This window comes from Dermacentor andersoni, chromosome 5 (assembly GCF_023375885.2).
Source record: "Dermacentor andersoni chromosome 5, qqDerAnde1_hic_scaffold, whole genome shotgun sequence".
Taxonomy (NCBI): Eukaryota; Metazoa; Arthropoda; class Arachnida; order Ixodida; family Ixodidae; genus Dermacentor; species Dermacentor andersoni.
In genome coordinates, this window is record NC_092818.1 from 75,234,053 (window position 1) to 75,306,141 (window position 72,089).

General features: G+C 45.0%; 1 long non-coding RNA gene across 1 annotated transcript; it reads right to left on the reverse strand.

Annotated features, from left to right (window-relative positions):
- Nucleotides 1-22,888: 22,888 nt before the first annotated feature.
- LOC129385007 (uncharacterized) lies at nt 22,889-58,762 on the reverse strand. Its single transcript, XR_008612535.2, has 5 exons — nt 58,204-58,762; nt 54,962-55,022; nt 53,176-53,782; nt 49,972-50,185; nt 22,889-22,993 (listed from the first exon to the last, which is right to left on the reverse strand). It is a non-coding gene; the product is annotated as an uncharacterized lncRNA (long non-coding RNA).
- Between the last annotated feature and the right edge of the window lie 13,327 nt (nt 58,763-72,089).

Consider the following 72,089-nt stretch of genomic DNA (forward strand, 5'->3'; position numbering starts at 1 on the left):
TGAAATTTAATCCTGTTGTGGCTCGGCGCGTGTCCATATCGTATCGCGACGTAAGCTTTTGAGAAGGGAATGTTCGAATGGTTGAATATCGAAATCGAATCGAATATGACCACCAAGGAAAATGACCTGCCGAATATTCAAGCTAATATCGAACATCTTCTGATTTATGACGTGAAGTCAGGTACGAATTTTGCGAAGAGTCCCTCTGGTAAAAAAGAAAAACTGAACTAATTCGTATATATATTATTGAAGGACTGGATATTACTGGGCGGAAGTTATCTGGACCCGTGCGTTAACCGTGAAAGTCCTCACATTCATCTGTCCGTCTCCCTCGAAAATTCGCCAAGTGTGTTTATTGAAAGGAAAGGAATATTTGACAAGTTCAACTAGCGAATTCTCTAAGTGAGTACCAATGTATCAGCCGGGACTATTCGATTCGTATTTCTAACTTCAAATATTCACACATCCTTACTTTTGCGAAAACTGTTTCGTGGTATACCAGTTGATGTACAGTCATCGTCATATTTAACTGGAACAGTCCTTAAGCGCCTCAATGCTTCGACGGGATTCGATGTTGTGCCAGCCTAATGCGTCTCATTTCCAATGGATTCGATGTTTGTGCTTCACAGCCCGCGGTGTTGTTAGTTAAGCCGCTATATAGTCTCTAGATATATAGTTCTTCAGTGTTAGTGTTAAGTCTCATGGCGGCTGTGTACTTCGATCCGCCCTCCATCTATGAACGCATGTCTATCAACTAAAATTTATCTCGGTATCTGTGGAAAATTGGCATCGCTTCAGCACTGGCTGGCATCACTTGCAGAATAAAAGAAAGGCGGCCTCATAAAGATAATCATTCGATTCTAGTTAATTAGGCTACCGAGAGATTTGGATAGGGAAGTCGCCGCCCAGAAGTCACGGCCAACGGAACTCCCCTGTCCATTCTCCATAGCATTGCTGGGGCTTTCTGTTCTTGAGACATATATAGCGTTGAATCCACGCATGTATGCGTATATAGTACCTATAGAAATTCCATAGAACACCGTTGTTGGTAATTTGCTGCCGAAGTGTTTATTTCATGTTTAAGAGCGCCTTTAAAGGTATCTTAGTTGCACGCCGGTGCGTGTGTATACGTTGTAAAGTACCAACAAATATAAAAACATATTTTCGTTCAAATTATGCAATGAATCATCTTACAGTCATATCATAGACAAAACAGGCAGCGATGGGCTATGCATACTATGTTCAAGGACTCGAGTGTTATTGCCACCTTAATCATTTCGCAGTCTAACCACTCGAACATTTGGATAGAATTGAGTTGATTTGGAACGAATAGACATCGGAACGCATAGCGCTATACTGAGGAATTTGTACACTTGCAGTTGGCGTTTTTCAGGGTGATTCTAGTCCGGTTTATCAGGTACATGTGACGTTGTGTAGTCTTTAAACACATTCATTCTTTCTTTTTTCGTTGAATACACCTGTATTCACTGGGACTCGTACACTGCAGGGCGAATCAGCAAAGGGGGGCTCACTTAAGAGAATTGCTACCGCCTTAACATAAAATAATCGGCATAAATCACTAGGCACGCCGGAAAGTAAACAAAGTTACGAATAGCAGAGCCTTTCGCGAAGCCTACCTAGCACAAAGCAAAGTAGAATGACACGCGTAGTACAGGAGACGAACGGCAATTGCATCGGAGCAAAAATTTAAACTTTCACGACTATTTTTTTTTTAAGGTTGACTTCACTAAATAATTTTCTTGGTAAAGCCAGTATATTGTAAACAGTTATATCACTGCATCTGTTGTACCTAACTTCGCGCGGAGCTTGTTCCTTGGTGAATGTTTCTATTTGCCATAAAGTTCCTTTCGCAATGCCTCTGGAAAACGTCCTTTATTTGTGCGCATTTTATATTTTTCAAAACTGAACGCGCAAAAAAAAAAGAAAGGCAACACAGGGGCAAAAGTAACGAAACTTGTAAATAAAATGCAGGATAAGCCGCGGATAATTTCATAGCGTCGACATGCACCTCTGCGCAACATAAACGTTCCGCCATGTTGCTAAAGCTTTCGCGTCATGGTAAGGCTCTATACGGTCACGATAGTCTTCACCTTTTAGCTCCCTCCGCTTCCGACAGCTTCAAATGACGTGCCTCGCGCGAGGCTCTTAAGAACGTGAAATGTGCTTCTTGGAGAGTGTGGAACGCAGGCGGCGTCCCCTGTGCGCAGCATTCGATAATCCATGGTCCGCGTCACTGACAGTGGCGAACGAAGTAAAGCAGACGCGCTTTCTCAACGGGAGCTTGTCACCACCGCTCCAATTAGGGCAAATTCCTTTGTAATCGCTTCGCTGAAAAGCACAGCTCCGATTACAGCGTTTCCGAGATAGCCGTATATCAGAAAACGCCGGTGAAAGTTTTGCAGTTAGCCAGCAGGTTGCTCTCATCGCCAGCAGACCGTGAGAGTCCTCAGCGGCTGCTCGTCCAAACAAACGCCCCTCAAAAAATAAAAGAAGAAGAAAGAAAGTAGGAAACAGAAGACAAACAAACAGCACAACCCGCGATGCCGTTTTTTTCGCCTGTGCCTCGCATGTACACACCTCGCGATCGGCATCTCTATCCCCATTGGTCGGGAGGCAAGCGTGGCGCTCGCTCGCGATTGGACGATGCACGCTTGTCTCTTTTGCCTGGCCCGTTTCGTTGTGTTTTTTTTTTTTTGCGAGTTTTCGTGGCACCCTTGTACGGTCTATACTTGCCCACGAAGCGAGAGGACGGTAATCGCACGGCCGGTCAAACTCGGAGTGCCGGAAAATCACGTTCAGCTCAAGCGGCGGAGGCGGGAAGAAAACAGAGAGGACGTCGCCGCAGTTCGGTGCGAGCCCTTGCGCGCGCTGGTACCTAGTTGTCGATATCTTTTTTTTTTCTTTTTTTAATTGGCTACGCTTGTTTTCTTGAACGATACAGTTGGTTGAGCGAGGCGTAGAACTTGCCCCTTATCCACTATGGAGCAGTGTACGGAGGTTTTGCGATCTTCATGAATCAGGTACAGGGAGTGCGAATTGAACGAGCCTACCACCCTCCCCTCTTCCTACCTCTCCGTGGTGATGCCTGTTGCGAGCTGCCTCGGTGCTTAGAATACTATATGAGACGAGAATCTTCACTCTGCCCGAGGTTAGATTCATGCCATCCTGCTCAATGAAGGAAGTCGAGAGAAACATATAGTTCGAGCGTGAGTGGAGTGCTGTACAGTTTCTATAGGCGCACACTACATTCAAGCTTGCTCTTTATCAGGTGTAGTCGTGAGCAAAAATATACGTCCTTGCCTGCGGGAAGCACGTCGGATGTTATCTGTCAAGCATAACGTACGCTCGGGATAAAATAAAAGATTGAAAAAAAAGAGGAAATGGACGATGACGCGATAGGTTCCACGGTGTCATCAGTTCACGTGAAACGCGGTTTCCTGCTGCTTCGAAATTTAGGAGCAAAAAGTTCACCATCGAGATTCGAGCAGTACTATAGCGGAAGATTCACTCGTGTCCAACCAATGTTCGACGTGGCTAGAAGCGTTATTCATCCCGTGTTCAAGCGCGTAATATAATTTCAGCGTGTCTCGTTTCCGCTGACACGCCATCGTTATTCCCTGTTCGGTTATAAATTACCTGCATTCGATAGGTAAAGTTCATCGCGTGCCAAGCCTGCTCCAAACGAAAAGATTTCACAGAGACAACGTGAAGGTATTAAATAATTACACATTCATTGGCAGTTTACCAACTGTTATGTCAACTGAAGAAATACGCCAGCTCCAGCAGCTATCTTACAATCTTCCAGCACAGATTGACCGGTACTGAACATTTTTCTGAATAGGAGGGAGAAAACCTGATTTGTATGGTTACGTTATCTCAAAACGCTCTGCTTACAAAATAGCAAACACAATAAATCGAAGCCAGCAGGACCGGGCAGAGGAACTTGAGTTGACGGATGTACTACTGACGGTATATCCTGTTCACTTATGTTTATTTCATTTTTTGGGGGGGGGTGGGCATTAGGCACGTTGTACTAGACAAAGGAACAATTCACAAACTTTCGAATTTAGTCTCATGTCATGATCTGGCAGAACAGGATTAATCTCAAATGCTAACCACATTTTTCAACTGGACACCTCACCTAAATAGTCATGAGATTAATTGCGTTCTTGTTCCCACTAAAAAGTATTTTCTTATCGCAGAGCTTTCTTCGATACATCTTTTCTCCTGACATTGACGTATCTTATTTCAAGGTTAATGAAACAAGATGTCGCCCTGCGTTCACAGTTTTAGCTTAGTGCGTCATTACATAATACGGCGTCAGCAGCAACAAATCATGAGCCTTGAATCTTCTGGAACCCAGCCACAAACGTGATGCCAATTTTAGGACTTGTAAAAAATAATTTCCCTTTATTTGCTCGGACCTCAAATAACCGACGAGAAATTCGACCATCAGGTGACACTATAACCAAGAGAGGCCATATGTCTCCCAAATAATTAAGAGCAGCTCATTAAGGAAATTATTTACCGTTACTTTATAAGCAAAAGGTGAAACCATCATATACAACGCAATTAAGTCGGATACAGCAACAGAAAGCCATGGCTATCAATAACAGCTAGAAACACGCTCATTTCTGCAGACACCGTCTTTGACACTTGTGGTGCACCTATAGCTCTTCGCAGAATTAAATTGTGGTACAATTTGAGATTAAAGGGCAAAGGCAAGCGAAGTAAACAAAGGAATGTGTAGAGTCCTCGGGCATTCGCTTCAGTAAAGAAGCTTTCTCTGAATCTTGTACTGAGATATTTCGTTAAACCCATCTAAATATACACTCACGTTGAAGCTTCAGCAGCTGATCACATTGAAGGACTTGTCACCAGATTCATATTCGTTAATTTCTCAGACTGGATGGAGGTAAAAAAGGGACGTTTATTGCCCAACTTCATTAGTTTCTTTGTAATCTTTGCTTAGGGGCCGTGAGATAGATTTCCAATGCAATGACAGAATGCATTTTGTGTCACATTTTGTAGAAATATATCTTGAAGATTGCGCGTCTCAAAACTGGAAGATCGCGTCTTTCAATCACTGAATGGCTTCGATTTCTCCAGTGCAGCATAAGCATAATCTAATTAATAAAAAGTTCACATAAAATCGACTCTAATTTACGGGTAGGTACTCATACTGCAACGCGTACTGCTTTCTCACACGTGCTGATTCTCGCAGAAAGTGCATGATTTCTGCACTTTAATGAAGTCGGGTCCAGAGTTCTCAGCAACTCACGTCTACATTCAGTCTTCTTTAAAGATAAATTGAAGCCGTTTACATCACGAAAACACGTGCGATAAAAAAAAGTTGCACGAGGTGGGAAAACCCACTTTTTTTCACGCTCGTAATCAAACCTGCCCTTCGAAGAAGCCATGACGTTCGCATAACGTAAGGATAAAAATTTCGGTAATTGTCCGCATTCCTCATGCCGGTATCTCAGAGACACGTTTGCATTTACGCATACGAGTAAAGTGTCTGCTGGCAGACCGTTAGGGCTGACGGTAAGTTGACGTTGGACGAGAGGACGTCAGTGCTGGGCCGCGTGACATCAGGAAATAGAATTTAAAAAGCAATGTCTTGAGCAAGATGGCGCAGGCTTTTAACGATAACATGAACGTCGAGAGACGGGACATAGAGCTTGTTTCATATTCTCTCGCGGTACACTGAATTTCCGCACTGTTGGAACTTACTACGCGAGACACTATGAGAATTCTATGAGAATTTGGCTTGTGTTGTCTTAGGCTTATGCAACAAAGAGGTTGCGACTTCTCAAGCTTTGCTATAAAGGGAGGATACGTCCCGGAAGAATTTAAAATCAACTTAGGCCACCTGTTTATTTTTTTCTGTACAGTGAAATGATATCACAGTTAGCTTGTGGTTTTCCGTTTACCTCATGTTAACGCGTAGTCATCACCACTAGTATAAAACCGACATCTAACGTTGTGCAACATTACCTTTATGTTTATTGAGCTCTGTATAAACGTATGCGGAGTCGTATTGTGTAAAAAAAAAGCAAAGCGGAAAAAATGCATGGCTATTTATTTTGCACTTGACGATTGGCCGTTTGTTAACTCTCTTTCCAAATCAATTCCTAACTTCTCCACATTCTGTGTCAGGACACTAGCGCTTTTAGTTCTTTAAGTTGAGCACAACAATGCTAAATCAGACTAAGAAACATCCACTTTTTTTCCATGTACTCGCAAATACATACGGTCTTTCTATGTATCTTGAAAAGAAAAATCCAAACTGAGAAATTTAGGAGTCTTGTTGTAGTTTAGCGTTACGGAGGAGAGTAGGTTCAGAAACATAAATCAATTATATCAAATGTGTAATAAATCAAATACGCCAATCAGTGCGAGCTCTGAGAAAAAAAATACAATAAATACGGAAAGATAAGAAATTGAGCGAGCCCAAAATAGAAGAAATTGAATCAATCAATTGAAAATTTGAATCTATTGAGAGCAATTAGTTAAAATCATCTCGAAAAGTTGGTGTTCTGCTATATCTGTGGTAGAAGGAATATATATCTACTGACGTACCGAGAAATAGATGATTACTTGAATAAACCATTTAGATCTGTGAGCTTCTGCAACACTCCTTGACCTCTCCTTCCCTTCGGAGGCAATAAAAAACACTTTCTCGTATTTCTAATACAGGTTAGTGAACCTGAATTTGTAGGAGCATCTCCGTGCAGTTCGTTCAAGTTACTTCAACTGCTATTTTACCTTCATCATCATCATCATCAGCCTGGTTACGCCCACTGCAGGGCAAAGGCCTCTCCCATACTTCTCCAACTGCCCCGGTCATATACTAATTGTGGCCATGTTGACCCTCCAAACTTCCTAATCTCATCTGCCCACCTAACTTTCTCTCGCCCCCTGCTACGCTTCCCTTCCCTCGGAATCCAGTTCGTAACCCTTAATGACCATCGGTTATCTTCCCTTCTCATTACATGTCCTGCCCACGCCCATTTCTTTTTCTTGATTTCAACTAAGATGTCATTAAAGCGCGTTTGTTCCCTCACCCAATCTGCTCTTTTCTTATCCCTTAATGTTACACCTATCATTCTTCTTTCCATAGCCCGTTGCGTCGTCCTCAATTTAAGAAGAACCCTTTTCGTAAGCCTCCAGGTTTCTGCCCCGTACGTGAGTACTGGTAACACACAGCTGTTATATACTTTTCTCTTGAGGGATAATGGCAACCTGCTGTTCATGATCTGCGAATGCCTGCCAAACGCACCCCAGCCCATTCTTATTCTTCTGATTATTTCACTCTCATGATCCGGATCCGCCGTCACTACCTGTCCTATATAGATGTATTCCCTTACCACTTCCAGTGCATCACTACCTATCGTAAACTGCTGTTCCCTTCCGAGACTGTTAAACATTACTTTAGTTTTCTGCAGATTAATTTTTAGTCCCACCCTTCTGCTCTGCCTCTCCAGGTCAGTGAGCATGCATTGCAGTTGGTCCCCTGAGTTACTAAGCAAGGCAATATCATCAGCGAAGCGCAAGTTACTAAGGTATTCTCCATTTACTCTTATCCCCAATTCTTCCCAATCCAGGTCTCTGAATACCTCCTGTAAACATGCTGTGAATAGCATTGGAGAGATCGTATCTCCCTGCCTGACGCCTTTCATTATAGGGATTTTGTTGCTTTCTTTATGGAGGACTACAGTGGCTGTGGAGCCGCTATAGATGACTGCTGAGATTTCGACTGAATCAAACGCTTTCTCATAATCAATGAAAGCTATATATAATGGTTGGTTATATTCCGCACATTTCTCTATCACCTGATTGATAGTGTGAATATGATCTGTTGTTGAGTAGCCTTTACGGAATCCTGCCTGGTCCTTTGGTTGACGGAAGTCTAAGGTGTTCCTGATTCTATTTGCAATTACCTTAGTAAATACTTTGTAGGCAACGGACAGTACGCTGATCGGTCTATAATTTTTCAAGTCTTTGGTGTCCCCTTTCTTATGAATTAGGATTATGTTAGCGTTCTTCCAAGATTCTGGTACGCTCGAGGTCGTGAGGCATTGTGTATACAGGGTGGCCAGTTTTTCTAGAACAATCTGCCCACCGTCCTTCAACAAATCTGCTGTTACCTGATCCTCCCCAGCTGCCTTCCCCCTTTGCATAGCTCCCAAAGCTTTCCTTACTTCTTCCGGTGTTACTTGTGGGATTTCGAATTCCCCTAGACTATTCTCTCTTCCATTATCATCGTGGGTTCCACTCGTACTGTATAAATCTCTATAGAACTCCTCAGCCACTTGAACTATCTCATCCATATTAGTAATGATATTGCCGGCTTTGTCTCTTAACGCATACATCTGATTCTTGCCAATTCCTAGTTTCTTCTCTGATTTTAGGCTTCCTCCGTTCCTGAGAGCTTGTTCAATTCTATCCATATTATACTTCCTTATGTCAGCTGTCTTACGCTTGTTGATTAACTTCGAAAGTTCTGCCAGTTCTATTCTAGCTGTAGGGTTAGAGGCTTTCATACATTGGCGTTTCTTGATCAGATCTTTCGTCTCCTGCGATAGCTTACTGGTATCCTGTCTGACAGAGTTACCGCCAACTTCTATTGCACACTCCTTAATGATGCCCACAAGATTGTCGTTCATTGCTTCAACACTAAGGTCCTCTTCCTGAGTTAAAGCCGAATACCTGTTCTGTAGCTTGATCTGGAATTCCTCTATTTTCCCTCTTACCGCTAACTCATTGATCGTCTTCTTATGTACCAGTTTCTTTCGTTCCCTCCTCAAGTCTAGGCTAATTCGAGTTCTTACCATCCTGTGGTCACTGCATCGCACCTTACCGAGCACGTCCACATCTTGTATGATGCCAGGATTAGCGCAGAGTATGAAGTCTATTTCATTTCTAGTCTCGCCGTTCGGGCTCCTCCACGTCCACTTTCGACTATCCCGCTTGCGGAAGAAGGTATTCATTATTCGCATATTATTCTGTTCTGCAAACTCTACTAATAACTCTTCCCAGCTATTCCTAGTGCCTATGCCATATTCCCCCACTGCCTTGTCTCCAGCCTGCTTCTTGCCTACCTTGGCATTGAAATCGCCCATCAGTATAGTGTATTTTGTTTTCACTCTACCCATCGCCGATTCCACGTCTTCATAGAAGCTTTCGACTTCCTGGTCATCATGACTTCCTGGTCATCAGACAGTATATTTTACCTTAGCAGCATTAAAAAAGGACTCACAAAGCCGTTGCAGTCTGGCAATACCATAACAAAAAAGAAATCCAATTATAATAGAATAGCGAACGCGGTATGACTGTGCGGATATTACTGCTGTGTTACCGATGGGGAAATGAATTTGTTCATGGATAGTGTTGTTTTATTAGCGTGCTAAAAATAGGTGAATGCACAAACTGGCAGCTATCTTTGTAATATTGTCAAACGTAATTGATTTCCGTAAATATACTTCGCCGTTTTCACATGTAAATTCCTTATTATTTGGAAAGCTACCAGTGTTTATACACCTGGGGACAAATTCCCAAAGCTTCTTTTTCGTAAGTGCTTTTTGCCAATGGCCGCCCGCCTCCCCTGTTCAGCATAAGGATTGGCAAGAATTTTTCTCTTGCGGACAATTCTAGCGTAAGAGCTTTTATCTCAATATGGGCTCTAGTTCTGGCTCATGAGGAGAATGTTTGATATTTTCTAGAATTTGTTAAATCTTTTTGCTCGTCGCAATAATAGAAAATTCTTGGAATTTTTCATTCGTCCGGATCAGACTACATGGTTCGCATGTAGTCTATTAAGTGTTGTTTTGTATAAAACGTGTGAAAGAGCGATGAATTGGAGCTCTTGTATTGGAGCCGGTTGAACTAAAAGCTTACAAGTCATCTTTTTTATTATTATTTTTATATATATTATTATTATTATTATTATTATTATTATTATTATTATTATTATTATTATTATTATTATTATTATTATTATTATTATTATTATTATTATATCAAAAGGAAATGACCGGCGTGTCACCATGGTTACGCAATACATCCGCTGACTACAACGCGCTCATTGTTATGAGTCGCCGCACCTCTGTACTAAGCAAATTACATTTGTGAATGGCACAGACATCTCCAACGTCTAACATGCCATTACATTGGCGGCTTTCAAGATAATCCAAGTTTGCATCGGAGTGTATCAAAAGACGGCATTGTAGCCTTTTACCGCTGGTGCTTCTTGTGGCGGAACCCTTCCCGAATTCTTCAATAGGTTTCCCGTCAAAAAATGTTTGTGCGAACGATGACGACAGAACCAACTTTTACTCAGCGTATGCACGAAAACAGGGACAGTGGGTCTTCCTGGCTCGATGTTGGAGACGCTGCTGTCGTGAACACACCAATCATAAATGTGCAATTCTTCGAGCTTTGGCTTTATTTCAGCTTTGAAACCTTCTGTTCTTGCAGTTATGCGAAAGTACAGTGCTAAGAAGCAAGCATAACGTGTAGAAGCAGTAGCTTGTATAATCCATGGACGGTTCATCGTACATGTCCGAGGATAAGGAAGGTAATATGTTATTTCGCTCGGTTTACTAGGAGAAAGGTTTGTAATGTTAGTGCGCCCCCCCCCCCCCCCCCCCCCAGAGCCATAGAACTTAAAGTCAGTTTCGCACTGAGGATTCAACATATCGCTGATTAATGTACCTAAAAATAGATGTTTGGAAAATTTGGGGGGGGGGGGGGGGGGGGTGACGCGATTGCTTAATATGTAAGTAAACTTCGTAGACGAACATGATCAGCGACAATCAAGATATCAACTAATTCAAAATTAAACAACTAAAGCAGAACCTCAGTTAGTTTTCTCTATTAAGTAGACAGTATGCCATTCTGAGTGACTGCATGCAAAATGGCAAGCAATAATATGTCTGACGTCATATCCGGCATGGTTGTTTCGCTTGCCCAGCAGATGCTAAGCAGAAAATAGGATGTTCAAGGAAATACTTCTAAAATAATATGGCTATCCGCACATAAACACGAAAATCACGATATTTCGAGAGCTGTTGCAAATTGAGATATGGGCTCTGTTCTAAATTCGCCTGAAGCCTGGTGTGGGTCAGTCAATTCGAATAAAACGAAATGATAAAGGCGATTTAAACACTGATGCCGGCAATATACGTTACAAAAATATCCTACGGTTTATTGAAAAGCTTTCAACCGTCTCGGAATTTCCGGCTGTCAGCTGTGAGCCTATATTGATGGTGCATATTTCTCAAATGAATGGAGCATCTTATTCCTTACCTCCTTTGAATATCTAGCGCACTGATATGCATACGCTCTGGAGCATTAAGTTTAAGCAGGCACGTAAGAATTCCGATTTGATTCATATGGAATATATTATCTTGATTACCGTGCCCATATAGCGCACATTGATTTCTGACGTCTTCGCACTCACGTACAAATTGGTTATAAGAAATAAGGTGATGGTTATTTTCCATGCCAATTCAAAAGTGATATCCTCGTAGATTCGAAATACGCATCAAAACTCGAGCTTCGCAAGCATAGCAAACAAGGTAGACCCGTCGAGTGGTAAGCTTGTTTGCGAACATCAAATGTGCGTTGGAGCTCAGAAACGCATTCTAACATGACGGGAGAGTGGGAGACATCGTTCATATATGTCTGGCTGACAGCGAAAAAAAAAACACGAACAGTACAAAGTAAAAGTGTCATACCTGGATGAAATTCCCGTCCACATCGGCGAGCGATCTGATAAGCGACCGCGCTGGAATCCGCAAATTTCCTCGAACCAATCTTCCCGAACGACGCCGATCGATCGCGGACGTTCACACCTGTCGCGAATATCGCGTGCGCGCATATGCATGCATGTCGAACACGTGCGGAGGCCTTGTCGTCGTTGATTTTGCCGATTGCGCCACACGTTTAAAAGCTCGAGCGTGTCGCTACACTATGCGACGCTCGAACGGAAGCAGCGACAGGCTTGTCACGACCCTTCATTTCGCTCGAGGGACAATCGGGCCATCGTCGACCGGAACAAGCTCGTCCACGTCACGGCAAGGGGGAAGGCGCGCGCGACGGCGAGGGGCCGGACGCGCGATCCTAAAACAACTAATGGGTTCTGCCGCCCCTTTCTTCGCAGGTCGGCAGGTTCTGAGTGGCACGTTTGCATTTCGGTCACTTCGGTACTCTCTCTCTCTCCCTCTCTATCAGCCACTCCTGTTAGCTCTTCTCCTTTTCTGCCTCGCAGCAGCACTGGCCGTCCACTTTGTCGGCAAGACAAGAAGGCATGATAACTTCGAACTACCATTGTCGGCAAGCCATTATGGGAGGCGCCGTTTCTTTGGCATTCGCGTCTAGTTTATGACAGAGCACGCAGGCGGCGTGTACAGGGGCCACACACAGAAACACGCGCGGGAAGAGAGGCGAGAAAGCGCGAACTACCAGCGCCTGAAGAAAACTGCGGAAACATTTGGAAAGTGAGCGTGGGAGCTGACGAAGGAACGCCTTTTCTTTCTGGACACCGACCACATACGGTGTGCCGCGAAAAGCAGAGTCACCAACATGCTGTACACGATGTTTCAGACGGCGACGACTAAATGTTATATTCTCGAGGACACACAACACTATAAGGCAAGCGCTGTGCGATTAGAGGCTGCTAATATCTCCTGATTTGTATAGTATGCTTCGTTCAGGTAGTTAGGAGAAGTCACAGTTGCATAATTTGGCCACTTCGTACGCTGAAAAAATAAAGTGCACTCGTGCAGTACTAAACCGTAACGTTGTTACGGCAAGAAATGATGATAATAAATAAATACGTACATGGGCACAACGCCATTAGCGCAATTTTGATTATGTGCTTGGGCACAACCATCACCATCATCGTGTTTATGTCAAATGCAGGACGAAGGCTCTAGCAGCGACCTCCAATTACACCTATCTTGTGCCAGCTGACACCCATCTTATACCTGCAAATTTCCGAACTTCATCCCACCACCTAGTTTTCTCCTATGGTGGTGGTAGTGGTGGTGAGCTGTAGTAACAGGCGGGCTTAGCCAGGCGATCAAGGCCGGAAACTGCTCCGTCCAAGCGCCTCCGACTACGCTTCCCTTCTCTTGGCACCCATTCTCTAATTTTAATGGACCACCAGTTAGCTTCCGTACGCACTGAAATGTCTCGGCCAACTTAATGTCTCCTTCTTAATGTAAACCACAGAATAGCGGCTACCCCTGTTTTCTCTCTAATTGACGTCACTGTCTTCCTGTCTCTTGACGTTACGTCCATCATTTCTTTATCGTCTTAAAATTATGCCATAAGTACGGACAAAATGAGGATCGTGGGGTTTACGTTATGATTGTGAAATGTTCTTAGCATTGACACCTTAGTTATGTTTACGTTTGGTCTCGTTCGTAGGCTGCTTATGTATTCGCATAGTCAACGAGATTTGTGATGTGGCCACTCTCGTTTTTGACCTTATGCAGTCAGGGTGCTACATTGGCAGGACTAATAAAAAACATGCCTCTATTTGCCAGGCGCTGTGACAGTATACAATCGCCGCTCGCAACTGTACTTCTAAAATGTATGTCATCAAGTCTTACCGCTGCTGTCTGCTGTATATTAAACAAACCCATGAGGTGACAATGATATCAAAAATAGAATTTAATAAAGCTAATTGAACAGCGAAATATAGTTCATGAGGTCAAGGGTTCGCCATTTATGTATGGTGCTTCCTTGGTGCCACCGTAGCTCACTGTGGAGCATGCGCAGTATGTTTCCCGCTTGCGTCTACACAATACAGCATGCGCCCATCTGAGCTATCGAATATATTGCTACAGTAATCAGTCTTGACACCAAGTCACTCGTTGAGTACCGAGCACTACAACAATGTAATCTGGAAAAGTCGTTAAAGTTGTACTGTCGCCATAACTTTGCGCAAATAGCCGATCGCGATCAAGTTTTGGAGTGCGCTATTACTGATCGCTCAATGACAAAATAGCCAACTAGTGGTAAGCGTTCTTGCACGAAATATGCGTACGGCGTAGAAACGAACAAGATTTTACGTTCGACTGATCTTTGACAAAGCTCGAGCACTGCAGGCGAGGTACAAATATTGCGGGGGGGGGGGGGGGGGGAGGGGTTAATATACTGCGAACCCATTGGTGTTCTTTCCGCTCTTCGTGGAGATGACGTCTTCCTTCGTAGCTCGGGAAGCTGCATCGGATTGATGAGCGCTTCATGGGCCCAAACCTGAAAGGAAGGAAATAGGCACGCAACATGAGGAACAGGCGTACCAGTACACTTTGCGCAGCAGGTTATATGCTCAACTCTCACATGCGAATAGAAATCACGGTTTTCGCTTTTGTTAATACATTAAAAATTGCACAGAATGCAAACGCCTACTTGGTAGGGCGAACACCTTTGTACGCGCGCCAGTACTGTTATTATTTGGGATTCCCACAGCAAGGAAACGCGATGCAAGAAAACGTTGCCTTCTACATTGTGGCAATTCAGTTTTCGTGCCCTTATTTCGTCTCTGCCTAAGTAATCCCCTTGTTACCTACAGAGATATGATGAATATAGAAACAGGTTTCCGTCGAATGTTGTGAAGCATGTCAAATTTGCCAATGTGTAGTGGCGCGACTGTCGCCTTCAACGCCGGCGAAGAATAAGAGAGTGCGCCTGCCGGTAGCGCGAGGATAGAACACGCTAGCGCGCTCGACCTAAGCGGCCGTGGTGTCGGCCTTTCCCGAGATACCGCGGCGCCATGACCGGCCGGCATAAATAAACCGTGGCTACGGTGGCTACCTCTTCATGTCGCCTCCCCGCAAATGTACAAAATAATCCGCTTTAGGGTAGTAGCTCACCTGCCAATTTTAGTATTTCTTGTGGTTAATGTACAAATTATCGGTAAAGTTTACCTGTAAGTTTGTCATTGTGATATCGTTTTTGGTAAAAGGTGGTTTCAATACAATATCAATGGCTGCTGAGGGGTGAAGGTGCTTACCTTCGTATACCCTACAGAAAGCAGCTGAGATTTGTTAATCAAAAAGGAAAGCTTAGTGTTGAACATCTGGGGCCGCCGAATTCGCGAAGCTTTTTTTTGTGATGTCGTCAATGTGACGGCCATTTAGAGAAGCCGTACGGTTCTATTCCGCGGACTTCTCAGTTGCGTGAAAGATAACATGTATTTGACCTAATGTTGAATATTCCTATCTAAAGTCAGACTTTTCTTGAGTTGGTTGATGTTAAGTGTAGCTCTGATCTTATGAGAAATGACCTTGTTCAATATGTTGAACAATACCGAAAGCATGTTAATGAGCTTATAACTGAATTCTTTAACGGCTTCCGTCGTATGAATTATTATTGTGTTGGCATTCTTCCAAGTCTCCCGTACGCTCGAAGTTGTAAGGCATAGCAATGAGAGGTAGCAAGCTTTTCGAGTGGAATATCTGATATATCTTTTAGAGCAGAAATCTTAGCTATAGTCTGACTATTAAAGGGCTGAAAAACGTTATTTGTTTGTTTTTATGTTATCCTAAAGGAACAGGAGTTTTGCCAAGTTCATTTTTTTATGTTTGACATGTTAGGTGTGATGTGCAGGCAAATTTCTAAATGTCCTGGCTAAAAGAAGTTAAATGTAAATTGTTATTCCCATCTTTTCTGGCAGTTTGGAGGTGATTTATAAAACGCTTACTAATTTTCCCAGTTGCCCAGGAAGAACCAAAAATGGCAGCAATAATATAGTTAAAAAAATAAGAGCCGATGTTCAGATGGCCAGTACAGAATGTTTAAAGTGTGTAAGACTATTACAGCATTTGCAACAAGTTACTTATACTACCGTACCAGAATTTCAGAAACTTTTATTAAGAATGGCGTAGTAAGTTTGCACAGTGTCCTGGAAGAACTAAATTCTGCCCCAGAGTTAAAGAAATGTTATGAGTAATGCTTCAGGAAAATTTCAAGATCAGTTAAATACGAGACTTGCCAAAAAATTTGAAAGCATGTGCTCGGGAGCCTCATAGGATCATTAACCGCAATATTTCTCAGAGTCCTTGAAGAATTCTACTGGACACTGAGCTCGAATTCAGTGAAAACGGGGGCCATGTTAGGGGTCATGAGCGGATAAAGTTCGACGTTTCTGACTTTAATTATTATCGTTTCACATAATTACTGATTACTTGTTCTCTACCTACGTTCATGCGTTCCACAACAATGCTTTTCGCAGAATGGTAAACTAAACCCGGCACTTTATTCATATTTGGTGAAAATTATAAACAGATTATGGCAGTGACGCATAGGCGAAGTTCAAAGTGCGTTGCTAAATTAGAGCTTTTGTAGTGAATTACGTATTCAAGTGCTCCGCAACGTTATAGATGTCTTATTATGAAAGCCGCAAAATTAAGCCCATGGCTCCAGAAAAATTTCAAGCCTTCTCCTTATTGAAACGGCTCCGATAATCTGCAATTTCTTTATGTTGCGGAATGAAGACGTGAACGCCATTAGTTCGATGGCAGAGACACTTTAACACAGACGCGAGACAAGCATAACGAAATTCACTCATCTGCTTTGTCCATCTCACAATATATCTATCTATCCAGTAACCCTCGTCCTTATTTACTTTGTTGTCGTTCACAATATCCTTTTATACCGAAGCTGTTTGTAACTATAGGATCCCAGGGTTTCGTCGTCTCAATAGCCAAAAACTCAACCAATCACAGCAGAATGCGCACGCCACGTGCGCTCCTGGGTTCCTTGCAGCACCACAAGATGGCGCTTGCCTCCGCGTCGTCGCTGGCCGTGCGGGGCAATAAAAATTAACCCGAAATCTCGCCTTCGCGCCTAGCGTTCGCCGCAAAAGCTTCCCGGTAAAGATTACGGTTGCATAAGCTACAGTCCCTGGGAAGCGGCAACCGTAGCATACAAAGCAGGGAGTGACGTAACTACACTTTCGTATGTAAAAGAAAGAGCCCGCCTAGCAACTGATTTCATTTGTGTTGTGATAGCGCTATGGAAACGCCACGCATAGACTCCCGAAGAGCAGCGTGAACACGATGAGCGGCGACGGGAAGAACAACGCCAATATACACAACGGCATCGTGCTCAGGCTAGGCAGGATGCAGCGGTTCCGGCCCAAATCAAGCCACGCACCGTTAGGACGGCTGAAGGGCAGCGCGAATACGACGAGCGACGAAAGGAACAGCAGCGTCAATACACACGAGTGCATCGGGCTCAAGCTCGGTAGGACGCACTTTAAGGCTACATCACATTGGTCTATCGGATCAGGTGATACCTGAGCTTCGCTGGCCAACCGCCCTCACAGCATGGATTGGAGCCCATCTTTTTTTGTTCTTTTGCATTTCCACATGAGATAGCACGTACAGGTAGCCGAAAAAGCCGGTAGCCGGTAGCCGGTAGCTGGCCGTTGCCGGCAACGACCAGCTGCCCGTTACGTTATTTACAATTGGCTATCGCAGATTCGTATCAGCTGCAGGCGAGTTTACAACATGCTCTAATCCTATATTATAACTTCATTGGCGTTTTCCAAGCTTTAACGTATTATCTTGTCATGGTGGTGATTTCGGTGAGTTTTTTTATAGTAGCATCGTGTGACATGTTTCCCTTCTTTATGTGTCTGCGTTTGTCAGCAGTAAAACAATATTACTATGTTAAAGATATCTACAACACAAGAACATTATATATGACATGCATTTGATGCAGGAGTTCGCAAGTGAGAAGCCACAATAAGCAATCGGCGAAACTTCTTTCTGGTTTCGTTTGTAAGGCTTCCAATAAAACATATTTATCCCTATAAAAAACTATAACAAATTCAGCTCTAATTTCTCTGCAGCACATTTCCAGAATTAATCTATCTTCAGTTTTAGATGTACATCATCTAGCGTGAAGCTGTTTTCTTCAAACTTGAGTTAGTTCATTCTTCTAATTATTTGATAGAAAGTAATCATCCCTGAAGCACCTAAATTTTATCAAGATTAATTATCTTTATAGAGAATTATTTGGAAGTCGTTCAATCACTAACCATGGTAGCTCCTTTTCTGTGTTAGGTGTACGTACGATGTATATTTGTAACGTACTGTAGGGGTGGACGTCGACTGAAACTTTTAACCCGATCAATGAGAAATTTTTAATCGATTAGTGAATCGATTATTCAATAGGATGAACCGATTAGATTTTTGTATTTACGTACATCAGCGAAAAAAACCACAGCCGGTGATTTATCACGATAAGTTCACCTTGAAGAAGGAAAAGACCGGGCTATTTATATCGACATGTAGTTGTCTTCATTATTATTGAAACGATATTCTGCCTAAATTAACATTCAAGCTTGTCAAAGTCAGCCAAACGCAATCCCAGGTCCGTCTGCGGAGGCAAAGAATCTTTTGAACGTTCTGTGCAAGTTTTTGGCAGTTCTGACAGTTCTCTGGTATATTTTGGTCTTGTGAGCGCTTAAGCTCACAAGACCTCGCGAACAAAAGGACTAGTCGCGAATAAAGTTTTAGTCGATTTATCGAAAAGTTAACCGATCGATCGCCCAGCCCTAATGTGCTGTACTGAAGGATTCAAACGCGAAGAGAGTGTGTAGTTCTCGTTTTTTTTTTATTTGCGAAAACTATAGAAAAGGCTAAGGTTGCGAAGGTGCATGACCAGCTTTGATGCCTCACAAATACCGCTTGTGGAGAAGCACTGTTGGTGCCCCTTTCTCCATACGTGGTGCAAAACCCACGCAATTCGCTACTCCCATTTCAGTTGTTCAGTACTATAGTTAAAACTCGATCTAACGAAATCCGATTTTACGAAGTTCCCGATCTAACGAAGAAATTTACATTCCTCGGTAGGTACCTATAGGGTTCAATGTTATCGACCCGAATTAACGAAACAAACTTGGCCGAACTCGATTTAACGAAGTTTTTCCTGAAATAACCGAGTAAAAAAGCAGTGATATCTAATTATGACACAGGCGGGTTCTTCTTCGAGCGTGCGATCTGAATCTATCGCGTTACAACATCTAGGTGCCATGGTCACATCCCTAGCCTTATTTTGACGAGGCTGAATGCCGCGCCCATGCACGGAACAGCCGGCTAAACAGAGCCTCGGTAAGGGCGGCGGTGGTTGCTTTCGTTATTTCATGGTTTATGCGACAAATGACTGGATTAGCGGCAAATACGATGCCGCGGTAGCCTTAACGGTCGCTACGTTACACTTTTAGATTTCGAAGCACCGAAAAATTCCTTTCTCTACTTTACTAACTTCACGATTTAACGAAATAATTCGAGCCTGGTCATCGATTCGTTAAGTCAAGTTTCAACTGTATACAATAAAAACTATTTGCTTTGAAAGAAATGGCGCAAGTATTCGTAAGGATTAACGAAACGCTTTCGTCTAATACATTGTTTTTTTGAGCTGTGCAGATATTCGAAACCGCAACTTTCGAATAATGAATAAAAATATGTCAAATTCGATTCACTCGTCCAATTGAATAATAGTCACTACTTTATTCGGTCCTCGAATCGAACAGTCCCTATTTGAACATCCCCATATTTCGACCATTTCTTTTACACGATCAATCCTAATAAAATGCTGTTTTCGATATTCGGAAGTGGGTGTTGTTTGATATTATATGAAGATGCAGCACACGTGTCCTTTCAGCGGATTAAATGTGGAAGCGGATTAGATGTGGATACTTGATGTCATGGTGGCACCATCTGGCGCGACCATTAGAACTAAACAAAAGCATTTTTTTTCATCTGCCATCACCACCGATGACTTGCTTTTCTGCTTTGGTCGCGAAGGTTAACACAAATTTTAGGCGCGCCACAATATCGCCTTTGCAAAGGTTGTACGACCACGTTTGCTCCGAGGAGCGTTGAGTTTTTAAACTGTTTAGTTGTTCCTAAGGCAGCCTTCGTGTTTTTTTTTTGTTTTTTTTTTAGATAAAGCATGTGTTATTATACGAACTCAAAGGATAGAAACTTTCTACCGCTGGGAATACAGCGTTGTGAAAATTGTTTGATATCATTGGTGGGAAGGCTGCACGTTATTCGCATACTATTCGAAAAGTATTCAATATTAAATTCGAATAGCTTCTGGCACTCTTCTATTTGTATTCGATTCGATTCGCTTCTTGCAGTATTCGATTCGTATTCGATTCGTTCCCAGAACAGTGACATTCTGAACAGCGACATTAGCACGCCCTTAGTTGTTTCTGTTTCGCAGTACTGCAATGCGACATGTCACGCTTCTGGCACTCTTCTATTTGTATTCGATTCGATTCGCTTCTTGCAGTATTCGATTCGTGTTCGATTTGTTCCCAGAACAGTGACATTCAGAACAGCGACATTAGCACGCCCTTAGTTGTTTCTGTTTCGCAGTACTGCAATGCGGCATGCCACGCTGTACAGGGCCACTACGTGCTACTGATATGATTGTTGGTGTTTGCACCAAACAGGGTCTACTGGAGGCATGCAGTGTGCAATACCCGCATTTATACAGGTTCCAGGACTGGTTAAGTGACATTAGAATGTATGTATATGGTATGCGCACATGAATTTCACAGTATCGAGACGTGTAGACGCTTTCGTAACGATATAATCGTTCTAGGTGATCTAGAAGCATCACCTTTAAGCCATATCCTATTGAAAAATCCATATGCCTCATAACTCCCATATCCAATATTTCGATATCAAGCATATAGGATCCCATACGAAAACACGATTTTCCTACATATCATACAATGTCATCGGTTACAGGAGTTATGTGGAATACCGGTTTTATTTCAGCAGGGATAAATCAGGGAATATAGAATGCAAGAAATCTTTCAAAATGTGTATATTCATTTCTTTCACAATTTATTTCAGCAAAAGCAACACTGTGATCAAGTGTCACTGAACTATTTTTTTTTATTTTGTGATGTCTGTTAGGCGCAATATTTTAAAGGCAAGAAAAAAAGATGCCGATCTGTTAGGTTTGTTTGTTGGCTTCAGTGCTGGTTTGCTTCCTGAGAAAGCGAAGCAGAGGCAGCGCTATATGATTTTTCTTAAGATCGATTTTGTCTGCAAGGAGTGTGTTATACTAGTTTGTTTTGGTTGCTCTATACGAAGTATTTTTGCAACTGCATGTTAATTTTTGAGGAAATGATTGTGTTCCTTGAGAAGGGAGCTCTCACATTAGTTTTGATTTCGTTCTCTTCCTGTTTATCTTTTTTTTTTTTTTGCTTTTGTGGATGACTTAATTTTCCGCTTTTCTAAAGACCACTACGCAGTTGGCTGGGATTTTTTAATTGCCATCATCTTGATGACCAAGTCTTAAGGGCTACTTGCACCTTCCAACGAGAAACTACAGCACCTGTGCAACAAATGCAACAAGAATAATCATTAATCCAGCATCGATGGCTCCCCGTTTTGATATTGCGACACGATACATCGCCGAAGCGTGGTTCGCTATATTACTGCTAATGCGCCTCTCTGCTGACTGAATTTGTGTGACAGTATGTGCAGGTGACAAATAATATTGAAGCCGTATTTTTCGTCAAAACAGAGATTGGCTTGATTGTTCGGATATCTAATATGATGTGTTATATACTTGCTCGAACTTTCTAATCGTGAGCAGAATTGAAGGGCATATGTTCTTGCGGTTGCACTAGATATAATGCGTAGCTAATACCGTAGATGATGTATACGTTAATATTAGCCTAACATTTATTCTAATATACACGTCAAACACGGTAGATATAATACCTACATACAAAACGTGTGCTCCGTCCGCTCAAAAGCTTGATAACAGCTCTTTCACAAAAAGGCCCGTTTGAATGGTACTTTCTCTCGTAAGCGTTTCTACCCAGACAACTGGAAATACACCGATGCAACAGAATAATTTATCTCCTGCGCGCTCTAATAACTCGATCTAAAATATGAACTCTGCATCGTGCCAGCACCAATGCACTGACAGATAGACAGCGTGCCAGAGCTATTCTAAGTTTCAGGAAACATTAAGGCTAAGTATGTTCCCACTAGAGTGACCAGTGAAGCTTATAATATCAACGCGTTTGATGAGTGCAGAAGCCAGGCTTCGATAATATTGTCGACGAAGGAGGTGGCTCTTTTGCTGGATAAGACATGATTTAATTTTTTTTTTTGCTTGTTTTACGATTTCATGTAAGAATGGTGATATCCCGCCTATATATTTCTGCATACGTGACAATAAACTTTAGTCGAAGTCTCTTGCCCTCAGTCTATTGTCCCTCCTTCTCTGTGCTCGTGTTTCCTTACACTGTTTAACCGCAATGAACTCATACCGACTAGCTCAACTTTCAATGCTTCTACAGATAGGCAGCGCGCATGCCGATGAGCATGAGACACGTATTAAGTAATATAGCACTGTCGCAGAACAAACGGCTTGAGTTCACAATTTATATATTTATTTTCATACAAGTTTAAGATGATATATTTGTTTTGAGCGAAATAGAGCCTTTCTTTTTCACTGAGACCTGTAACGTCAACCAGTCACCATCATCCCCGTGCACCTCAAAAATACTGTGCAGCCAGCGAAAGGGCACACTTTGCAGAATGACACATGTGTAAAAGAGGATGAAGGCAATTTTTGTTCAAGAACGCTGCCTTATCAGCTTGCGAATAAGTGCGCAGAAATACCGTTACAGGGTAGGCGCCCCATGCATCCTGATCCCTTAACGTTCCTAACAACCTTTCTGATTTTTTTTTTCGAGTTGAGAAAACGCAGACGGTTTTACTGAACTGAAGTATACATAGATTGTATATTCAAGGTTTCAAGGGTTAAGGTTCAAGGTTTCAGTGTTACACTTACCTTGACGAAAAACATCGGTTTGAAGAAATGTGAAACACGAGTCTTCGCACCTCCCACCGGACATGGTGAGCGTCGTCAAAATATTTGTGGTCCTCTTCAAGGCGGCGGTCTGCATATGAAACAAAACAGAAATTAAGGCACGGGTGGCGACGATGCATGCACGTGTCACTACGCTTTTTGTTTCGAGAACTAGTCAGAAACAAGTAAAAATAACTGCGGTAAATGTCTAGAAAAGAACAACCTGTGCAGATCTGACGGTCTTGTCGAAATCTACGTAAAGCGAGCCTTTAGTGAAGCGGGTAATAAAATGCTATAAGACTAACGACGATGCGTGCAATTGTGTTTACTCGCATTCAATGCAGCACGCAATGGTTATGTTTAAGCATTATTTGCGCGCACAAGCCATACCGGAATCAAAGCACCAAACAAGGCTGACGAACAATCTGAGACATCTCCGCTGCGATGTAACAAGGACGAAGGCGACGTATTACACTTGTTGGGGGAAGATGATCGTGTCGGCTGCACGCACAGAGAATTAAAACACATATTGTCTGATTTTTTTATTTACTGCATACTGCAGACCACAACAGGATCCAGACAGGACAGGCACAACATAGTAAATGTACACCAATAATAACAATACGGAACACAATACAGTACAGATTGCGGAAGATAAAAAGTATTAAAGTTACGACGAAGTTTTGATATTCAGATATGATACGCGGGAAAAAAGAAAATTGATAGCAGTTAGCTTTCGCAAAATATGGCGTTAGTGACTGCATGTGATGGTGTCGGATATGTCGGGTAGATGAAGGGGATAAGAGTAAGGAGGAGTCCACTGCGAGTTTACGATTCAGTAGCAACTGAAGGAAGTAAAGCCGAGATTTTCTTGTTCGATCTTCAAGTGTTTCAATATTGTTAGTCGCCATAGGATTGGTAGGAGAATCCGTTATTTTAAATTTTGAATAAACAAACCTAACAGCCTTTCTTTGAATTATTTCAAGTTTATTAATGTTTTCTTTAGTAAAAGGGCCCCACACTGTAGATGCATATTCTAGTTTCGGTCTGATGTAGGTATAATATGTTAGAAGTTTAATATTTGGGGGCATTTCTAAGCTCATGCTTTATGAAACATAGCTTACGGAATGCAGACGAGCATGTGTTTTCCATATGCAAGTTCCAGGTAAGATTGTTAGTTATCGTTACGCCTAACTACCTTTAGCTATAAACCCGTTTTAGTGTTGATGACCCTAGTTGATAAGCATTGTTTGACGGATTCTTTTTCTAGTTGATCAGAATAAGAACAGTTTTTTTTTTCTGAGTTAACAGTCGTAGAAAATTTACTGCATCCATCAAGCACATTGTCTAGAGTCGCGTTAAAGTCGTTTTTGATCTTCCGCGCACGTAATTTGACGAAGTAACACACAATCATCTACAAGTAAACGAATTTGTGTTCCTGGTGTAATGACGGTAACAATATCATTAATACACAGCTGAAATAGCAATGGTGCCTGGACACTTCCCTTGGGCACTCCTGCGATGACTGAAAGACAAATCGAGTCGTTGCCATCAACTGAAACAAACTGCGCTCTCTTAGTTAGATAATCGGCAATCCAGGGAATGAAAATATCGGGAGGGCTAATGTCTTTTAGATTTTGTATTAGTTTTGAATGCCCAACTCTATCAAGTGCTTTGCTAAAATCCATAAATACAGCGTCAATTTGATCATTATTATCTACAGTTGTTGCAAAAGCATGGACTAATTGTGTCACTGTCGAGTAGCCCTTTCTAAAACCATGCTGACAGTTACTTATTACGGAGTGTTGTTCAAGGAACTCATTTATGTATTTTTCAGTGATATGCTCTAGCATTTTACACCATGCAGAAGTCAAAGATATAGGACGGTAGTTTTGTATTGGTAAGCGGTCACCTTTCTTAAAGACGGGAATAACTCGAGCCATCTTCCAGTCCAATGGAAGTTTGATGACAACAGACATTTACGAAATAGCAGAACAAGATACTTCCCAATGATTTCAGCATAGTGCCGAAGAAAGACATTCGGTAAATTATCAGGCCCAGGTGATCTTTTAGTCTTCAATTCCAGAAGGAAAGAGAACACAGCACTGTAGCTAATAAAGTTAGTGTCTAAGTGTTGAAAATGCGCCGTGTTTCTCGCCACTACTAAATTTGGTTCAGTGAATAATACACTGTGGAAATAGTCGTCGAATTTCTGTGCAAAAACTTCCGAACTTGTAACCATGTTCCCATCAAATGATATTTCTGTAACAGATTTTTTCCATCGCTCATGTAATTCCAAAACTTACTTTGGTCACTTATCAAAAACCTCGGAAACGTCGTGTTAAAGCAGCAGTCTTTTGATTCATGCACTGCACATTCCTTTCTAGCATTTGAATAAGATAAGACTGGCGATTAACTTTTTTTTTGCAGGTTTTATTTTTCGTTTAAGATGAACAATCTTGCGCGTCATCCAAGGCGTGCGTTTACGCACTTTTTTGTGTTTTGTTGGCACGAAGGCATTTATGTAATATAGGCACATCTGAATGAAGCGCGCCCACAGGTCGATGACCTCATTGCTTTCATCAAAATCAGATAAACATGTTTCCATGTAATGCGTAATTAAAGTATCAGTGGCCCGAGAATAATCTTTAAACGAGCGCGAGTGGCTAACTTCTTTTATTACGAGAAGCATTCCTGGCAAGAGGTAGTGTAACACTAACTAGGTGATGATCTGATCTGAAACGCCTTCCTCAATAAATACGTTATGCACAGGATAATCACGGTTTATGAAGACCAAGTTAACTATAGATGATGAACAGCCTTGCACACGAGTGGGTTCGCTGACAATTTGAATGAGATCATGCTTGAGCATGATATCAAACATGACACCCGCGCTGCTGTTAGATTTATTACCTACTTGGCAGCTATCCCAGTTCATACCTGGTAGATTAAAATCTTAAACCAAAAAAAACCTCTTCGTTTTGAAATTGGCACATACGGCTCTGTAGTTGAATTAAGCAGTCAAGCGAAGCATCCGGTGGCCTGTAGCATGCGTAAAGTATAAAATAATGACCCCAACAACATAATTTCATGCAAACACATTCGAGATCTGGGACGTCGTGAACGAGAACACAATCAATCAATAGAGCCTGCCAAGAGAACTGCTGCGCCGCCGCCCCTTGTAGCCCTGTCCTTGCGAACAACTTTATAATGAGAGGGAAACACCAAGTCTTCGATTATGTCATTTTGTAACCAAGTTTCAGTGATGACTGTTAAGTGCGGGTCATACTCCAATAATTTAATTTCAAGTAAATATTTTTTGTTCAGAACACTACGTGCTTTAAGATTGACACTTCGTAAGCATTGTTCATTACGTTTCACTACATTATCTTTCCATAATGAGATTAACGTTACATCGTATTTTGCTGGATTATTTTTCCGTAACGAACTCAATGTATCGCTGCACAAAGAAGCCAAAGTTACAATCGGTTTGCTGAGGCTTACAAAGGAGTCCGGTTCTGCGACTGCGTCTGGCTTCGCGTAACTCGCCGGTTTGCTATCGAGTCATCGTTTTTCTAGCTGCGTTGAAATATTCTGTAGTTCTCGTGTCGCACTGACCCATTCTTGAGGACTGGACATGACTGGTCACACACCCTGGGACACATACCGAATAACCAAAACAAACAAAAATTAAGTAATTCATTTTTTTTTTCAATATACTGCGCTGTTCAATTAAGAGTTCAGTGTACTTTACAGATACCTATAAGACTGCAACGTTACAGATTTTACATGGGAATCTAACCCCCCCCCCCCTTTTTTTTTTTGCAGAACTGGAGGAGCGCTTCTTGGCACTAGTTTGTCGGTCAGCATAGAAGGACCTGTGCATGTCTTCGCTTTCGTGTACGCAGATCTAACGCGATGTTGGAATTTAAATGACGAGCAGCTTGTTTGAGTTAGCGAGGTGGCAGCAATAGCGTATGGGACGAACACAGCTTCGTCGCCTGTAGCTATTAACTGTCTCTATTATGAAAACGACGGCGAAGCATGATACTTATCGATGGAATAATGTTGATGAGAGGTGCGTGGCACAGAGAAATGCGCCACATATCTAAACACATTTACGGTTTCTATATATCTCGTAGTACAGTGGTTATTACCCATTATGGGGTATTGGCCAATAATGAGCACATGTCCAGTGACCGTGTAATCAAGGTAGTCAGTTACTTAGCCAAGGAGCACTGAAAACCTGTGAGGATATCTTATCAAATATCTATAAAGCCTCCACAGCTACCTTATTTCTTCATAATAGAAGCAAGAAAATGCCGATCGAAACTGTCCTGTGCTACTCCCTGCAAGCTTAAAAAAAACTATTCAAGCTATTAAACTGGGAAGGATTAGGAGGGACGATCAACGATGAATATCTCAGCAGCCTATACTGTTCGGAGAGGACATTGTCCTCTTCAGCAATGCTGGTGATGACTTGCAACAAATAATTGAGTACTTCAGCAGACAAAATGTAAAGATAGAATTCAGTGTTCAGGTATCGAAGACAAAGCGTGGCGAGGGAACGAGAATTCTTGATTTGTAGTCAGCCTGTATATACTCTGCAAGAGTACCTTTATATTGGCCAATTGCTCACAGGGACTCCTGATCAGGAGAAAACAGTTTACGGAAGAATAAAGATGGGTTGGAGTGCGTACAGCAGGCATTATCAAATCAAGACCCACAGCTTAGCGCTATCCTTGAAAAGAAATATGTATAATCATTGCATTCTCACGGTACTGCCATACGTGGCATAACCTTCGATGTTGACGAAGAAGCTTCAGAAGTTATGGACCAAAATATATTAGGCGTGACGTTAAGAGACAGCACGACAACGCTGTGGATTAGAGGGTAAACTTTGCAGCCAACACTGAAGTTGCCATTAGGACGAATGGGCAGGCCATATAATGCGTAGGGCAGATGGTTGATGGGCTGTTAGAGCTACAGAGTGGGTACCAAGAGAAGGGAAGCGCAGTCGATGGTGGCAGAGAATAAGACGGTGGGATGAAATTAGGAAATTTGCAGGGATAGGATAAAATTAGTTGGCGCTGCGACATCTGTAATTGGAGATTGGTTGGAGATGCCTTGTCCTGCAGTGGATATAAATAACAAGAAGAGAATGATGGTGATGACGACGACGACGACGATGATGGTGATTGTGATGATGTTGTTGTTGTTGATGATGATGATGATGGCGGCGACGACGACGATGACGACGACGACCTAGTGACACAAGTTCAGTTCAGATCATATACAGTTACTCATCAAGTTACGTTTGTTGTCCATTCGAGCAGGTGCTCAGTGGCACATACCCAGTGCCCCAAGTTGTCAACTCAGTGTAAAGTAAGTGAATATGCTACAACGAAAAGGCTGATTCCCCAAAGGTGGGACACGTCTGTTTATATTTCCCGATCCCCACACGCGTGCGGGTCCTTGTGCCCCGGTCCAGCCTCAGCTTTCTCTTCAAGAGGTGCTGGCGCGCTTTTCGTTTTCGTTGCTCCGTTCCAGCCGTTTTCTACAAAGAAAGCTTCACGTTAAAAGTTGTACAGTGAAAAAGCGAGGAAGGCGAGTTGGGCTGTGTGTTTTATTTTAGCCAAGGGTTTGCAGCTGGCTTTGAATCTTCAGTCCACGTCGTTCAGTGATTTCTGAGAGCCTCGAAGTGTGTATCAATACTTAGCACGGAGTACAGGATCTTCAGGGTGAACGTCTGCGATGGTCTTTGCTTGGCGCCACTGGAATTTTCACAGAACTTGTTGCATGCGGCCTGGTGGTAAGTCGGAATTGCCAGCACAGCGTCCTACGTTGATTGTCGAGCTGCTCCTGCCAAATTCGTGTAGAAGTCCGAATGCGAAATGCCGATTGCAGCTTCGTGGAACCGATACTCGTGGAATGAGTCGAAGTCGTTTACCCCTTAATCGTTGGAATCTAGAAATCGGTGGTGACCACAGGCACTGACGGACCAAACTGAGTGTGTTCCTGCTTTGACGCCGAGTAAGGTGGTATGAAGGAGTGCACGGGACTTCAGCTCCAGCAAAGTCAGGGACGAAGCTGGAATTTCCAGTCACTGCTATGCAGAATGTGAAGTCCTTGACTGGATCGAATTCTTCATCCACCACTGACTAACCTCAATAATACGGCGGTATCCACAGGCGCTGACGGGCTAAGCTGAGGCCATCCTGGTTGTAATGTGGGGCAGGAGAACGAGGGTAAGTGCGCTGAGCTTGAGCTCCTCCACTTTGTCCGTTGGCGATGCTGATCTGACGGGGCGTAAGTATCTTTTCGCTTTGGTACCAGAGCGCCATGCAGGTGTGCGTTCTCTCGCATCAAGGCAGTTCGCTTGAAGTCCAGGTCATCCACAACCTGCTCCAGCTCCTTGGGGCACTCCAAGTCCCCGATCAGACTTTTCTAAGATGAGTGTGGTAGACTTGAGCCTCTCCGGTCTGTTTTTGGCGTCGATAAGAGAGGGCCATGCAGGCGAGCGTTTTCGCGCTTCAAGGCAGTTCGCTTGAGGTCCAGGTCATCCACAACCTGCTCCAGCTCCTATATGGGGCACTCCAAGTCCCCGATCAGACTTTTCTAAGATGAGTGTGGTAGACTTGAGCCCCTCCGGTCTGTTCTTGGCGTTGATAAGAGAGGGCCATGCAGGCGAGCGTTTTCGCGCTTCAAGGCAGTTCGCTTGAGGTCCAGGTCATCCACAACCTGCTCCAGCTCCTATATGGGGCACTCCGAGTCCCCGATCAGACTTTTCTAAGATGAGTGTGGTAGACTTGAGCCCCTCCGGTCTGTTTTTGGCGTCGATAAGAGAGGGCCATGCAGGCGAGCGTTTTCGCGCTTCAAGGCAGTTCGCTTGAGGTCCAGGTCATCCATAACCTGCTCCAGCTCCATATGGGGCACACCAAGTCCCCGATCAGACTTTTCTAAGATGAGTGTGGTAGACTTGAGCCCCTCCGGTCTGTTTTTGGCGTCGATAAGAGAGGGCCATGCAGGCGAGCATTTTCGCGCTTCAGGGCAGTTCGCTTGAGGTCCAGGTCATCTACAACCTGCTCCAGCGCCTATATGGCGCACTCCGAGTTCCCGGTCAGTCTGTTGGAGAATGAGTGTGGTAGACTTGAGCCCCTCCGGTCTGTTTTTGGCGTCGATAAGAGAGGGCCATGCAGGCGAGCATTTTCGCACTTCAGGGCAGTTCGCTTGAGGTCCAGGTCATCTACAACCTGCTCCAGCGCCTATATGGCGCACTCCGAGTTCCCGGTCAGTCTGTTGGAGAATGAGTGTGCTGGACTTGAGCCCCTCTGCTCTATTTTTGGCGTTGATAAGAGAGCACTATGCAGGCGAGCGTTTTCTCGCTTCAAGGCAGTGCGCTTGAGGTCCAGGTCATCCACAACCTGCTCCAGCGCCTATATGGTGCGCTCCACGTTCTAGATCAGACTGGTCGAGTATGAGCGGGCTGGACTTGAACCCCTCCGCTCTGTTCATTGTCGTTGCCGATCTGACACAGTGCCAGCACACTATGGAGCTCGTGAAAAATAGCGTTTTGCGGGCACGCATTTTCGGGCTTCAAGGTCGGATCAGAGTGGTTGTTTAAAGTCGCATCTGGTCAGCATGCTGGATGTCCTTGATCTCACCTGTTACGAAAGCCTCCTTGGCAGCGAGAAGCTGATCTTCAATGCGTGCTCCGCTCGTCCCTCATAAGCGTCCACAAACTGGCGAGCGAATCCCCTGGCGGTGAGCGAAATCTGATGTGTCGGTCGGCTGCCGGAGTGGATGGATGTGGGTGTGTCACCGTTACATCACGCAATGCAGAGCTCCCAAAACAGGTTCACGATGGCTGTCCAAACGTTGAAGTGGAGACGGCATCGAGGCAAAAGGACCGAACTGGTTCAGCTGACCGCTCACGGCACCGGCTCTTGCACGAGAGGTGCCACCATCCTCCTCTTCGTCCGTAGCTCGCGGCACGAGTTGATGATCATGTTGATGATGATGGCTATACGTACTGTGGTCAGCGATTAAAACGCTATACTGGGACCGAATGGTGGCAAGCACTTTTAAATTTGAGCCCCCGGTGATCGCCGCGTGATCGCTGAGAGGCCGAATGCTGTCACAATGAATCACAAAGGCTCTCGCTGTCATTTGACATAAAAATGCATCAGCTAGCAGCTGATGGCAGCTCCCAGCGCCCGAAGGTGGCAGAAGAAGTACTGGCAGCCACGCGCTCCAAGTATTGCGTTTCAATCGCTAAACAGTGTACTTTCCGTCTTCGAACGGCAAGCCATAAATCGGACGGCCAGAAGCAACTATAATCAAAGAAATTTTCTAAGGTGCAAAAGAAAACATTAAACCTCCGAATTCTTGGCCTATCCCCAATGGTACATATAGGGGGCACATGTGCGAAAGAAACAAAACAAAGTACGAAATCGCAAGAACAGGTTACGCGTTATTACAGAGTCATGTGAACTCAGTCTATAGTACTAAGAACATAAATATTAATCTATAATCTATGAAGGGCCACTTATAATCTATGAAGGGCAGCTACATAAAAAATACTGGCGTATAAACGTTATGGACATTCAAACCACATGTTAAAATCTATGTCAAACGTAGCTCTCGTGAAGCAGTTATTGAAATGCTGTAAACATCTTTCACTTCATTCCCGCGTCTTTCGCGCAAAGGAAAACTAGCGCGCGCATGTGGTTTCGTGTACCTGTGTTACGCAATGTGACACATATTATATAGGCTTGTGTTTCTCAATTTCTCATGTATTTTAATTATACCACCTACTTTTTGACCAGTCCCCCGTCGCGGATATGTGTGCATGAAATTCATAATCATCATTAACGCGCGGCAATCATCTCTAAAGAACACGCTGCTCGTGTTCAAAAGGAGCCCCAAGCCTCTACTCCGCGGTGGCGCCGACATACGAATACTTTGGGAACTAAACACCACTACAATTACTGGCAATTATTACGCCAATGTTTCACGTGTGGGCTTTGCCGTGCACGGTGTTGCAGCTCGTATTGCGCGCGACCGTACCTCCCGTTTCTTGGCCAACACCCCATTGTGGGTGTGTGCCATAGTGTGGAAATCACAATCATCGTCACCACGTGGCGATCACGTCAAATGTAGTTGGCGTTGGCACGATATGTGCCACCCGCTTCTTGACCATGCATGGTATGTGCGTTGTGTGCATGCGAGGCAAGGGTAGCCACCACAGTAGACACTTTCATTGGGTGCATATCGGGTGCACATAGCGTGCATAAACGGTGCATATCGGGTGTATATTAAGTAAACGTGAGCCTAGAGCTTTGCAGACCTCTACGTCTTATTCCGTGTTAACAAGAAAAAAAAAGTGCAGTTATGGTCTAACGATTAAAGTGCATCGGGCTGCTGGACTGTGGGGGGCCGAGGTTTAAATCCCGCTGGGGAACGCGCTTTATTTATATTATTTTTTTTCAAGTGAATACGAATATACTGGCTGAGAACCATAGCAGCGACGGACTCACGGATCGACCGGCTCAGGTGAAACAATGGAATGGTAAGCAAAAGAAGCTTGGCTTTAAAAGTTCGAGCGAAAGATTGGAGGAAAACGGTGCAATACATTGCGCATAGATGTGATTATTGTTATTATATGTACAACGAAGATAAATAGAAACGTAAAAGAAAGAAATAGCTTGTCTACCATGAATTCGCAATGTGACGCACACGGAGTGGCCCAAATTGTTTACTCGTCAACACAGCATCAGTTTCCACACGCAAACTTCGGGAGAAAAGGCAAATAAAATCTTCGGTTTAAACTTGAGCTTAAATTTTAAAAGTTATACTTTAGGAAGTTTAAGACAACTTCATTGGAGATTCAGCCTCGCGGCTAACGGGTAGATTTAGCTGAAGATAACCATCATGAAAACATGCCAGCAGAATAACCAGTGTTTTCCTATTCATCACTTTATCTGGGTTTCGCTCGTTAACTTACTATGATTTTATAAGCGTTCGAAATGATAATATATAAGCTAAATAGGTCCGGCGAACTTGTCATCCAATAGGTAACCTTTTGAACGCACAGATCCCGGAATTATTGCAAACTCATGCAGAAGCGGGAGAACATTTAACAAGCAAATACCATTGCGCGTATGAAGACTCAAATTTGTTTGTCTTTTTATAGCCATTATTACACATGCAAACTTAAACTTATTGAATGAAGCAAAAATGCACTGCGGGTTTGATAGCGGTTTAGCCGCGTTTGATTTTTGGTCCTATTATTACTGGAATAGTGCAACGTATTCTAACATTGAACAATTTGACATCACTATGTGAATAAGCAGCAGATGGCTGCGGCTGAAGTTTTCACTGGCTTCAGTGCTTCAAGCTTTCATTGCCTTGCGAATCAATTTTGTCGGTTTCTCCCATGTTCGTGACTCAGCAGTACCGGATTCGAAGAACGGGCGTTGACATAAGCGCGGAAATAAGAGCGGCCAAACTTTGTCCCGCCCTTCGACGGACACATCTGTCACACTTTCATGCGTGCTGGAAACCTCGTTGAATGAAGTCCCATGATTACAGCCTCGAGTATCCGCGCTTGGACATGCGATCAAAAAGGAGATGACGAGGGCGTGCAAATTTGATTCCTGGTCGTATCCAGAACATCGCGCGCAAGTGATCATCACGCTTTTGTGCTTCGATGAGTAATAAAACGAACAACGTGCGCTTCTAAAGTCATAAATATGCACTTACACGGAACAGCATCTGCGGCAAAAATTTTAACCCATGCATAAAATATAGAGAAAGAGCGTTATGTTTTCTTCTTATCCTTTTTTCCCTTTGAACACACATTCAGATTTGACGATCCTCAAAAAAAAAAAAAAAAATCAGATCGTGCAGACGGCGGTTAACTCGAGCTTTATTCTTGCCTTTGCGGTGCCACATGTGTGTTTTTGTTGTGTACTTTCTTTTCTTTCGAGGAACAAAAGCCAAGGCGCCAGCGATTCAGCCAGAGCGCGTGCAATACGAAAGTGCTTTCTGCAAGGATATAACGACCTCGCCTGTATCCGCCCGGCGTGCATATTTCTCATATTCATCTCGGCGAATAAAACGAAATCGAAGGCTGAGAACACACGCACGTGCGTAAACGCACTTTACGCTTCTCTTTATTTCCTTCTTTCTTTTTTCTTCTTTTTCCCGTTCTACTCGATTCTACGCCGATTTTATTCGCCTTCAACCCGAGCCGTGTAGGGCCGTCTCACTCCTGTAGCACCGCGTCGTTTCACGGACTTGCGTTATGCGGGGCGGGTTATCCTCGCGACGTCGAATCCGATTATGGACGCGTCCGGGTTCGCGGCCTTCTTTTTTTTTCCCAAGTCGCACCCTTCCACGTCTCCTGCAACCGGTGTGCACGGGGTGGAGCTTGAACGCCCCGTGGAGGAGGCTTCGTACGTTCTCTCCGATGCGGTGGCCGCCATGGGAAGGAGCAACAGCTGAGCCGGCCGTATATACATGTATACGAGCACGAGGATCTCTCTGTAGCCGTAAACTTGCCACCGGCGACATCGCCTAACCTCCACTTTCCTCTGTATATACTATGCGGCCTTCTGGCGCATCTGCATGCACGCTGGGACCGTCTTGCACCCAACAACCACCCATACCTCCCCCCCCCCCCGTTCCCCTGTATACCGCCACACCCCCCTTCCTTTTTTTTTCTCCTTTTCTGTTTTTCCTCGGATCACGCCCTTGGTCACAACCTGATTCGGCCAACCAGACCGGCGCACTCGCGGGCGGAAGGTAGTAAAGAAATCCCTGATCCTTCGCAGGGACGATGCACGGGGTGCGCGATCCGTCTCGAAAAACCTTTAAAAAAAGACAAATAAGAAAGAAAGAGCGAGAGAGAGAGAAGTTTCTTATTTTTTCTTCTACTCCAGGCATTCTCGAATGCACCATGGACTTCGCTGAGCGCACACATCCACGTTTTCAGCTGCGCCTTACAAGCGTCTCGCAAGCATGCGGCCTCATAATACTTTCCGGAGAAGGAGAACACGAAGAAGAAAACATAAGAGATAAGGGGGCAAACAGAGCCGGAGTACAAAGGGGGATGTCTGATCCGATCCTCACGCCGAGCGACGCTCGCTCCGCGGCTCCCGAGGGTGCCCGTGTGCGCGTCGTAAATTTTCGATTTAAAGTCTGCGGAGCTCGGGGGAAAAAAAGAAAACTTCTTTTTTTTTTATTATTTAGGGACGCCTAGAATGTACGTATACGCGGCAAAGACTTGAAGCCCCGCCGCTGTGTGCTCGCGACACTCCGCGCGAGCCTGTGTAAAACGCAGGCAGCGGGTCTCGACCGGGTTCTCGCGCCATGTGCATGCATGCACGCATGAGCAGAAACCTTGGGTGGCGCCTGGGCTTGTGCGCGGGCCTTCTTTGTACGTCACACCATTCGTGACAGGCTCGGGCACAAAGGAATTGTCGCCCATACGATGGCCTCGCCACCAAGGGGTTCGGAAGGGCGTGTGAATGGTCGTCCGCTCCTCGTTTCTTCGTCGGGGCGTTCACAATTGATCGCGCCATGGGTGCTGCGATGGGAGCCCATTCGCGCCCCTCAGAACCAGTGGCATGCAAGCAAGGAAGCAAGCGAGCTTCTTGTCGGTAACTCGGCGAACGACCGTCACTGTCCCTCTGAATGCCGGACGGGCTTCCGAGTCGGTGACACCTGCGCAAGCGTGGCCAATGTTGCCGACCCATTTGCGTCTTCCGGTGCGTTTTCGCGAATAACAGGCGCGTCGAACACCTATGTCCTCTACTCGAAGGCGATGCTATGTACTATTCATTGTTGAGCCTCCACAGAGGAGCGTTAAACCCCTGGATGTTTTCCGACAGGACACAGACTATGGCATTTGCGGTAATTTAGTATCGAGAACCGTCGTTTATCGCTCTTAAACTTCTGCACCGCGGAATACAGCGTCTGGCTATTGCGAGTCTACGAGCGCACAATGCACGCACTCAGTGTTTGTAAAAATTTCGTCGCTGCGAAGGTATATTGGTACAGCGTCATCCATTTCCTGTATTGTTCAGATGGCGTGGCCTAAATATGCGTGTCCGACCCGAGCGACGTTTCTGTGCGCTGTCACCGCACTTCGGGGACAAGAGAAAAGAAATTGGATGCATGGACGCTGTTTCGGGAAGCGTTTACGGGCTAGCGCTGCGGGGTATTGTGATACGCGTTAAGGCTTTAGGGACTCTCATGTCCAGGTCAGACTGCGGACGTCGCAGGTATAGCACCTGCGCGTTGACTGGTGTCGCTAATAATTCCGACAATAGGACGCCACACTCGGCTTCCACTTCTATATTTGTGTCTGCTCCATCTGTTAAGCAAGTAGTGTGAATGACATACTACAACCAGCCGTATATACATGTACCACTTTTAGTAAATAAGGGAACAGATTATGCGAAGATAACAGATCTCGGGAGACACAATGCACCCACTAACTGATCCCAAGTATTTCGTGTCCGCGAAGATAGGTTCATATACAGCGTGACCCGTTTTCCGCATTTGGCCGATGACGTACACCAAGTTGGGCTAGTTCGATTACGTTCGTCATGGATATAAAAAGCACTCTCTACATTCATCAAGAACAATAATAGTGTCAACGATGTTCCTTCATATACTGTCTAACGCCATTTCTCATGGCCTTCTTCGCACTTGGCAACAGTGCGAAGAGCCGCGTGCTTTTTACACTCGCCTGTTTTTGACCATTGTCCACATCTTAGAAATGATAACAACGCCAAATAACTGAACTTTCAACTACTCGGACACCAAAAGATGTGTTGTAGAAATTAGAGGCTGTCGTATATAGACCAGTTCGCAGTCGTGACGTCCAAGTGAAAGAAAAAAGAAAGAAAGAAGAAGCTCTTGAGTGATTGCCTGGTGGGACGGGGAGCCATCGGATGGAGCTTGTTTGTTTCCTACTGTTTTCCCTTTTCCTCTTTCGATGTTCCCACGGAATGACAAGGACGAAAGAGGCCGGAGCATCCCTTTCGTCTCCAATGCGTGCGTGTGTCTGTGCCAACTGGCTGAGACGCGTGTACATAGACGCTCGATCGCGCGGCACGTCCTTTCAAGGCACGGGAGAAGCGACGGTGCCAGCTCCCTGGCGACGTGGCGCCCAGGCCCAACAGAGGGGCGTCTATCACACAGATACACACACACACGCACACCTACACACGCACACACACACGCACACACGCACAGTGATTTTTTGTATACGTTGTATTTTCGACGCCGCGAGCTCGGAGACGAAGCCATAGAAACAGGGAGCCGGCCCTACACGTTATACTATCCTATTCGTGCGGTCCAAGGAGTTTGCTCCCAGCTTTTTTTTTTGTGTATGTATGTATGTGTGTTATGTTTATTTGTGGCTGTAGAGCGTGTCTGGTGTATCGCTGAAGTCGGTGGTGGCGCCAACCAAGCAGAAGAGCGGCCGCCGCCTCGCGTCTGGGATTTCGCCGGCGTGCACCTTATATACTTTACGACGTGTCCCTCGTGTCATCAAGCAGAGTTGGAGAAAACTCGCCCTTTTCTTTTCCCTGTCATCGAGCGCATTCCAGCAAAACAAATGTGACGTCGGATACCGTCGCAGGCCGTAAAGGTCGGCAAGAAAGGATCTCTGTCGGCAGTGCCGCGTCGGCGTTATTGATCAGGGCAGCAGTCCGAAAAGACCCCCTCCTACGTGCTCGGCGTGAAGCTTGGTTGAAGTGAAAGTGAGACGGTTCTTAACTTCCTAGGCAAGGATCGATTGTTATACAAGCCGCTCGCACCGGTCACTATGGTCGGGAAGAAGGGCGAGGCAGAGTGGTCTTGCGCGATGTTGAAACAAGTTGAATCTTTTAAATGCTGAGTGCCTCTCAGTTCGAAATAATCTCAAGTCATCACTCTCAGGATAATTTAACCTAAGGTCATAAGCGTAACGGTGCCTAAGGCAAAGAAAGCCTGCCGTCTTCGCTCGACAGATCAGGTCCGACGAAACACAACTTCATTGCCTTCTTCATTTGTTATATAATAAATCAAATACCTTGACTGCATTGCTATATAGTGATGTCGCTTTAGTAATGTCCTTTATATATATTAGTCGTCCGCTGCGATAGCATAGCTGAAGAAAGTATTCTTCCACATCTGGTCGTGCCCCGATGCGCTTTCAGTTCCGCCTGCGCATACCGCGTCAAGACTATGCGAAAACGACATTGCTGTCGGGAAGAGGTGACAACAAGGGGCTGATTCCGCACGCCATACGCATCGCCTCCTTGCGCTGTCGTTATCCCGACCCATGCCCCTATGTGTGTGAACGTTTTACCGTGCCGTCGGCTTCTTTTCGTATATGAACGCTCGTTTTGGTAACTTAGCTGTTTCGCGCATGTCTTGCACACCAAAAAACGTGCGCACATCGACCGCAGTCGTTTCATAGCCGGCTTCGCACCCGTGTATGTGCGTGCTCGTTTGTGTCCGGGAGGTCGTCGAGATGGATATTTCCCCGCTTCTTTCTTCCTTCGTGTTGAACCATAGCGTGGGTGCTCCCCACTTCGCTCCCTGCAAATCCCGCAGCAACGGTCCTCGGGGTCATTTGGAGCTCACGCCCAAGGAGTCTGCGCAGTGCCACAAAACGCGCGGTCTATGCCGAATTGTAGCGCGGCCTCTGTTTGCTTTCGCCTGTATGCCCGCTCCATCGCTTCTCGCCGCCGCCGACGTCGCTCCGGCAGGACGCGAAAGAAAGAAAGGGAACAAGTCTTCCCTCACCGTTTCCCTACACCACCCTCGGCTTTGTTCTGGGGCGCTGCCAATTTTCTCGTCTCGCGAGTCGGCTCACATTTACGAGGGACAATCCAATGGGAGAGCTCCTCCGGTTTGCTCCTTTTGGCGCGCGGCAATTCCCTGCCACCACCGCAGTCGCCGCCGCCGCCGCAGCGCGCTTCACCGACGTCACGACCCGAGCGGCTGGCGCTCCGGGCGCGCTGTATTTGTATTGCATATCCTGTGTGGCACCTCGGGAGGCGAAGCACGCCCGCTCGAGTCCTTCTCCATCCCCGCTTCTATCCCTATGTGCGTGTGTGCCTCCCTCTGTGCTTCCTCGTTCGCCGCGCTTTTCCCGCTTCTTAGCCGTTTATTAGACTTTCCTTGAGCGCAGCCCTCGAGCTCTCTTTTGTTCCTGAAGTTCGAGGGAAGCAAGTTTTGTGTCTAGAGAGATGAATGTGTGCACTTTGCGCACGCGTATATATTTTTCTGCGCGTTTTGCTCTTGCTGTCTCGTTCGCGGCAGCCTGGCCAGGAAGCCAGCCTGTTTTATAGCAAGGCGTCGCTTTCTCTGCGTTCTCTTCCCCCACGTCGTCGGTGTTCCTGGCTCATACTTTCACGATATCTATTTTTTTTCCTTGTCTCGCAGTGAAATGTAACATCACTTCGTAACACAAAACGCACATTCTGTTAATTTTGCCAGACTTAAACGGCTTAAGTAATATACAGAAAATGCACTTGCTGCACTTGGCAACTATCGTTTTTTTTTTAATTGGATTAATTGGTTGTTAACTTGATATGGTCATGATTAACAAAATCGAGCCCCTGGGCTCCCCTTCTTCGGTGTTTTCTACTTTCTGCCGTGTTTCTTTTTTTCTGAGATTAAGTATATGAAAGACCGAATCTGGCCTGCCTTGCAGGATGATAAGAAGTTTTGCGTGCTGTGGAGAAAGCATTCCGAGCAGAAGTGTGCGTACAAGAAAGCATCAAACATAGCATCAAACATGAAATTTCTTCAGTAGTCATTGGCTTATTCCTGCGACAACGCTTAACCCATAACCCTGCGTTTGCTATGCCCGTAGTTGATTGTCCGCTCACCATCTCATTCTTAATTTCATATTCGCTCTATGCCGAAAAAGAAAGAAAGAACTGCAAATCACTGTGAATCGAACTGAAGCCCCTGTGGCAATGTACTGTGTAGGGAGGCAGAAGCGCTAACCACTGCAGAACCACTGAGCATTCTTTTCTCGCTCCCTCTACTGCTTTGGGAATTAAACAGTAGCTCTACAATAGCTGATGTTCCAGTACACACATCGTTAATAATCAGACATACAGCCGCATGCATCTAACAAATACGTACCTTCGAACTGCGGCTTGTGACCCGCCAACAATATAGTACGGGACAGTTTTCCGGAGGAGAAAACAACAAAGCATTATTTCGACGATCGCGTATTTCGGTATCTCTCTTGCACATCCTCTACTTTTTCAGGGATTATGGAGACCAATTTGCACAAACATGAAATGAATTGAATTGAATCAACAATTCCCAAGGAGGTTCCCAATTCTCCGAAAAAGATGGCGTCCCTGCAGTCTATCAAGCAGTGTTTACCTGCCAACTTGTGCGAGGTTTCGTGCGCCCCGCAAACTCTGAGACTTCTGGCATCTGTGCATGTATTTCGGAGGCCACAGCAAGCAATATAGTATAGCGGAAGAAGACAAAGTTGTGTGCGTGGCGCAAAAAAGGTTCGTTATCGAGATGACTGTGTCCTCTGCGACAACCTGCTGCTATCGCAGTATATATAAGTGAGCTCGGAGCGGGAGTAATCGATGAAGACGGCTTTTGTCTAACTCAATTAGTCTATTATTTAACCTTTTATTCAACTACTTTGCTGAACACGTTAAAATTGCGGAATTGAAGGTGGTATGTATTCAACGCATGTCTACTAATTAGGCAACCCGACAGTGCAACTATAATTTTCGCTTCTCCAAACTGGCGGAGGAATGTACTGACATTGCTCTTTTTGCAGGAAGCCATCTTTGAGGACCGCGGAAGTGAACAATGAGGAACGTCCTAGTGCTGTTTGGCAAGTACGGAAGACCGATGCATGTCAATAACCTTTTTTGGAATGTCCTTGCGAGAGCTTGCTCAGTAATGCAATGGTGCTCATGTATTACAGAGGAGATGCCAATGTTGGTGCGGTTAGGAACGTTCGAAAACGTTTACACGTGTTTTCACGTTGTCCTCAAGAAAAGTAATAGGCTAGGTTGCGTTTGTATTTATATTAAATATGATGCATGTAGAGCGTGATGTGCAGGTAAATTTCGAAGTATCTGCGTTAAATAGGGACCAAATAAAAATGTCTAACCTCTCATTTTCTGCCTGTTTAGAGACGTTGTGCGAAAGGCATAAAATTTTCCCGCTAACCTGGGAGAGCCAACAACATCAGCGATATTATATTTAGGGAACATATGAGCCGTGTTATGAGTGACCAGCACAGAAATTAAACTTTGAACTGTGCAGGTTAATTTCATCCTTTGGAGCAAAATAATCGCACAAGCGTTCGAGAGCTTTAGAACCGTATTCCACGAACCGCGTAGAAAGTTCGCCCCAATGTCTTTAAACAACCAAACCTGCCACAAGGTTAACATTTCATGGAAATAAGGAGGACGTTATGAGCAATGTGTGGGTAAACTTCCAAGAGCCTTAGCTAAATAAAGCCTGAGTCGGTCATTACTCGCTATGCTTCCCAGTTTGCCGAAAGAAGTGTGTGACACACCGAGTTCACATATGGAGAAAACGAAGGTTGCGTTAAGCATAATTCGGGGTGAAGCTTCGGTCTTATTATTAAGGTTGGAAATAATAACTGAACTCTCCTCAACCTCTTCATGCATTCCACGAGACACGTATGTATTATATAGGTTGTCCCGATGTCATCGGTGAGCGAAACAAATTACTTTGTTTATATTTGCCGAAAATAGGAGGATGGTTAGGGGTGAATGTAGGGAACAACAAAACTTTTAGAATAATTATGTTTCTTGCAGTAAACTACATGATCAAGCGCTAAGGAGAATTATAAGTGCGTTTTACGAAAGACGCAGAATTTTGCCCGTTGTGCTGAGAGAACTGTAACCGCAACGAAGACTAAATTTGGTGCAAAAGTGGAGAGCATTATGGGAAATTAACATGCGAAGGAATATATGTGGGGATATATTAGCGTTTCTAGAAAAGGCCTACAGGTACTACTCGAAATAATTATATAAGCCGTTATTCGATTTCTTCTCGCAGTGTCCCGAGAGAACTCTATTGGTATCAAGTTTACATTATATGAGGAAATGGGGACCATGTTAAGTACGTGTAATGTGCGATGAAAATTTAACGTTTCTGGAATAATTATACGCTTCAAAATGTTACTGAAGCTTCGTTTTTTCCCTGTTTTAACTGCGAGAGACGTAATAGGCTTCCCAATATTCTGGGTGAAGTAAACAAGGCACCCGGTTTATATTTGGTGAAAATAGGACAAAGGTTATCAACGCAAACGAAGTTCAAAGTGTGTGGGTCCAATTGTTGTTTTTGCAGAAAATTACTTATGCAAGTGCTCCGCCAGTAGCAGCCACCGAGGTCAAATTTGATTTTAAGAAATGAATTTGGTAATTTTTTTTAAACAAGGGCTCGAAAGCGCTATATGCCGGCAATGTTTCAAACAGCTACAGTCATATATGCGAGCACCGTTTTAAAGTGTGTGGTTTTATAAGAGTAAACTTAGGGAAGGGGTCTTAATACAACTACTCGAAAGAAATAGTTTCGTTGAAAATTTGTCTGTGATAATACAAGGCACCACACGTCTACTTTATCCCACTGTGGTTGCTCAGCGGCTAGGGCGTTGCGCTGCTAAGCACGAGGTCGCGGGATCGAATCCCGGCCACGGCGGCCGCGTTTCGATGCAACCGAAATGGCAGAAACGCCCGTGTACTGTGCATTGGGCTCACCTCACTTTACGGAACCCCGGTTGGTGAATGTTTATCCAGAGTCCCCCACTACAGCATGCCTCATAATGAGATTGTGATTTTGGCACGGTAAACCAAAGAACTTAGTTTGCCTACTTTCTTTTTCTGTTTTTCCGCGGAGACTTCCTTAAATGCGCTTTGCCCAACAAAGCTGTGCGAAGCACTCATATATTGTGGGAACATTTATCTCAAAACAATTAGCCGTCTTGGAATTTGTGTTAAGTGAAGATGCCTTGGCCACTGGCACGCTTCAATTACAGAATTGTAACATGTACCCTGAAGTAGTTAAGAAAGTACATGCTTAACTACTGAGAAGCTACTTAGCTTCTTTTTAATTGGTTATTGGAGTTAGTCAACAATAGTATGTTTAAAACAACTTCTCATCTCATCGAGCCTGAATAACAGACTGACAAAGATATATTTGTACATTTTTACTGCACTGCTTTTAGCAAAATATGTATTCGCTGAAATACCTTGTGTACCTTGAAAAGACGTTCGATCTCATGGAAGCGCAGATGTTATGCAGTAATTGCCTAGTAAAGGTGGAAAGTACACGTAATATATATTAGAAAATAAATAAAGGGGTAACATGCAGCAATCCTTTAGAACATGAGCGGAAAGTCAGGAACATAAAAGAGTGCCAAGAAGGAGTGCTCTGATTAGGCGTCTTCCTCGTGACATGCTTCTATAAGTTATTCGATATGTTCGATCGTGGGAAATAATTGCTGATAGAGATTCCAGGGAAACGTATTGGCAGTCCTGCAGGTGACATTGCACTGTTAATATGCAGAGGACCCGAGCTTACAAAATTCAATGCATATAGGTTTCATATATATCAACACAGGAAGCTGACCTCGAACTTAACAGTAATTTGCCTGTGGTTGTCAGCTGCTAGAAGCATTGAAACATGCAGTATTTTTCCTGTAAGCGAAATGTATAGTCGCGGAAGATCGTCATTGCAATGAATTTCTGCTAAAGAATAACAATGGGGTGGAGTGCGTTCTGAATTCGCTTCGACTCAGTTGATGGACAGTGGCTATGCGAATAACCTTGAACGAAAAGGCATTTAGTCGTATTCTGACAGTATTTACCTGCGATGGTGAAAAGGCTAGGTTAGCAAATGAACTTGAAAGAAAACAACTGACGGATAGGAAAATGAGATAGACGCAGTGTTAACATTGATAGAGAAAGGCTCGTATGCAAGTATACTAGGGCTCAAAATCGGGGACATGATAATATAGTCGAGGTTTAGTTGAGAAAGTTGTGCTAACAAACGGGGGGGTCATGTATTGGGCGGAACAGATGACCGGTGCTCTTTAACCGTAGCCCGGAATCAGCTCCAAGAGAAGATCAACTCCCTCGATTCGATGGAGTCTTAAAGTTCGGGTTTTGTCGGCGGGCTCACCTCACATAGTAGGGAGCGTTCATTAAGACATATATAGGGATCCTTGTTCTTGCAGCATACTTAAGTAGGTCGACGATGGTTATAGTCATTATTTTGCTTTCACCATGGCAAGCGCTCGTTTATTTCACTACCTATGCGCCGACCGCAGTTTGAATATATTCTTTGTTTACTATAGGTGCAGCTTAACTGAGACATCTGGTGTTGTGCCCATCATGTTCGCCCCGGCCCGTTTCGATGAGCGCATTACATTACGCGGCAGTGAGAAACGTTCTCGAGGAGTGTTTGTAGGTTGCAATATTATGGAATCCGGCCTCCGTCATTTTCAAGGTCGACTCCTTGCTGCTCTCTTTTAATTTTACTACTACTTTTTGTTTTGCATCTTCTTTTCGCCCTACTCCCCTTTTCGCCCCTTTATTTTCTCCCTTTCTCTCCTGTTCTTTCACTTCAGCGGCCACTCAAGCGTCGCCTTGCCCCATTCGTTCTTACTTTCTTTGAATGATTCGTGAAACTAACAAGGTGAGGGCTCTAGATGGACTACACCTCGCGGCAGCCAAAAGTGGACGTCACGGCAGCTCAACGCCGCATATTTCACCTCGTTTTTCGCGGACCCACAACGTCAGCCACATTCCCCCTCTGTGCCTTTCCCCTCCCGTTTCTTTTCTCCAGTGCGGCCAGTTTCGGGTTAGGGCAACCCCTTCACGCAAGACGACGGGTAATGAACCGGTGGCCGTCCGGCAAGCCTATCTTTCCCTCTCTTTCACCGCGGTGCTTCTCAATGGCACCGTGGCCGCTCTACAGAGAAGGTGCCGACGCCGCGGTGTCCGGAGACACGCCGAGGTGGCGGCGGCGGCGGCGGCGGCGGGCCATCTGTTGCCGCACGTCTTTAAACGACGTCTCGTCCCGCCGCCGCCTCCGCTGTACACGAGCTGGTCTCGCTGGAATTAAGACGCGTCGTGCGTATACTTTCCCCTTCTCGGCGGCAGAAGGAGACCGGTCTTCTTCGGCCGGGGCTCTTTTGCGGCCGCGCTCTCGGACTGCGGCGTGCGATCTCCTCTTTTAGGGGGGACCACTTGCAAGGCGCAGGGACGACGCCTTGGAGCGAAAGCCTCTCGTCTGCGGGCAATAAAGACGAGCTGGTTCGCTCTCGACGTCCCTTATTACCGGCCGACCAATAGAGTGGCCTCGACAAATGCCAACTTGCCGCCGCTCCTTTTTTTTTTTTTTTTTCTACGCTCGCGTGGGCCCTCTTTCGAGTTTATGTATGCCCCGGCCCGCGGGCTTGTTTGTGTATATGTAAACTGTGTACGCCGCGTGGACCGCGGCGCGCGAGCCAGCGCCGTCCTTCATTGCATGCCTTCCCATGTAGCTCCGGCGGACGCGCCGTTTTGCCTCGGTCCGACGCCGATCCCGCAAAGTGCGCGCGGTCATGCGCTTCCCGTGTGGGCCACCTCGACGCTAATCCACAGACGGACGACGGCCGCTGGCAGAGCGAAACGTCGTCGAGGTCGCCGCAATCCTGATTCATGCCTACCCGTCGCTACTACTCTCCCGTGACGTGTCACTGCTGGACACTTTCGCCTTTTCGAGTGAGCGGCGAGCGTCACCGTGTCCTCGGTGAAATGGATGAGGAGCGTACGTCTCAACGTTGGTGAGTGCCATACGGTTTGGCCTCTATACGGATCGGTCGTGGGCGTAAAAGGATGCACAACGCTGCGACGTTGTGCCTGTTACGATGGCCCCTGCACGATCAAGCGGCAAGTCTATGCATTACTTGTGTTTGCATATGGAGTGCTTCCACCGCTCCGCCTGAAAGTGTCCCCTACACTCGAGGGCGCTTCCATCGCTCGGTACCGGCTTTTGCAAGTACCGAGTTGTCTGGGGGCGGATTTGGTCTGCCTGGTATGGTGTAGGCACTCCCTCGCACCGAAATCACTTTAGGATAGTGGCACCAACTGCCTTTGCAACTGTTTGCAAAAGCGGAAGCACGGTATTGAGCTGCACGCATCTTGAGGTGCATGTGCGAACGTCCTTGCGCGATACTGAGATGCGCATAATTGTTAACAGCGATAAGTACAGTGCCGCTTCTACTTCGGAACGACAATCAGATTGTCCTCCTATATATACCCGCCATTCAAGTGGTTTACGTGTGCAGCAACACTGCCGTCTGCATGGCCAAGTTTTGGGCTTTCTTACTCAAACGCGGAAGCCCGCCCCCCCCTTTGAACAAAGTTGGAAGCTTCACTACATTGTGCGCAGTTCTCACGTTATTTTTTTCTCCCAACTTCAAGTGTGCGCACTCCTCTGAGTGACTATCAGCCATAATTGGTATGACAGCATCCCACAATATCTAAACATTTGCTGCACGACGTAATACTCGCTATTAATGGAGCATTTGTCCTCATATTCGAAGGTGCCGGCCACCCGTTCAAGCAGTCAAATATCTACAACGTGCTTTTTAAATGACAATCTTCCTACCGAATGTGAATACCATAGCCCTATATTTGGCCAACGCTCCCGATTCCGCAGCTGCAAAGCCATTATTCTTCTTCTTTTCTTACCACTTTCGCTAGCAAAATTAGCAGGACGCAAAATTTGTAATTCCATATTGTAGCTGTGCTAAAGTAAATATTTGCTCGATGATCGGGGGCCAAGTTTCTAAGGTTTTAACGGAGGGAAAATTGCAGTACTTGTGGGGACTTTCCCAATGCTGTAAACGTTTCTTCATAGTTGGCAGTGAGCTTCAGATTGACCTGGAGGATCACATCAGCGTTGTCAAAGTTGCTACACAGGGTCAGTCATGTATGGTATATCACAAATTCAGGACTGCAAATTATTATCACAGTTTAACTCAAGGCCAAACAATGAAGTCTTCCTTACCTCAATAAGGAAGCATTCATCACATGTCCCTCTGAAAGCTTCCTTAATGAGAGGTCGGAATGCAAAGCTAAATATGGAACTCAGACTAAAATACTAGAACAGGGTCCTTGTAAAGATGTCTTCAATTTAGGATAGCTTCTTCACAACAATATGAATTCTTCGATAAGCAGCTTATAGTTAAAGGAATCGACTTCACAAAAATTTCACTGTTAAGCATGTTGCATAGAGAGAGAGAGAGAGAAGCGCCGAGTGAAAGGCAGGGAGGTTAACCATGGCTTAGCCCACTTGACTGAACACTACACAGTGGAAAGGGTAAAGGGGACTTAATATGAGGAGAGAGCTTGGTTCATAGTATGCAGGGACACACATAAAGAATGAAGTGTTCATCGCACAGTTCATCACAAACGGTCCTACAAGATGGTGCATCTGGTGCATTTGGTGTGAGGCCAAAGCAAAAGCACAACGCTTTTGTGACTTTTGCCCATTGATCACGCCCAATTTCACGGTCGCAGAATCTTTTCTACTATAACATAGCTGTCATCTAATGTCCATAAAGCTTTCCGAAGGGCAAGCTTGCCATGATGGACCGTCACACAGGAGGTGCTTTTGCGGTTGCTCTTGAGCCACATGCGTGCCATTACACTTAGCATTACACTTAGCAATGAATATGCATTCGCAGATGAAAATTCTACTCGCAGCCGACATTGTATAAGGTCGTAGAATGTCCTACCTAAAGAAAGCAAAACCTGAATAGAAACATAAAACTGACAAAACGCTACACGTATTTTTCATCATAGTCATATACAGCCAAAGCATCTAGAGTAACTACGTGCAGGAAAAGCCAACAAACATTGACACCAAGGACAACATAGGGGAAATTACTTGTGCTTAATAAATGAAATGATGAAATGATAAATTGATGGAAATTAAAGTGGATGAAAAAACAGCTTGCCGCAGGTGGGCACCGAACCCACAACCTTCGCATTTCGCGTGCGATGCTCTACCAATTGAGCTACCGCGGCGCTGTTTCGGTGCCCACCTGCGGCAAGCTGTTTTTTCATCCACTTTAATTTCCATCAATTTATCATTTCATCATTTCATTTATTAAGCACAAGTAATTTCCCCTATGTTGTCCTTGGTGTCAATGTTTGTTGGCTTCTCATGCTATGACTAATAAAAATCGGGCCCCTCGGTTAACCCCCTTTCTTCTCGTTAATTACATAACGAGGGTCTCGAATCCGGCAACATTGATGCCTTCAGGTAGCATATGTGGGTTTATTGACCAGTTGCCTTCACCCAAAAAGATCACGGTCTCGTGACGCCTGCGGCAAAAAAGACGTTCCACGTCTGCCGCCAAGGTCAGTGAGTGGTGGCGCTGGCTAACACTCCCAGGGTTCTGCTAGGACACATAAATACCCAAGAAAGTGGATGGGGAAACAGCGCCGCGGTAGCTCAATTGGTAGAGCATCGCACGCGAAATGCGAAGGTTGTGGGTTCGGTGCCCACCTGCGGCAAGCTGTTTTTTCATCCACTTTAATTTCCATCAATTTATCATTTCATCATTTCATTTATTAAGCACAAGTAATTTCCCCTATGTTGTCCTTGGTGTCAATGTTTGTTGGCTTCTCATGCTATGACTAATAAAAATCGGGCCCCTCGGTTAACCCCCTTTCTTCTCGTTAATTACGTGCAGGAAGACATTTAGACACTTTTATGACATAAAGCGACGCAGACTCGGAGTCTATGGTTGCCTCACGACTCAGTTTTCGCAACTCCATGCCAAGTGAGAGAATTTGTAACTGTAGACACTATATAGACCAGGAAGTAGGCACCGAAGAAGAACTTTTGCGAATTCAACCGTGGAAAACGATGAAGGCTTACCAAATTGCCGTGTATAGCGTATTCTTGCTTGAGTGAGTTTACCCTTGTGAGGCGCCTTAACACATAAAAATGCGTATAAGCCACTATGCGCGCACACGTACTATGAAGGTATTTTAGTGCATATATATATATATATATATATATATATATATATATATATATATATATATATATGAACATTAGTTAACGCTTTACGTTCTGTAATGAACTGCAGTTACAAGAATCTCAGCGAGCTGTGCGCACATCACCAGAGTGAACAACCTGCAGTATGATTACAGCCGGCTCTGATTCAATTTCCTAAAACTTTTATAGAATTCTCTTTACCATATTGAGCTGCAAACCAAACAATAGCATTGTCGGTTTGTTCGTACAAAAAACAGTCTAATTATGACTTCTGGCGTAATATTTCTGCGGAAACCCGCAAGGTGGAGAGTAGTAATTAAGGGAAATTTGGCGGCGGGTCGGTGGTCCCGGGTTCGAGTCCCGGACCAGGACGATTTTTTCTTCAACTGCGGGCTTTTTCTTTCAAGAAACACGTATGGGTTTCCTTTGTAGCAATTGCTACGAACGGTTGGATGTCTGGTTTTCCCTTAATTAATTATGACTTTTCCTCGCATTGGAGGTAACTTTCCGGTCAATAGCTTCCCAGATATGCTCAATTAAGCGCAGCCATCGCTTTCTTCTCGCTTAGCCATAACAGTCATTGAAATGTTCTATGCTTGATGGAACAAAACGTCACAATGCGCAAGAAGGACAAGGACAAGAGCATCGGGAACCTGGTTTATTGTGCATCAGGTTTTCACATGCCCCTCTATATAAGGTTCCAGTTACTTCTCCTGATCGTCTCTTCTACACATCGTCACGTCACAGTCATCGCCACTGCGCACGAAGAGATTGTACGTAAAAATACCTTCCGCTGTGAACAAATTGTATACCGTTCGTTACGAAATTGTGGAAAGTGCACGGGTGAAGCCGAATACAGCTGCACCTGACTGCTTAGCGGATGGTCACTCATGCACTAGAGGGAACCAGTCACTCACTGGAGTGACCCCGGAGTCACCCAAATTCTTCGAAAATGCACCTGTGAGGGAGAGCCCGTACCTTGCATATCTCTGAAGTGCATACGCGCACAGCTGGAGGTGTCGGACGGCTGGGCCGGGCAGCAGCCTTCGCCACTGGCGCCAGGGCTCTCCCACATTTGAGAAACGCTGTTGATGTGAAAGCGTTGTGGCTGGTGATGACGATAAGCTGACATGGAGGGCCTTGTTGCAGGAACCCCTGTGCCCACGTCTGCTATTCACATCCTTCTCGTTCACTGCGCAATCAAGAAAAACGTACTTGCCTTACTATACTCTTCGTGGTGTTTATATATGTCTATTATTACCTATAGTATATAATAATAATGATATTATTAATAATATATTTGCGGTCTTTCTGTAGGTTGTGCTTTCTTATTTCTAAGCACTGGTGCGGGGGAAGTAGTGGAAAGTAGTGTAGTGAGAAGGCTGAGGAACCTAACTTCAAGGTTATGTCATCAAATTTCACCTACCAGACAATCGTAAACGCTTATTTGTTGGATGACAGTTACGAATATTCATGCCCGCATACGCGACACATTGAACAATGTGAAGCTATAACTTAATTCAAAGCTTAGCGTCTTTATTGCTGTACAAGATCTAAAAATGTTGGGGTGTTACGTGCGAAAGCGACGATTTGATTAGGAGGCACGTTGAAAATCTAGGAAGCACGACAAAAATTAAGTAAATGTTTTATGCTTTCTATCTAACTGAAAGAGATTAAATGATGACTGATTGCAGGGGGAAAATGCGTCGTTCCTAAATAACGTGCTTGCTTTGGACATCATTTTCCGTCAGTACGAGCTATGTGAACCGAACTGTACGTTGCAGTACATTTTGACTATAGATGCTAGCTAGCAATCTTCATTTAAAAAGAACTGTTCATAACGAAAGTGGATTTAGAGAATTGTCAGTGAGACTAAAAGGCAACATCAGTCATTTGGCTACCAGTTGTCACTTCTGTTTATTCTTATCATGCAGGGTTTTCTTTAATGTGCAGATCTGGTTGCAAGAACCAGCAGCTTTCTAAAATCGCTTGTTGTGCTAGACGGGAGTAATCAAGACTGCCAACAGAGGTGGCTAAAACACGGGTCCTCTTATTTCACTGCAAAAAAAAAGAAAAAAATCTGTGTACGTACTCAAACATGCACACGACATATGCATGTGTGAGTGTTCTCACTACATTTGCGTTAAATGGTGACGTTTGCCTCTTTTTCCATTTTCTGCGGCTGTTGCTCTCGGTGTTGAAAGCTTGTCTTATTTATTGACAATGGTTAAACACTGGCTATACACGTAAAACGTGCATGCGCCGCCAATAACTGGGAGGTGCTGCAAACCTCGACTGCCAAAAAATATTCATCATCCCAACAAGAGAGGAAAACAAGGTACGAAAGGCGTCTATAACGCTGACAAGGCCACTCAATATATTATTTTAGCATGAAACGAAACGAACATACGGTAGCGTCTTGTTTTATAATTAGGAGTTACCTCTTACGAGAATTCAGCGTCCGCGCCTTGCAAACTGACGCGTCGTTCAGCACAGGAAACGTAAATTACCCTCTTGTTTTCCTTCGTCGCCCTGAGTGTCGTCTTCCAAAGCGTCTGTCTCGAAGGCGATACCATCGTTTTCAAAAGGCGACACCGTCACTCAGTGCGGAGCTTCTGTCGAAAGATACAGGACCGGTTTTGTTAGGCTCGATCTTTTCCGAGACTCCAATAACACTCTCGCATGTATAGGGCATCTTTGGGGGTCTGCAGTCCCGCGACAATCATTTTATTTTGTTTTATGTACGCTTTGTCGATGATGAATTTCGTTGGTTTGTTTGTGCTCATTGCACGTCCTTTTTTTTTAATGAAGAATTTGGATTTCACCAAGTGACTCTTCTAGTATGCGGCTAGGTTAAACATTCAGATCCTTGAGTGGTGATCGTTTAATTTTCAATATTGGGTTCATGCCGACATTTATGACATATGCAAGAATCCGGTCGGTCACCCTGTGGCAGGGGCTGTATTTACAAAGCTTTTCTTTGGACAGTGGTGTTTGCTAGTGGCCGCCCGACTTGTGAAATATTAAATGTTCAACATGACGATTGTCTGGTCCTTACAAAAACTTTTGACCACTCGCGCGCGCGCGTGCGTGTGTGTATGTGTGTGCGTGTGTGTGCGTGTGTGTGCGTGTAAACAGACAGAACTATAAACCACCGTATACTACATAATTTGCTATCTAAGACTATGACATCTGCGCCGCAATTGGCGGCAGAGAAAGTCTGAGAAACTCTGAGTGTTTTCATATATAAGAAAATTTATACATTTGATGATCTTGTCTTGGCTAAGTTACATGGTATAGCTATGTTTCGGGCGTACATCTTTGGGCATGCGCAATCATTTGAGGATGAATCGAACGGTAAGGTTCCGAGCGGAAGTATTTGATTCGACATTGTGATATTTAATTTGCGTAATTATTGCCGAATACTTCAACGGAGCAACGACTGTTGGAGCCGGCCTGACATAGGAAATGATCTGTGCATATGGTACACATGTGGTACACATATGGTACACATATGGTACACATATGGTACACAAATGGTATATAAGGTTCTCTTGGTAAGCTTAGCAGGAACTGTGGTGACAACATTTTGCTCATTCCCAAGATAGAGACAAACGGACTTCAATATGGCATTGCGCGAATTGAAATAAATCAGTCAAATCTAATGCTCACGCCGCACGTGTCCCGTGTTTCCTCCAGGTTTCAACGTAGGTTACTTCCTTGGACCAACACTTCCCTCCCCCCTCTCTCCTCACGTAGCACACATCACCACCACAATCACCAACAACAACAACAACAAAAGCAAGAAACTAAAGGCTGGCAGCTTCAAAGGATATTTTTTTCCAGTTTCTACCTAAGGTTATGAAAGACACTAAACTTTGATCCATAAGTAAGGCTGCCTCGTAGGAAGTGTTGAAGCTGCCTAGCGAGCCTTGGATCGTCTAGTGCTAGTTAGTGGGCTCATTTGGTCAAGAATGCTTTTGGCTGTGCAGCGAGACGTTGGCCAGCCCGTGCCACGTGCTCTTGCTTTCTTGTATTCTTTATTGTGTTCAGCAGACCAACGATTTCAGGCGAGTTACCCTCGACCTAGCCTTTTCGGGAAGGCACTGTACCTACAGTCTAGGCACGTCCAAAAATTTAAAGAAATAAATCCAGCTAACTGCGCACGGTGGTAGCACATACCGACACCATTAGCTGCGACCCCTGCAGTTTGTGCGTGGATGCTTGTCGGAACACTAAACGGAGAAATAGAAAAACAGAAAATAAAACAAGTATAAGACGAAAGCAACCGAACAAAGCAAGAAGCAAGACAACTAAGGGGGGCGTGTGTACCCCACGTGCACTAGACAAACACAGTTCCTTCTGCCTTTCCTCTGAAAACGTCTCGGCTTGTCTTCACTCTCCCGCCACCTGGCGTCTCCCTGCCGAAGTTCGTCCGCCGGCATACGGCGGCGGAAAGGCATCTCGAGTTCGCAGGAAAAGCCGACTGGCACAAAGAAGACGCCGCCTGGCTTCTGGCACCCCACTCGGCGTAGCTTCGCCACAGAGCGTGCCTTCTCTCTGCACCCGTCGCCGTGTCTCCTTTCCTCCTCCTCCTCCTCCTCCTCCTTTGATAACATCGCCGACCGCAAGTTTCTCCCGAAGTGCAGCGGCGGCGAGGCAGGCCCTCCTTGGTTCCAACCGTCTCCGTGTGAGCTGCGCTTTGCCGCTCTCCCTTTTTTCGCTCGCCTTTCGTTTTTCTTTGATTTTCGTTTTCGCCGCGTTCCTTCTTCTTCTTTTTCTTCTTCCCCTGCAAAAATAAGAGAGAAACCATCAAGACAAGCAAAAAAGGAACGGCAATCCGTCAACATAATGAGACAAGGGGAGGAGCCAGCTTTTTCTCTTCACTTTTATCAGTACATCGGTCCGCGGCGCTCCGCGATTGGCCCCTTTCTTATCAGTTCTCCTCTCCGCTCGCGAGATAGGAAGGACTTCGCGGGTTTTTTGAATGCATAATCGAGGCAATTACTGCTCCCAGTTGAATCGGTAATCGTCGGTGGCGCGCCGCTGGCGCTCACTCTCTCTCTCTCGCTTCAGCAGCGCCACATTGAATCCTGGCGGGTTTCGGGGGTACTACGCTTATCGCCATGTTGATGGAGATTGAGGTGGTTTTGCTCTGCCTACCAATGAAGAGCGTCGCACTATGGGTCTGATCGATGCGCCACCGTTTACTCTAGCGGCCAATCAACGCAGCTGCGGCCAGAGAGCCTGCCGATATTTATTATATTTTTTGTGGTTCTCTGTGGGGATGTAAAACGAAATTACTTTTCTGAATTTGTTGTTAAAGACTCGTAAACGTTCACTGTAACATGCAGGCAGAAAGAGTTGCACGTTACCCTGGCTTTTTAGAAACATCTGCACGACAACTAAACTTTAATACGCTTTCTTAGAAACGCTTTCAGAAAGTGACCTTATCTGCAAAAATTCTCGGTAGCGAAATACCTTAAAAACCTAGAATAAATAGTTCGGAACTACCGCAGTCCCACATGTGTCAGTTTTTGGTTACTGGCAAACCTCGCTCCATATATATAGTTCTACGACAGACATTCCTCAGTCGATTCACATATGTGAATTGTATATCGTCTGAAATACATTTATAAAATCGCAATTATACTCGTCCATTTACAAATAGATTATTTTATAGATTTCAACTAAGGCGCCCTTTTATAAAAATTATCTAGTTAATTATTTAAAGTAAGATAAGTCATTCCTGAATAGTTAAAATATTCGACTCATCTCCTTCTAGTTTCCCGCTTAGCCATTCATTTTAACTGTGTCGCAACAATGAAAAAGTAAGTACTTCAATACCTAACTGCAAGTACTGCGAGTCTCGCGATTTATGCGACCATTTCAAATTGTTATTCTAGAAGACAAACAACAGGAACGCAAGTAGACAGAAAATAATAGAAAATTTATATTTAAAGAATACCTGCTGTGAAACAGATTCGTAGCTGGGTAATCGCTTGACCTTAACGCCTTGGCCAGATTCTCTGAAAAAGAAAAAAAAAGCCCAATAACCAGAAAACCTAAAGAGACCAGCGAGGCAGAACATTGCTACAAACTGGTTCTACCCGTTCCCAGGCTGGCCCATTTGCTTTCATATAACGCGCCCCGAGGAAAAAAAAAAAGGGGGGGGGGGACACTGACTATAAGCGATAACGATGGCAAGAATAAGCAGCCGCAGAGCGTGTTCGAAATTTCGTGACGCGCGTCCTGCAACCAAGCATGCGATTTCCATGCATACTGAACACTTCCGCGTATAATCTACGGTCGAGCTCCACGCTTAGGCAAATGCCATACGCCGTGGACACGCCTGAGCTACCCCGTGCTACGATGTATACTGCCACAAGCACTGGCTCGCGGGCTTATGGCGTGGGCGCCCGACTATAAATAAGGCCTCTATCGCCAGAGTCGACTCTTGCATGAATTTCAATATTTCTCCGCGAAATTTACAGTGACCCACTTTCCAGTATCCTTTGAAACTGTGTGCGGGCCCCATCTCCGTGGTTTGCGTTTTTGTATCTTTTTTTCGTTCCTTTGTATTCCTTATCACGAAGTTGTCGAAGCTCTGGTTCTCGAGAATTCAGTACTGGCACGACGGATACGCACTTCGTTAGTGACCATGCCGACCCGGATCAGTGATCAGGTGCCCTTTGAATATATTTACTTTAGTGTAAATGCTAGCCTTAGTGAGCATTTGTCATTAATATGCATCAACATTTCACAGGCACCACGTTGAACATTGTGGTTCACAGAGAGAGAGAGAGAGAGAGAGAGATTTAGTGAATCCCTAAAGGCTGGCCTAGCAGCATGCTTACTTAGCATGATACTCCGGTTGGATATATAGGTTGAAAAATCAAATAAAATGCTCAGTTCACGAACAAAATATGCAATGTGCACAAAACACAGCACCATCATGGTTCACTTTCCTTCTGTACAGAATAGCAGCGCGGTGCAGCCTGCTAAGTTTTCATCTTCAAATTGGCTAAAATGATTGTAGTCCATTTCCATTATTTTTCTTACAGCATACAAATGAAAATTATTCAGCAGCACTCGTAGGTACTGCTGAGTTCGTATAGCTGCTGAGCGTCGATTTCACAAGTTACCTGTGTGTATTAAGCTCTCGATGTATATTCTTGTAATGTTCGTTTATGGCGATTACATAAGCCTGCTTGATTTGTGTCTTCTGTTTGAGTCTGCCCCTATTGTGGAGATTCGTAGGCGACCGGCTGCTTGAATTAGAATTAATGAGACGTGCAGTAAAATAACAGCGCTTGCCGTGAAATATAAGACTACCTCTGGCAGTGCGAACAGATCTAATACACCTATAACTTATCTCATAAGTGCGGCTATGTAAATTTTTATGACCACTTGCATAGTGAACAACTTGTTTGGCCACTTTTGCTAAACCTTTATCACATCCATTGGCGCGTATTACTCAATTTGACAAATGCATGCTATCCCAACCGCAGCCCTCTCCGTCTTCACAGCTATAGCGCCTTTGATCGAATGCGACAGTTTCGACACGCTTCCTGATCAACACGTCCCTTAACCAACGGAACGACGCTTTTACCTTTTTTATATATCTATCACCAGGGTGGATATTGCGCGACCTTAGAGGCTAACGGCAACAGCATCTTATACTTTTGCGAAGTTGGTTTTTCATTAATATAGTTACACCATCGAAGTAGCCTTGACAGAGCGGCTGTGCTTGTAGTCGTCATCGTCTAACTTTTCTTTTTAATTAACAGTCTGTTAACAGCATACCTTAGAAGACGACGTCAACTTCCGGTGGTAGGCGGATAATTCACAGTCCCCAGAACCGCATACGTGAACGGGCCTCTTTGTCATGGCTGGACGCCTGGATGCCCAGGCGAGTGCTATGCTTTCCAACGTTCTTGGTCCCCATATGCAGATCTGAAGAGACCCTCGCACACCTTATCCGTGTCTGCCCGCGCTATGGTGCCGAGAGGGAAGTGATATGCAGAGTGATGGACCAATTGGACAATCGTCCACATCAATATATGATATATGGACAATCGTCCATATATCAGAACTGAAAGCTCTAGGCCAGTTTCTCCCCAAAGATGATCCGCGCAGAAGGCCCTATTCGCGTTACTAGGATTCCTGTGGTCTACGGTGCTTCACGATAGGGTTTAAGAAGGCCGCCCCCTAGCGCTCGATGGTGTATACGCGGTTTGTTTGTGATCGCTTTCTCTTTCTCTTTTTATCTCCCTACTCCTTCCCCCCGTGCGGGGTATAGCCTACCGGAACTACCTCGGGTTAACCTCCCTGCCGTTCGTTGCATCCTTTCTCTCTTACACCCATTCCAACCCCCTCGCCCCTCGCCCTGCGCCATTTCCGACCAGTCCATGGTAATCGCGGTGCTTTTGAATTCTGATATCAAAAACATCGATCTTTGCGACTTCATTGCGGTGGATCCGCTTGTATTTCAAACGTAAAATTGAGCACGTATATAGGCTGCTTCGTATATACATTACCTGTAACGAGACTTTTTGTGCGATCAAAGACTTCCTTCCAGTTGGCATTTAACGGACAGTGGTTCATAAATACATAATGGATGATTGCGGTGAATTTGCTCGGTAAAATTTGGTTTTTGAAGCGTTGTTAGCTTCAAAAGTCTCCCGCTTCATCGTTTGGCGTGTGATCGTGCCGCAGTCAGAAACGAAAAGCGTGTAAAGCATCATAATTATTATTGTAACCATTCCGTCGCGCCTTCTTATTCGTAACTTTTATACTGGTGTGGCCGCATTGACAGAAGCAGAGAGAGATACCTGAACGATAAAAAACATTGTGTCACAATATTAAATTGTCATATCACTGATAAGATCTCGAAGGAAGTGTAACAACCACCGTTTTCGCACCTTGATGTTTTTGTCTTTTATTTATTTTTTCTGTACGTTTTCTCGCCTTATGGCTCCACAATTATTCCATAAGTGTCCACCGACAAGTCATATAACTAGCACTTCTGCGGTTCTTTCGCGATCCTTTGCTGCTTATACGAACGCCATAGCGTTGCTTCATGGTTGTGCGCCCGCCTGTAAGGATGAACGATTATCACGGGTATGACACCTCGAAAATATTGCTGCCGAGTTATATAGATCCAACTGCAGTTCAGTAAGAGTGATCCAGCGCTCTGCTTAAACTCACCCATAGATAGGTTGTGGCATCTTAGCTCTATAGTGGTGAGCCGGCGCAGACTAAATGGTGTCGGTGGCACTGTGTACCATCCCTCGGGACCACGCACCATCACTGTCAGTCTCTCATGGAGGAGTCAGTGGTGCCGCTGTTCGTTCTGAAAGAAAGCAAACAGGATACTACGAATTGAAGCAGGTTCAATAGAACAAGAAGCGAATCCCACTAAGTGCAAGGCGATATACCGGTAGCTTACTAACGCACGCATGAACGCTCACACACACGCACACAAACCCAAACGCATGTGACACACGCTGACACAGAGAGGGGGAGAGAAATAAGAGGGAGAGAATGGCCAGCAATATAATGGATCGAAGAGAGAGGACGTAGCTAATCTTCGGAGAAAACGAAGATTGAAAGCTTCGTCCACGTCGGAAGAGGCCGCTAACAGAGAACAGTCGGGCAGGGTAAAATGGTGAGTGCGGAGTTGCGGGCTGCCTGAAAGGCACAGACAAGCAAAAACAAGAAATTTGGTGATAGGCCCAAAAAGACTAAGCAGCCGAGGGACGGCACACGTACACGCGGAGTGAGGCTTGCAGGCAGCGACGATCGAGGCCTGTGTCGAAGAGACAATGGGTCCCATAAATCCGTCTCCCAGCGACGTGGGCGTAATTGAAATCGGAGCGGGTGCACCGAGGAGGAGGAGGAGGAGCGTCCCTCTTCTCTATGTGTGCGTGCGTGCGTGCGTTTCTGTGTGTGTGCGTGCGCGTGTATGTGGGCAGGCGCAAATATATAGTAGCCTCGCTATGGCTTTCGAAGAGCCCACGTGGAGTGAGTGAGTGCAGATACTCTTTGTGTCGCTATCTAAGCCTCGTTTTCTTTACCACTCGTTACTTGCATTCGCGCTAGTGCTGCCCACGGGCCTTTCTTTTTCCTTCTTTCTTGCTTCCTTTCTTTCTTTTCTTTCTGTGTCTTGAAAGGCAATTGCAGTTTAGTTTCCTTCTTCGTATCTGCCGGTGGCGGGTGTCATTCGTTCCGTCTCAGCAGGCCACGTGACAAGTGGCCAGGCGTCGAAGAAGCCCTCCCACCGGCATCCTCCTTCCATTCACGCAGGCGCGCTTTGGTCAACTGAAGGGCCCGTTTACTTTTTTGCTTCGCATAACATATGTCGTTTCTTTCAGTCTGTCATGTGTGACAAGTGGTACAATTTTTAGAGGAAAGTAAAAGAATTAGAAAGAAATTTCCGGAAAAGTGCCAGTTTCCATATCCAATTAATGACAAGAGTGAATGATCGTAAGGAGTCATATTTGCAGCAGTGCCGTTTCTCTGGCGCACCTTACGGCTTCTCTCTTCTTTCGTGCGTTGCGATTTGAAAATTTTTGGGAAACATTCAGAGACATAGAAGCGGGAAATGTTAAATTTCAGTTTATCTTAATAAGCGAAGTTAGGGATATAGATGTTGTTCTGGGTACAAAACCGATTTACGTGGTGGTCGTAATTTTTTCGTTATGTGTAATTGCTTTTGTTCCGTGCTTTGCACTGTAAGCACTTGTGTACTGTGTTTTGGCTATGCGAAATATTTGACTTTATATGTGCGTACGTGTATTGAACTCATGCACAAAACTTTGCGATTCATGTACTTCTGGGCTGTATATTTCTTTGTTCATCTGGTGTTCTACTGGGTGCCATATTTCGTGTCATTATTCTCCCTTTTTGCGCATCTTTGTTTCCTTTGCTAAGTGACAAGGAGTAGCCGGTGCCGCCATAAAGACGCCAACCTCTCCCATTAATCATTTCAATAAAAAACAACAAGGCGAGTCCGCTTCCGTTCTACACATCCAGCATAAGAAAATCTGAGCAAGTAAATCTTGAGCTGCGATCAACAGCCGAAAGGAGGCCATTATTTTTCTGTTAGCTCTCCAACTGCGCAGCCAGGTGCTATTCACCTTGACAGATTTGCATAGTGTTTACCTTGGAAGAGTTTCGGGATCGCTGACTGCACCACAGCCGTCGACAGGTTGCCCCTGAGGCAAAATAGATTGATATCACGTTCGTGGCGCGAAACCTTCGAGACGTGTGCGTTTTAGCACCTTTCCTATGCAGCTTCTGGATCTTTTATGGCCGATATCATTGTCTTTGCACGTGCCGCGACTTCCTGCCTATTTCACACGGTTTCGGACGGCCTTTTACACCACACACTGAACCAGAATTTTACACCTGACATTGCTATCCGTGTTACGTATGCAGCGTTAACAGGGCACTTGAACCACGCGTATTATATGCGTTGTTATCCAGATTTCGCCGACGCGCGAATGCTTAACTCGCTTCGTATACGCAGTTTCAATTGCGAACAGAAGCTTCAGTTTTCAGAGACCAAATCAGGTTATCAGACGCGAAATCAGGAACAGCGTTTTGCACACGCAGAACCTTCCACACGCTTCAAAGAAGGAAGCAAGTTGCTGTGGAGGAAGGCTGAACGAGCACACAAATTGAGCGGGCCATTTATTAACACTGTTCAAGAACTTATCTCCACTAGCAGCAACGATTTAATCTATGTACTCATATAGTGTGACGTATATCTCAGAGCAATATGATCGAATTTCACTTGTGCAAGTCGTTCGACTTCGAACATACAATTTTTCTACAGAAACTTAAAGCTGTATTGGCAAATTGGTTCGGAAGCCGGCAAGGTGGAAGAAAGCTTATGAAGAGGAAAATTTTTCATCCAATTGAATGTAGCACGAAGATACGAAGAAGACCCCTACGAGTGTCTCATAAAGAAAGCTTCGCAGCTGAAGAAAAATTCGACGGACCAGGTCCAAATTATTATTTAACTCCGTAACTTTCTTTCCGAAAAAGCCGTATTGGTTTTCTTCGTGGCTTCGTGCTATACTGTCGGTTGGATGATCTTTTTTTTTTCTTTTTCTAGAGGTATGTTGCCGATTATTTGCCCTTGTAGTAATACCGTGAAAGGCGGAGTTGTTGGTTGAGGCTAATTGAGGCCAACTTATGACTGTTTGTTCATTCCATGTAGCAAGACATATGAAAGGACGGAGCTAAGTTTATTACTTACTAAGCGTTCACATTGCATAGTCATCACCACCATAATCGTATTTGTTTTTGCAGTCGTTTCCAGAACGAAGAAAAACATCGGTCAATGTTTTTATTCTTATTCTCCCGTCCCAGAAAGTTGGTCAGATGTCGATGAGGCTATATTGCAGCCACTGTCGCAAACAACGGTCAAAACGTAATTGCTCGACGATGGGTGAACAAAGCCCGGAGTCAACATTAAGGCAAGAGCAATTGCCCATATAGAAATAAGTTGGAAACAAGTCCTCCTTTGTTCGCTAGCTGTTGATGAATTCGAATCTCCACTTTCCTGTGACTTGTATCCAGGCATACATTTTGCATGAATGTATGGTCGGGAGTGAAATTGTCAGCCTTGTCACGAGACACAACGTAAAGCAGCAATAAGACAATTCTAGACACTAATAGAAAACAACGGTTACCACGACGAATCGAAGCAATAGCGAGAAAAACTTGATAAAAGTGTCAGTGGCGGATGTCGTGCAAACATTCCCACACATGTTATTTTCTTTGACAAAAGTACTCCAGAACTTGCTGCCACCGCGTCCTCCTCTTCTTAATCCTTAGTTTCAGCGCACAACATTAGGGCTTTCAACGTTGACAAAATTGGTGTCTGTCCTGTACATGAAACCACACTGTTATTTGTAATTTATTGCGAGGAACGAAGCCACGAAATCCTATAGTCTTGCACCCCGCATATTATTTGTTATAGTTTCCGTTTTCCATGCCGTACTTTTCTTACGCAGTAAAATAAATATGGACTACACGCTTCCTTTTTTTTTTTTTTTTTCCTGTGGCGACACCAGTACATGTAATTCAATACCTTTTCGTTTTTGCTAGTCTTCCTCAAATTGCATGAAACCTTGGCTCTCGGGCAATCCAAAAGCAGTGTTGCGATCCGCTTATATCTCATTTGTCAACTGTCTACATGCCCTCTGACTCATTTTTCTTGTTTTATGATACCCTGCGCATAGTGCGGAACCGTGGAGGAGCCTGTTGTACATCACATCCACGCAGCACCCGTCGAGATAGGCAAGGCGTGTTCACTACTACGTAAAAAAGATACCCGACGTCGTGCCTATACCCCCCTAAAAGAATGAGTCAGGTCCGTTGGCTCTCCGATGCCAGGGAAATTCAGCCCAAGAGGCTAAGCAGGCCTAGCCTCACGAAAACAAACCCGGATGTCCTGCTTTCTGAATAGCGTCAGTCGATGAACGAAGGCTCCATGAGATCCGCGCCCTTCGCGTATTTTTTTTTTTTTTTGTGTCTTCCTTCGCTGTCGAACAAAAAAGCCCGGGAAAGGTGCAGAAAATGCGACCTGCATGCACGCGTCGTAAACCTGCCGTCTCTGGTTGTGCTTGCACGTATCGAGGGAGGAAAGAAATGCGTTCTCGATGCCTCGTGTGGGCCTGGCGCTTAATTTGTATTCAGCGTCGGCCATATAGCCACGCATCGCTCACATGTTGCCATCAGTTCGCGGGCGAACCTATGCACGCAACTACGTACATAGAATGCTGGTACATCTCCGCATTGGCTCGCGTGTTGGAACGATGCAATCGGCGAAATGAAAAAAAAAAAAGAAATCCCAGAATACTCGGCGCGTAGGAGGTGTCAGCGATGAACGAAAGCAAGCGTCTACCCTGGGATGGCTTGCCACGTTCGCTCCTGTATATAAGATGAACACGGATCAGTCGCCTTGTTAGGGCGATAAAACAGGCACGCCCAAGAAAACGAGCAGTCATAATGTCCGGCCGCTCGCCGTAAATCAACTTTCTGCTCGTGCGCTCTGCATGCTGGACTGTGGTATCGGCGTCATGACGTGGCTCGGATCCGTGGGCTCCCGTGCGAGGGGCCGTCATATATACGGCGTGGTCCGCAGAAGGGCGCACATAGCGATAAGCAAATTTGGTGGCTACACAAGCGAAGCTTGATCGATCTTTCATTCCAAGTGTACCGAAATTGTAACTTGTCAAAGTCTGTACTTTGTGTGCGACTGTTGCAAATTAGAATCTGTCGAGCGGAATGATGTTTTCTTTGTATCTGAAGGACGTACAGCGGGAAAGCCCTGGCACGTAAAGCGGGTTTTCTTTCCCTTTTATTTGTCTTTAGTACAGCAGTTATGTCTCTCCTGTAGGAGTCTTACGTAAACTATTTCACCCTTTGATCGCAAATTGAGGCCCTCAGTTCACGAAGTATTTTTTGTTCCTATTTGCAATATGGCAATTCAGACAATCGGTATATACTTTCCTGAAGCCATATAATGAAATGCACGCTTCGAGAACTATATGCAGATCGTCTTGAAATCGTTTCAAACCATTGTTAAATGTCCGACAGCCGATGCTTCGTAGATGTAAGCCACGGTATATGTCTCTTTACGGCGGTCTCCAAGGCGCTCCTGTTACTTCAAGCATGCTAGCGTGTACGAACGAGTGCGGCCATGGGTATTCAGGAGCAGCTATAGAAAGCATATTTTTTTATTGCCAGCTTTCGATAGCATCACAATGTCGCGGCGAACGGAAGTAAACTACACCCCGCCCGGCTTTCGTTCAATTGGCGGATAAACGTACTTTCGAGTTTTCGTGTATATGGGAACGAGGGGCGCGGCCGTAGCCTTGGGTCTGACACCGGTGATCTCCTTATACATCAAGGCCGCGATTCAGCCAGCTGCGAACAAGCCATCTATTGCACTGTCCCCACCCCCCACCACCTTTTTTTTTCTTTCTGTTCTAATCCCAAAAGCAAAGCCTCCGATTTGACTCGCGTACGCGTTGTGAAGGCGAGTTATTCGAGCCGCACAAACGCGCCCGTACTGCAAGAGACACGCCTTTCAACGGGTAAGCCAGAGAGGGACAGCCAGTCATTACGCTCCGGCAAAGGGCGAACACCCTCTCTCCCTCAAACTTCGTCGTAACATTCGCAAGCCCAGCAGGCAAATGCACGGTGACGACCACGTTAAGAAGGATGTTGCGGCGGCTAAGACTGCATGGGCGAGCATGTGAGCATGCATGTGTTGAGTCTGCGCGTACGTAAGACTACATTGTACGCTCGAACCAGCCCTGCGATAAGTACGACGGGTGAGCCTCCTTCTTTTTCGCCACAGAAAGTTGCAGCCTCGTCTTGTTCGCACCAGGGACTGCCCGCGTGTCATGTGGAGCTGGCAAATAGAAAGGAGAGATGAGAGAGCAGGAGCCAGCCCTCCGCGCATTTTTTTTTTCTTTTTTTTTTTTTGATCGGCGGCTAAACGAACGGTCCCTCTCGCCGCGACACCGCGCGACGCCCGCGAAGGAGAGGCCAAAGGGATTATCGGTGAGAGCACACCTGGCCTTCGTCTGGTCGGGTCTCGGGCATCGATTTTCACATACTGCTCTCGACACTGTTTACTTTCTTTCGCCTTCTCCGTCGTAGTGAAATGCTTAACTTCTGATGGTTCCGCGCTACGCGGATGCATAGGGAAGAAAAATGTAACCCGCTCACAAAAGAAAAAGAAAATTATATAGGCAGTCAACCACGTGTCTAGAAAATGCAACGGCTCTATCGCAGAAATCGTTAGGTTATAGTGTGTGAGACCGAATGTTCACAGGCTGTGTATACATGGACAACCTAAAGTGTTCCCTGGAAAATAAAGAGGAAAATTCCTCTCTATAATTTCTGTTGACGATTTAAATAACATTTTCTGAACAAGGTAACCGAGTCAGGTACAGAAAAACACGAAGGGAATCGACGCAGAATTTTCAACATAGAGACCGTCAATGGAGAGCTCTGAAAAATACCCTCCTCGAGAGGCCTATGCTGTCTAATAGCCCTAGCTTTTCCTTATTTCTTTCGTACTTTTTCTGCGTTCTTTTGTATGCGCAGTCGATATATAGTGTCCCCTAACCTGGCGCCACCTATTTCTAAAACTCTCTAAAGTCAAAAATCTGTGACTCGTATCTCGGTGTTAAATAAATTGGTTGGATACGCGTTTAACTTCCTTCGATAGGCCCAAGTGATTTTTTTCTTTCTGGTTTATGTCACTCGTTTAACAATTGCCAAGAAGAACAAGCAATGACAAAGTGTTATGCATTAACTTACTGTCGCGTGTGCTCACGACCATGCAAAAAAGAAAAAAGAAATCCGAGCAGCCAATGAAAAAACATGCCATGTGTCGGCAAGCGGAGGCCCCCGTATAAGGCATCGCCAATGCGATGCCGGGCTGAACACTTCCGGAGCTGCTTTGTATGCAGAAGTCTCCACGGGATTATGGGCGCGGCGTCCCATAATCCGCTTCCAATCGCGTACGCCGACGCTTGCGTTCCCGTTTCTCTCTGTGACAGCTAGTTGCTACCTTCTTATACCTTTTGCCTCATTGCTTGTTTTGCTCTTCTCAGAGCAATTTTCCTAACTGTATGCACATATATATATATATATATATATATATATATATATATATATATATATATATATATATATATATATATATATATATATGTATATATATATAAAGTGTGTGTGTGTGTGTGTGTGTGTGTGTGTGTGTGTGTGTGTGTGTGTGTGAACGAGATGCAACGGAACAATGAATGCAACGGCAATGGAAATTAACACGAACGAAGGGGAATTTCAAAAAGCGCAGAATTCACAAGTGCTTCCAAGAAACTTACCAGTCACATAAGTCTGTTCAAGAACCAATTTGTTTACCTTTATGAAGTGCTTAAATAAGTAAGTCGCACACAGGTCTGCATTTTTGAATGATCATAACGTTCCGGCAACAGACGATGGCAATCTGGGAGACCGCAGTCGGCGCCGGAGAATAAATTATGGCCACCCCTAATTTCCAGCTGTATATAAACATACGCGGAAGTTCTGTCACTCCGACTCTATATCTGAGTGGTAATCGAATCGACGACCTCGTTACCACCGGCACAACGCCGAAACCATCTATAGGCTCCCCCTGCAGGTATACGGCGCAGTTATTGCGAACACGCAGTCGCCTATATCGATCGTTATTAATGACGTGCGAGGGGTTGCGCGCGCAGCTGTCGCAATCAACCACATCTCAATGGCTCCGCGCAGAAAGACTTCGAGCGAAATAACCCGCGACCCGAGCTGCGACATGTCGACGTTTCGAAGTCGCGGAATACCTTCGCTACCAGACAAGATCACCCTGTATACATTCTCGGCTCCCTTCGCTGCCACCGGTGGAGGAATGGGGGGAGGGGAGAGAAGTGCGGCAGGAGAGTTTCCTCGCCGTGGAGACCGCGTACCGCACGCGAAAGAAAAAAAAAAAGAAAAATAAAGAGAAATAAAACGACAAGATCGGATAAATGAGCTTATAGTCCTGATAAATGAGGTGGCCACGATGGGGCGGCTGCCAGCGAAGACCATCCCTGCGTTGTGCATTCGCCCGCCGATGCGGGTCGTCTGTCGGCAAAGGCTCCTGGGCGGCGATTGCCTCTGAGGGCTCGCGGAAGATACGGCTGGGCCGAGGCCACCGCCTGCTTGCATCCAGGCGTCCTGCCCGCCCGCCTGCTTGCCTGCCCGCCTGCCTGCCCGCCCGCCTGCCAGCCATCATGCCAGCGCCCATACATCACATAATCGGCTTGCTGCTTTTTCTCTCCGTGTTTCCCGCCGCGCCGCAGCAGCGGCAGCATTAGCCGAGGGCGTGTCTGCGTTCGTCTCCTATCTACTACGCTCGTCTCCGGGCGTGCTTCTGTGCTCTACACGTGCGTGCCTCCCCTGACCCTCAGGAAGGCGCTCGAAAGCGTTAGCTGCATGCACACTGACGCCGCTGGTGCCGCGTGGGGTCACTGCCTTCGCTGGAATGGCGTCGGCGAGAGGAACGAGAAGCGAAGAACAGGGGGAGGGAGTGGATTGGAATGGCTCGCTTTGGCCGTTGTTGTTGCTTTTTCGTCATTATCGTTATTTTATTGCTTCTGTCGCCATTTAAATGGAGTTTATCGACGAAATAAAGAAAAACAAGTACACGGATATTTGTGTTGCGTTAAGTGCAGTAGCGCTTAGCGGTGTCGTAATTCCGTAATCATGTTCCATTTAGTTCGCTCCAGATATCTGGTGACCGTCGCAATACTCCACCGCAAGCATCCTACATGAAAGACTGCCCAAGCGGAGAAATCTACCAGCCGTGCTTCTAGCCCAATTTATTCCTTTCGTTTATTTTTTTTTATTTATTACGCAGCAACAAAAACAGAATGCACTACTTTGAGAAGTTACTATAGCCTAGCAGAATCTGGCACAGGATATTCGACACAAGCCAGAAGATCAGCACAGTATGAGAAACATGCAACCCAATCGGGATGAGCGACGTAAAAGCCAATAAAAGGCCTCAAAACAACATTCTCGGCCTGCAAAATGTTTGGAGTGAGTGCCGTGGAAACCACAATCAATGTTCATACCCAGGAATTTTGCACATTGCCCCTGTCGCAATCTATCGCCTTTACCGCAATGCACCGGCGTAACTCAAGGGGCAGCATTATTAAAAAGGCTATTTCAGGAGCCTGCCGGAATTTCAAGAACTTTCAGCTAGCAACGTCGACAGGGTGCGCCCTTCTAATAACATCCATATTCACGACACTTATTCACAACTTTCCTGCCGCGTTGTATAGCAGCGTTTTGATACGGTCTTCACGCCATAAGGCGACGAAAGCGCTACTGAAGTTCCTCAGGCCAAGTGGCCTAGTTGAACGACGTGACGCTCCCGCGTTCCTTTGTGTGTGTGTTGATGTTCTTCTTTAATCTTTTAATCTCTTTCGCTTTATCTGTGTGTGCTTTTCTTCTTTGTCTGTCTCCGCATACCCCTTCCCCAGTGCAGGATAGCAAACTAGGTATATATCTTCAGTAACCTCCCTGCCTTTCGCATCTCGTCTCTCGCTCTCGCTCTTTTAATTCTGATCAAAACACTGGTATAACGCAGCAAACAGCTTGCGACTAAGTGCCGTGAATGCGCATGTTAATAAAAGGACGTACGTAGCCAAATGAAAGTTGTTGAAATTCGGGTGGCCTTCTGAAATGTTGTTTCGCGAAGGATGAGTCAGTAAGACGAGCAACTAACTATTTGCAGGTTATATTTACAAAAGCGGTTGCAGCGCGGACCGGTTAGATTCACAGCGGGAGCCCAGTTCGTTCTTCCTCCTCTTTTCTCCAGTGATGGCGCCCACGCGCCTCGTTCAAACAATCACACACCACACGCGTGTAGCATAAGCCCCCGGCGGCAGAAGCGACGTCCCGGAGCACCTAAATGTCATCACTAGGGGGGGGGGGGGGGGGGGGAGGTGATACTGCTTCAGTCGTGTGACGTGCACGATATCACTGGACTGGGAAGCAGATGGGGCGTCAGGGGCGATGCCGTAGGTGACGGGAGTCACGGCACGAAACACTAGGTATGGGCCTGTGTAACGAGACAGCAGTTTTTCTGACAGGCCGACCTGACGCGACGGAGACCATGGAAGCACCAAAGAACCAGGCGGGAAGTGCACGTGTCGGTGTCGCCGGTCGCACAAACGCCTTTGACTCTCTTGGGATTTCATAAGGCGGTCACGGGCAATTTCCCTGGCGTTCCCTGGATTCCCTGGATTCACTGGTCGGTGCCGCGTGAAACGGGAAGGTTGCTTGCGATTGCTTGAAAATGCTGCCCATCGAGTTACGCTGTTGCACTGTGGTGAAGCTCGACAGATAGCCGGAGAAGCAATGTCCAAAATTCTTGGACGTGCTCGGGGTCTATACCCTGTGTTCATATTCATTAGCGCGAGACATAATTAAAGAAGGACCTCAACGAAATAGCTTTTTCGTAGCTTTTTTGTTTCCTATATCTTTCTTTCTTAAATTTCTGTTTTCCAAACAATACATTCCGGACGAACAATTCATTGTAGAAATAGTGCTGTTTGCCGCGGACATGGATTACACTACCGACGCATTTTAAACAGCAAGCCGCTTACTCACGACCTAGTGTAATGTTTCTATACGCAGTTCAGCAGTTCCAGGCGTTCTGCACTCCCTCTACAGAGCTGATATTAATTGTGTCACTTCTTATGTTTCCCGTGTGAATCGTGAAGAAGACTGATAAAATGTTCATAATGCATGCCGAGTGCTTTAATGCACATATAGTCTCACAGGCAGCAGTATACTACGATTGAAAATCTCATCAAGGATAGTATTATATATATAACCGGTTAATGCCGCACGTCATTCGGACCTGTCGAAAGCCTGCTCATAAGTGTAAGCAACAAAGAGGCCCGATTGTCCTAAACCGGGCCTCTGCATGGTCCGGTGAGTATCGATCCAACGGGCCGGCCCGTGTGCGCCGACCCGTGAAATGTTACCCATAAAGCACGGCGAAGGCGCCAGATTTATGCGTGCTTGCCGGAAACATAGCGTTCTTCTCTTTTTTCTTTTTTGTACCCAGAGAAGGCGACACCGCGGACGCTATTTCCCCAGCGAACTGGTCCGCTAGGCTCCATTTTTGTAGCTGTTAGCTACAGATATCAAGAAAACTTGCGTATGTGCCCGTTGTGGCCATTCAAGCGCAACAAAATTTTCTGCAGGTGGTGTACAGTTTGTACACTAAGTGTCTATACTTATTAAAGGCGCGAGTTTCGAAAGGGTTATATATATATATATATATATATATATATATATATATATATATATATAATGAGTGAACGCGACCGGCCGAGGGTGAAAAGCGCTTACGAACGAAAATATTTGGGAATTCAGCCCTAAATTTTGTAGGGCCGATTTTTATTTGCTTGTCTCTTTTTTTGAGCAATTATACACTGCATGTATGTTGGGCACAAAGTGTAGACCACGGTAAGTCAAGCCTTAAAGGGCCACATGTCGGAACATAGCACATTTTTCTATCTGCTCGGACCCTATACGTGCAGTCGTCGCAGGTGTTTTCAGCGAACTAGCTATCAACATATGTTTTTAGGACTTTCGTAGGTACCGCAGCAACGCTCCGTGGACGTTAGTCGGACCTGTAGTGCTATCGCCACATATACGCGGTTATGAAGACTATTCATTAAAACAATGGCGGATTTTCCCTGCAAGTCAAAATGCACATGACTTTCAAAATTACGAGTGTATATATACAGGAATCATAACTGGGATGTATGCAGTGAATTTATTGACATACAAATTGAACTAAATATGCTAAAATAATTGGGGACAGCGATATCCAATCGAAACTCGAGCTGCAACAATGGCCATCCTTTGAGTACGAACATGTCCTCCTGTTTTCTGCGTACAGCAGCTCTATATAGTTACAACGGTGCACACAAAAGCATTGTACTTGAAACAGGGCGGTCGGAGTGACAGTTTGTGACAACATGGTGATGGCTTATACGTCTAACGACGGCGGCTGTTTATCTATAATTAGCAAATTAAAGAAAAGGAAAACAAACTAATCACTCCGAGAAGTTACCGCAGTTGGACCTACCCTATCGTGCCACACGACGCAGAACCAAAACCATCTTCGATTCTTTTTTTCTTTTTTTTTTTTGAAGAGATTGTCATGTAGCACATGTCCGTTGGACACTTCCAACAAGGAAGCGCTGACTGCAAGCTTGCAAAATTATCCATGATACTGAAAGTATACTTTCAGTATCATGGATAATTTTGGTCGCGTATACGCGACCAATATACCGAATAAATGCATCCAATAATAAAATAAGCATATATGTACAATGCATCAATCAATTGAAACAGGCCACGACGAGTTATTCCAGTCTGTTATAGTTCGGGGAAAAAAAGAATACTTGAATACGTCCGTCCGTGCAAAATAAGGTGTTAATGAATTCGGGTGACGGTGTCGAGTAAGCCTAGACGTCGAATTAGACAGATGGGATGCAGGATTAATTGATAAATCTCCATTAATAAGCATAGAAAGAAATCAAATTCTTAAGTTTTCCCTTCGCTGCTCAAGGATCGCGATGCCATTATCACGCATTATTTGTGAGGGGTAGTCATATCGAGATAACTTTGAATATATTAATCGCACGGCTTTCTTCTGTACCCTTTCGAGATATTTAATATTTTGTTTAGTAAACGGGTCCCAAACAACACAAGCATATTCAAGTTTCGGTCTAATTAATGAATAATAAGCAAACAGTTTTACGTTAGGTGGGGAATTTTTGAGTTTATGTCGCAAAAAATATAATTTACGCAAGGCCGGAGAACAGATATCATCAATGTGTAAATTCTATGGTAAATTGTTAGTAATTGTGACAACCAAATACTTATGTTTTGTTTATTCCTGCAAGGACAACGAACCTAAGGTGTAACTAAAGGTTAGTAGAGTTTTCTGACGAGTGAAGCAATGAAAAAACGTCTCTTCAGCGTTAAGCCGCATTCCCCACATTTTGCACCAATCAATAATGCCAGCAAGATAATTATTTAAATCAATTTGATCATTTGTTGAAGTGATTTCTCTAAAAAGCACACATTCGTCCGCAAACAACCTAATTTGCACACTGGAATGAATTGCAGTAGTGATATAACTTATGTAAAGTAAAAAGAGCAATACTCCTAGGACACTTCCTTGAGGAACTCCCGAGTTGACCTGAAGACAGCCAGACTATTGCTTATTAATTTCCCCGAACTGGCGGCGATTTGTTAGATAGTTTGTTATCCATGTGATCAATATTTCTGGAAGCTGAAGATGTCTAAGTTTTAGTATTAGTTTGTCATGTGGAACTGTATCGAAGCCTTTGCTAAAATCAAGAAATACAGCATCAATTTCACCATTTTTATCAAGGCATGAGGCGAGTGAATGAGTTACGGTGACAAGCTGTGTAACTGTTGAACAGCCTTTTCTAAATCCGTGT